Source organism: Amphibalanus amphitrite, unplaced genomic scaffold, assembly GCF_019059575.1.
Source record: "Amphibalanus amphitrite isolate SeventyFive unplaced genomic scaffold, NRLGWU_Aamphi_draft 000213F_arrow, whole genome shotgun sequence".
Classification (NCBI taxonomy): Eukaryota; Metazoa; Arthropoda; class Thecostraca; order Balanomorpha; family Balanidae; genus Amphibalanus; species Amphibalanus amphitrite.
In genome coordinates, this window is record NW_024881708.1 from 221,082 (window position 1) to 276,747 (window position 55,666).

The 55,666-nt window shown below is 51.9% G+C and overlaps 1 protein-coding gene across 1 annotated transcript; it reads left to right on the forward strand.

The window, feature by feature from the left end:
- The first annotated feature begins 5,777 nt into the window (after positions 1 to 5,777).
- Positions 5,778 to 30,080, forward strand: LOC122385292 (beta-1,3-galactosyltransferase 5-like). The gene is made up of 2 exons (XM_043373441.1): positions 5,778 to 5,915; positions 28,170 to 30,080. The coding sequence occupies exon 2, from the start codon at positions 28,262 to 28,264 to the stop codon at positions 29,438 to 29,440; it is 1,179 nt and encodes a 392-aa protein (XP_043229376.1). The 5' UTR covers positions 5,778 to 5,915; positions 28,170 to 28,261; the 3' UTR covers positions 29,441 to 30,080.
- The last annotated feature ends 25,586 nt before the right edge of the window (positions 30,081 to 55,666 follow it).

The following is a 55,666-nucleotide window of genomic DNA, read 5'->3' on the forward strand; positions in this document are numbered from 1 at the left end:
ACTTGTTCCAAATAATCTATAAATACTGAATTCGGGGAAGGAATAGGATGGCGAAGTCTTGAATATGTTCCATATAGTGTTGCGTGATAGTTCGTATTTACCGCACCGCCGTTGGCACGCAAACGAAGTAAGCATGACTCTCACACGTTTTTTCAGAATCTTTGGACGCCTGCAACAATGTCATGTAGCAAAGCCTGGTGACAAAAGGAGCAGGCGAACCTTGTGCGCTGCAAAAATGCCAGAGCCGTTGCCTGTAGAACCGCTTTCATCGGTTGAAACTAATACTTTGCTCGGCTCAGGCCAATTAAAAGAGGTGGATGATTTGGTTGAAAAGGTTGACGACCAAGAGCAAAATGATTCACCTTTGAAGGGAAATGACCTCTCCAATGAGGCTGAGACTGCAAGTGACCACAACGACGATGTCGAGGCTGATCAGCTTCTGCCGTTATCGACGAAGGACAAGTTCAAGTGGCCGCGGATGACTAGGGAATACCTGAAGAAGCTATGCCGAGAAATGAAGTTGTACAGCACGCCATATCTTAATGACGTACTCTATCTTCATTTCAAGGGCTTCGTCAAAATCGAGAACCTTGAAGAGTACACAGGTCTGCGCTGTCTTTGGTTGGAAAACAACGGGATAAGTAAAATTGAAAATCTTGAGCACTGTGTGGAGCTGAGATCTCTCTTTCTACATCACAACCTGATCAAGACGATTGAGAACCTTGATGCTCTGGTGAATTTGGACACGATCAACCTCAGTCACAATGCCATCACGCACATCAGTGGTCTCAGCTGCCTGCCGAAGCTGACGAACCTGCAGATCACGCACAACAGGCTGGAGGAAACGGACTCGATCCGCCATCTCGTGGACTGTCCTTCCCTGTCCGTCGTCGATTTGTCGCACAACCGTCTGTACGAAGAGAATTTGATTGAGATATTCAAAAGCATGAAGGAGCTGCGGGTTCTGTATCTGGTCGGTAACCCAGGCCTGAGAACCATCAAAGATTATCGCAGGATCATGACCGTCGGCATCAAGAAGCTGTCTTACCTGGATGAGCGGCCCGTGTTCGACAAGGATCGCGCCTGTGCCGAAGCGTGGGCTCGTGGAGGTCGCGAGGAGGAGCGCGCTGAGCGTGACCGCTGGAACGAGAGAGAACGTAAGCGGATCGAGGACAGCGTGAACGCTATAGCGTCGCTGAAGACGCGCATACGACTTTATGCAGACGATGACGCAAAAGAGAAGGCTGCAAAGAAGGCTGCAACTCATCTCGCCAAAGAAGAAGCTGAAATGGCACAGGAGGCAGGCCAAGACCTTCAGAAACAGACAGATGATGCGATGGCTGAACGAGAAAAGGAGTCTGTTTACGATGACATGCCTCCACTTGAGTCGGACGATGACGCAGCCGAAGAGCGTTCGACCGAGTCTACCGATAAGTCTGTAGAGTCCAAGAAAGGCGTTTCGGTCGATGCTGTGAAAATTCCCGAGCAAGAAATTGTTGATTTGACTCACTTGAAGGCTACAGATCCCACGGCATTAGACCAGCCAGCGATTGACGTTGAAAACCGCCAAACAAGGTCAATCTTCTCATCGTGCGCAGAGTCACGTCGCAGATGGGCAGTTCTCTCGGCAGATGATTTGGGATTGGAAGAGACGAACATGGAAACGCCCCTTATTTCTCTAGTGGAGAAAACAACAGATGGCGAAACTCACCTTATGGAAGCAATTCAGACCAGTCATAAGGACGTGCAACACCGCGTTGTGAGGGAAGGTGACGAGGTAGAAATCACAGAGACTGAAGAAGAAGGCGAATCTTGTCCTCACCGATCTAAAATAGTCGAGATATCAGAAATCAAAAAGGAGAGTGACGAAAATGAACTAAGGCTTGCCGACGTATCCGTCTCGGGTGGTAAAATATACGCATTCGATGGTGCTCCCTCACTACAAAGTATAGCGAGAACCGAAAACGACACAGTGAACAGTGCTAAGAATGATCCGACTTCTGCCAAAGATATGGAAGATGACGAGGCTGAAGTTATCCATCGAGGCGGTAAGTTTACAATACCACAAATAGTCATCACTCCACCCCAGGAAGACACTGCGCCTGAGGCCCAGACGGAAGGAGCCGACCACAGTTTCTTCACCCCGACATATCTGATGCACGCTGATCAGGAGCACCTTGCTCCTGAGGGTCCCGCCCATCCGGAGCCTGCCAGATACCCTGCACATTCTGAACTTCCCGCCAAGAACGAGTCAACAAGAGAGAAACCGATTCATCCAGTAGAGGAAAACATTGCGGACACAAAGGATTCCACCAATCAGGACGTGAACACTGTCGCAGCAGACACCATGAGTCACGACGTGCCTCAAGATGTTTCAAAAGCGGAATCCGCCAGTGACGATGATTCTTCTGAGTCGTCTGGTGAGTATTATGATGACGACGAGGCTGATATCACTCTTGCCGACGACCAAGATCCGATGGCTGGAGAGGAGCAGAACACGTTGGCCACATCAACTATTAGCGAGCACTTTTCTTCACAGTGTAGTCAGAGTGAAACAGGGGAAAACGACTCTGTGATTCGTGATGACAGCTGGCTGCCCTTTGTAAGGAAGGGCGAAAGCAACACTCATGCAACAGCGCTGCAAAGCTCCCAGCACGATAACCTGGGAGGTTATCCGTTCGGCAACGCAGAATTAGCTATGGATCGTCGCGTCGAGAGCATGAAACTCAAACTGGAGAAGGCGCTGCACGATGACAGCGAGGATGTAGATGATACCCCGGACTCTGCTCGGGGCGACTCGCTTCAGACGGACTGCCGGCCCCTCTCGGCCGCCACCATCCGACGCCAGGTCACTGATGACCTCTCCTCCATGTCTGCCGCCGCCGACGTTGATGTCAAGCTGCCGGAGCCGACGCTGCGTCAGATGGGTATCCAGCTGTTCGGTGTCGATGACGATGACGGACATCGACCAGCCGAGAAAGTGGTGTGCCTCTCGATGTCTACCGAAGAGGTGTTCATGCAGCGAAACGATGGCGACGAGGATAACACGTCGACTACTTGCGTATGTGGGGACAGTCGGGACCCATCGCTCGCCTCGTGTGAGTCGCTCAGTCTGGCCGAGGCTGGTCTTCTGGAGCCGTCTCCGAGAGAGACGAGCAGTTTGTCCACGGCGTGTCTCTCTCCTGACCGCGGTGATGGTGACCTGGCCACACTGAGTCTCTCTGTCGTCAGTGATAGTGGAGAGGAGCCCGGCAGCGGTCGTCGACCGCTCACAGGGGACCCGTTCATGTCCTCCGTCGGCGACGGAAGCCCGCTGGGTGTTGGAGGGAAGTGCTCCTTTGGTGGCGATCAACCAGAGACGACAGCTTCAGCGGACTCAACAGCTTCAGTAGAGGACGTAGATCTTGGTGCGAGAGCAGATATATCGGGCTCACAGCCGCTGGTTACCGACTTTGAGATGCTGTCTGACACTCTGCACGCGCTGACAGTTGAACAGATCCTACGGGATCGCAAAGGTAGCAGCCATCGGTCAGATGCAACAGAGAGCTCTGACGGACTAGGGCAGGACAGGTCTGCTCGGGGAATAGCACAGTCACAAGACCAAGCAGACGAAAGCGGATACCAACCATCGTCACAAAACGACAGTTGTACAGTAGAGTTCCACCTAAAACACGACGTATCAACACCTACCTCACACACTCACACCTCTGCAACGCTCAGCTTCTCTTACGAGCGCCACTCTGTGACATGCGGCGACTCGACGCTGGGTAGCATCTCGGGCGACCGTCTGAACCGCGCCTATCTGGGCGGCGACTCGAGCGCGCCGCTGGCCGCCTCGCGCGAGCCCTCGCTACTGGTTTCGGACACCTCCACGACCGGCGAGCCGTGGACGAGCGGCGGCGACGGCGCCGACTCGGACGGCATGCTGTCCGCCGACGGCGAGCCGGACGAGACTGCGGATAGTGAGTTCGACTCGGCGCAGGAGGAGGGCTGCCCGACGCCGCCGCCCAGTGAGCTGGGGGACGGAGAGCTGTCGCCGATTGCGGCTGGCCAACAGCCGGCGGACGACTACTCTCTACCGGCGGGCTACAGCGTCGCCGTGTCCGCCTCCTTCCTCGCCGGAACGGACTCGCCAATGTGAGTAGCCGTGCGCTGTCTTGTGTGCACTGCGTTTTGACCTATGTGCTACTGTGAGAGTTGATTATTTGACTTAGCTCATTTTGGATTCTCAGAGTAATTGTTTAATTGTTCTTGCCTTTGTTGTGAATCATGCGAAAGAATGGTTTTTGACAGGGCTTTCGAAACAAGGTCATTTTCATAGATAAGATATTTATATCACATAGACGGTTTGCAAATATATTTGATTGTGAATTATTTAATCCCGCCGACGACAAACATGTCTTTGCCTGTCTTGTTTACAGCTCGCCCCGTGACGACGCGGCGGTGTCGGCCTCGAGCACTCCCCGTCAGCAGAGTCCGACTGAGGACCGGCAGCCGGAGCCGGAGACAGAGCACGGTCCGGATACCCCGCGGAGACCCGGAGTGGGAGAGGAGGCGACCCACGGACCCGGACTGGGAGAGGAAGCGGACCACGGTCTCCAACAGTAGACGGATCATCCGTGCCGGCGGCACATCAGGCAAGTCCCACGGGGTAGAGGTGGGCTGGGTCGACTGAAGGTGAGGGCTAGAACTCCTTTCTGAGTCGGGTCACTGCGATTCGGGTCTATTGCGAGTGTAGGTACAGTCATGTTGGTGTGCGGGTCAGGGGGCGCGGTTGACTCACCTCTGATGGGCGATGCCCGCATTATGTTCACTGAACAATAAAACATGTTTTCGATCCACGTCGTCAGCTCCGGGCCTGTCGTTAGCCCGGTTTTCCCGGTAAAAGCGTGAGGCTCGGGAACAAAATGTATTGAACAATTTTGTTTTGTTGGGTTAGGGCGTCCTTTCGGTCTGACAAGACCATTTCAGAGCCGGAAGGATGATAGGATTTAGGGGGAGACATAATGGTCTGGGCAGACACCCTATAGAGAGTCGCCGGGGCTGAGCCCGTCCGAATGGACAGAACAGACCGACCAGCTCCCCCCCCCCCCCCAAAGCACTCCCTGCACCCGGCTACGGGGTGCGCTCACTCGGGAATAGCGGTGCCGCTCCAAGGGAGCAACCCGCATGAGATAAAGGTGCCTGTCCAGCCCGGAGTGGTGGTTGCGGCGTGGAGGAGGAGGATTTCAGTATCCTGAGGATGGAAGCGACGGAACGGAGGGGTATTGAACAAAGCGAACACAAGTTTAGATACGGGGGACCTCTTGGGCGTTAGCCGCAAAGCGGAAAGCAATGATTGAATGAGAGACAACAGGGGCTGCAACGCTATTGGCACGCGACCCCTTTTGTGAGGGGGGCTGGCTTGACCCGACTCTGATATTGATCCAGTAGTCAGACCACACGAAATTGTAGGTGACAGGTGTTGAGTAAGGACAAAGGACGCGGAGACAAAAGGATATACCTATGTAGGTATATGTAAAGGATGCCGCACGACAATGGCTTCTCATTCAGCAGAGGACGGGAGGAGCTGCCCTCACTGATCATTCTCGGTCACGGGACACTGCCCCGTCAGGCGTTAACCCTTGCCTCAGGTAGGTTCACTTTTCCCTCCCGCTTGGCTCGGATTCCCGCGGTTCGGCCGGTGCCCGCTAGGGGCGCTGCTGTGGCCTTGTTGTGCCGCCTGTCGCTCCGCCCCGCTCGCCGGCCCGGCTGGTGAGGGCTGTCGGCCGGCCTTCAGTGGTCGCCCGCGTGTTGCCCGCGTGGTGTCGTGGGGAGACTGGGTGGAGGAGGCTGTTGGAAGGGCCCGTGTTGGCGTGAGCTGACGGTGGCCGCCGCTACAAGTACAGTCGCTGAGCGACACTACAGCGACTCTGGTATGTCTGATCCAATAGTCGCAACGATTATTGCATTCATACGTATTTCATTTACTAGCCCCCACCTCTCGTGTCTGCAGTACTTTGCTGGAATCCGTCCTTTCTAGTTCTGATATCTGGTGACTGGAGACTGGGGGGTGGTGCTCACATTAAAGATGTTTATTGTTTTGCTACTGGTCGGTTGCGCAAATGTGTCGGAGGCCTGAGTCCAGCTTGGACTTTTCAACTGTTTAATAGCAGAGTCGTGACTGTGAACCAGTAACTGTTCACTGTGTGACTGTGATAACTGACTTTGCTGTCAGTCGTTGTGTCGTTACTTTACTCGGCGCAAAATCACGAACCAGTGAATTCTGTGTGGGCATTTGCGGTGTTAGCTCCAGTTTGGCCAGCATTACTCACCTCATCTGGCTGCTGTCTCCACCCAGTATTTCCCATTGGCATCATGCTCACGATATGGCTGACCTAACAACGTCTCAGCCTGTTTATACCTGACCAGTGACCAGGTGGGGCATTCCACGACAGATCGACCAAAAAAATCTCGAAATAACACCCTACCTCTCAGATTTTGATTTAACTTTGTCTAAGGGGTTATCTTGGGCGGCGATTCGTGCTGTGACATTTTCAGCCTTGTCCGACTAATACTTTTGGAGATACAGCCCCAAACAAGTAAAAGACGGCCTCAAAAACTTTAATATTCATCAACCAATGTTTCGTTGATTTCTTGTTCAAACTATATAAAATTGCATGTCTTCGAAATCACAATAAACTGAAGGTTGTGGTGGTTCCATTTATTTTTGGAAAATATAATTTCTAACTTTTTAAAATTCAAAATTATTTCTAAAATTCAAATTTTGAAAGTGTGGCCACCTTTTTTTGAAAGTTTTTTTGGAAGCAAAAGTTACCTTCCTGCATTCAATTTCACTTGTGAAAATATTGAACACATGTTTTTTCGAAAAAGACCATTATAGCGCTTTGAAATATATCGTACAGTGAAAAAAATAGCAATATCTCTCATCCGATTTGAATGAAGTTCGGCTAAATGCAAGCCACAGCTATCTGCAAATGTGATGTGCATCTTTCAAAACGCCTTTAAGGCAGCTACGCCATAAATTTACAACCACCAGACATGATGACGTCACAATGACGTAGAATTATTGTGACGAAGCTTTCACTATTGTCCAATACGGTTTTTTGTGCAGGTGATCACTGATCAGTTGATCACGTTAATAAATGAAAAGTGGGTAAGCTAGCACGTGGTATACACAAACTTGCGACCACTTTCCAAGTTAGGGTCAGGTCAGGTTACCTAGATACGCATTAATTCATGCCTGAAACTCACGTCATTGCAAGAAAAGCGATTATCCGAAACGCCATGACGATGTTTGCTCTCCGGAGAAATGTTCATATGTAAAACGAAATAGGTACACGTTTCAAACACAAAAAGAGATACGATCCATGTATTTCTGTATGATACAAATAACTGACACAACTCGAAGTTGATGCAGGCGTATGAACTTTTATCTGCTAACCCGTGCATATGTGCCCACGCGGGATGACGACATTTCAAAAGCCATGAGAGAGACTTCATCTACGGGTACGAACTTGTGAAGTCCCAGTGTTCCCCTCACAGTCACCGCCTTTGAAAATCGGTCTGTCAGCGACTCTGACACGCTTGCTACCGTCTCACTACTGACAAACACAAATTCAATGCCCGAGACGAATTTTTGTGACAGGAAATCGTACATGTCCCGGGCTGTCAATATTTGTTGCTGGTGTGTGCGAGTGAGACTCTCGCGTGCCGTGGCCCTCTTCACAGTTCCACCTATTCCGTCACACGAGTTCTTTCCATGAGACGTACCAAAAAAGTGCCATTCGCACGCCACTTGAAAGTCTTGCTGATGGCGACATACGTTCACGAAGTTGAATCGGTTTTTGTATTGCGCGGCACATCCGTCTGAAAAATACTGAATTTTTCTCAAACCGGGGATGCGCGTCTTCAGCGCAACGACGAGCTCCTGCAAAAAGCTGTATACCATCGCGGCATTGTGCTTCAGGCCGTCAGAAATGAAACAAAAGCTTTGATGTCTGACCTCATTTTCTTCCCTGAAGTAAGCGACAAATAGATGCACAGTCGCCTGGCGAGTATCCCAGTGCCATCCTTGAACAGCGTCTTGTATCACGAACGAATAATTTTCTGAAAAGTCCCCTACCACCACCGCCTCTCCCTCACGGACATTGTTCTTCATGTCATTAAAAGAGCGACTTTGAGACTTGGATATCATGTGGTGGGTTGCTAGTCTAACAATGCAGTCGCTCAGCTTCATCATGAACACGTCCCGCTGATCAATGTGGTCGAGCAGGTTGCAGCGATCTGTGTTGACCCATTGCTTGTATGAAATGGTTTCTTCCATGTTTATTTCATCCTGGAACTCTTCTTCAAGGACCTCCAAGAAGGAAAGCACGCCGTCAGCTCCCGGACATTTGGAGCACTTTCCTAGCATGCAATCCTCGTTATCAGTGTCACAGACAGCGAAGTCTAGCAGGTCATAATACTGCAATCCTGTCACGCCCAACGCCTCCACCATAAGCTTGGCGTTTTGGTGGCGCACGCAAACGCACACCGTGTGCGTTCCACTTGCACCGGGCAAAATGCAGTGTTTGGGTCGCAGAGCCGCAAAAGTGGAAAATCCCAAAGCTCGCTCCTTCATAGAATCCTTGTATGCGGCATATATCTCCTTCAGATTTCCTAGAATCAACCGCTTCTGTCTTTTCTCCTTCACACCGTCCTCATTTCTTACAACGACAAAGTCTTTTGCTCCCGGGCAAATCCTGCTTATCTCATCAGACTCATAAAAATCAATTACCAGACGGCGCTGTTCGTCACTGACATGCTTTCCCTTGCTGAGTGGAGGTAGATCCGGGAGTAAGCCTCTCTCACCTCTCAATTTCCGGCTCTTCTTAACCATATACTTGCTTGTTTCAAATATCTTTGCCGTTCTATTGATCCCAAAGGGTGATAATGTGAGAATTTGGAGACGTCGCCGATAGTTCTTTGTTGATTGAAACTCTTTTTTCAGCTTCTCCATGAGTGCAGAATATCTGAAAAATGAGGCCCCATATAAGCAACTTCATTAACACATGAAACATCTATTTGCTTATAATCTATCGTAATAATGTCCAGAAAACACATGATATCAGACGCAAAATTATAAAACAGTTCTGGTGTGTCAACAAATTCAAAATGTAAATGTTAAAAAATCGTGCATAGGCATTGGCATTGCACTGGAAATATGGATGAAAACATATGTGAAAAGGTCATGAATTGAACTGTTATCTACTAGTAGGATGGAAAATTGTTGTTAATCGTACAACATTAAGCTTGTCCACTGGGAATCTGGGTGATAACTGCAGTGATCTTGGATAGTTTGTGATAAACCACGGAACATCTAATCACCGGAAGTGACACCGGAATGGACCTAGACTTTGATCATTTATTGAAAATACAAGACATATCAGTTATAGCCACTGACGGCAGCATTATTTTCAGTGATAATATATCTTCTACTTTGCATGCTCTGGAAAGCTTATTAATACGAATACATGTAGGTATTCGCCTCAACGTCCGTGTGCGGGTTAACAGCATTGAAATGTAACACACTATAAATAGCCGTTTTCACGACGGGTTATCTGGTTAATACACCAAACTTGACCAACTTTGCACTTAATCTATACCAAGTCATTTTTACAACACATACCTATCTTTATATCGTGAACTTATTTCAGTGTTTTACTTAAAAAAATATTGTCCGATAATTTAAAAATTCAAGTATATAAGCAACTAGTGCAACCTTAGCTTAACTACAAACATAACCTGTTTTCACAACGGTTATCTGGTACACATTTGGTACACATTTGGTGCAGATTTGGTGGAGATTATTATGTTCATTACGTTTCTTAGAAGTTATGAGTTTGGGTTGCAAAGCTGCTTAAATGCCTGATTTTTTAAAGTTATCAGATATTATTTTCGATTAAAATGCCGAAATAAACTCATGATAAAAAGACATTTCTTGTAAAAGGGTTACGGTGCAGATTTGGTCAAGTTTGGGGCATTCGTCGGATTACTCGTCATAAAACGACTATAATAAACCTAATTTGACCAGATTCGCCCCAACTCTGCACCAAATATGAACCAAATGTGTTTCAGATAGCCGTCGTGAAAACGGCTACTATCTTGCTTTAAGATCTCAGATCTGTAGCGATCTTGATATTCAATTTTACTTACTTCACTAAGTCGTCATCCTTGGTGTTCCTTTGGGTTTCCGGTGAATTTTCACTTTCAGGTGCTGAAATATCAACCAGAAGCGACTGCGACATCTTCTTCTTAAGTTCATTTGAGGCTCTCTTCAGTTTGCTCTTGCCCAGTTTCCGCCGTTGAGATGCAGACATGCCCTCTGGAAAAGTAGATAAGTGTCAGGGCTTTATAAAAAATAAATGTAGCAATGACTTCAGGTCTGCGTCAACAGAGATTGATGCGGCTCGTATTTTGTCATCCGTCATCAATTACTTTATTTGAATGATATGTTTCTTCCTGGGGGGAGGGGGCACCCGCCCCTGTGCCCCAGTGATGGTCAAAATATCATTTGGTGCAGTAGGTTAGAAATAATCACGATATAATTTGATCTCATGTAATTATCCACTTACTTGTCCGCATCGGTGATTGTTGAAGTGTTGTAAGAACATCGTCGACCTTTTCTGCGGCTTCAGCTCTGAGGACGTCCTCATCCAGGCTAGTACTGACACTCGTCGGACTCGACGCTATTTCTGATGAGTTTGGCCCAGTTTGACCCAAGTTCGTTTCTCCAATATCCTCAATGTCAGTGTGTGTAGTCATATGGGATAGTAGGCTTGGATCCCTCATTAATGTCTTGCGACAATTCAAGCACAGGAGGGTTTCCTCCGTAATGATAGGGCTGTTCACAAGATTCACTAATATTTTAGGAACCCGTTGTACTAACTTTAATTCACTTCGTTTGTGCTTCTTCAATGGGTCTGCACAAAGCAAGCGTTCTTTCCTCGGCATTTTCAACAGACGTTTAGTGATCAACCTCAATCACAGCGGGACGTTTAAACCCCCCGCCTACTGAGAGCACAATGCACCCGCCCCCCCCCCCGCAGCCGACACATCGCCCGAGGCGCTTAGCAACAGCACTGACGGTCATGTCTTGCTCGACGCTGATTGGCTAATCGATAACCATACCAATGACTATGGAGAGTAATTCGATTACGCAGCTCATGGCTAGGTAAGCGGTGCCTTTCTTTAGCTAACTCGCTGTTTTTAACCTGGAGCTGTTAACTAAAGAAGTTAATGACCTAAAATAACTACGACTGGCCATAACTCCGAAAAAGACGTTTCGACGGCGCATGTCTAAATGGCGCATCTCTAAATGGCTCTGAATACGGAAATGAAATCTTTCCAAAATGATGCTTCGTTCAGATCCCACAACAGCAAATGCGGAGCAAAGAATACTGAATGGGGCATTATGTCAGTTTAGTCATAAGTTCATTTTTGAATAGTAGATTTCATTTCATACATTTATGCTTCATAAAAATGATCAGCTGGTTCGACAACATTATCGAAACAAAAAACACAGTAGAAAAAAAACGGCATCCCACCAACCGCCGCTGCCTTCCTTCCCTTTGGGCTCTGGCACCACCCATGATATGAAAGTGCAGGCAACAACATTCTAGTGAAATTTCTTTAAAAGCAGTGAGATTTATAGTTCAACTAAAACGATTCCAGAGATACCACGGCAAATCTTTGGGTCGCACAAAACGAATGTGAGCTTGACGCAGAGCTTCCGGCCGACATTGCGAAAATGTCCGGAACTTAAGTGAAAGCAAAAGGAAAATGATCTGAAAAGAAGCACGTCAGTGGAAGCAGCATAAATATGATACTTATATGTATAAACGTTTTTACCAGACGGTTCCTTCATATGTCGGGTTGTGGAGTGATTCGATTGGGGAGCTTTATCAAATGGACCTAATTCTTACAAAGACCATTGTGGATATAAATTCATATAAAATATTTAAGGCAAAACATGTCTCCCAATTTTTGGTCGCTACATCTTCATACCCTGAGGAAACTTTTGACATATTTTTTTGGTCAAATTTTAAATGGCCACATTTTCAAAATTTGAAATAAAAAAATCAAGTCACTAAAAAAATATTTAAAATTCAAAATTTTCACAATTTTGGGTCACAATATTTTCCTACGGTACATGGCAATTCCAATGGTATGCATATGTATGCATGTTGTATGACCGACAATGATATATTTCGAGTTGAAAAGAGGGCTTCTCTTCGTATTTTGAAAAATGCCTGAGGCTTTAACTCGAAAACCATTTGTAACACACCGCTGAAAATCGGAGATTGTGAATCTACGGCACAGATAACCCCTTAGACGCAATTTCATCGAAATCTGAGGGGTAGGGTGTTATGGCTTGGTCGATCTGTCGTGGAATGCCCCAGGTGCCGGAGTCTGACCGGCGGGAGGGGTGGGTTCCTGGCAGCGGCCGCCGCGGGGCCGGGACGGCAGTGGGCGGGCGCTGCCGAACCGACAGCGGAGCGGAGGGGAGCGGAGGGGGTCCGAAGGCCGACCGGTTCTGCCGCCCACATCATAATACTGCACACCGGCCGGGGTCCGCAGTGCATGGAACAGCTGGGACGGGTTTTGCAGAATCTGCTGTTTGGCAGCTTCCAAGGTTGATTTGAAGGGTAACTGTGGACTCTGTTGCTGCTGTTTCTAAACACTGAGCAGCGTTTGTGGCCGATCGCGCGAGTCGCAAGCTGCCACGACCTTCTGTAATCTGTATGGCTGTATTGCGTTGAGCGTTATAATCGGATTGAGATTGGATGTTACACACATGCTAGCAACCGAATAGGTACTACGAAATGGAAGGCCGTGTCGATGTTAGAGTGAGTTTGCGAAATTTGTGGATCCGCGGATTTCCTAGGGAATCCGCGAAGTCCCTAGTGGCTCCGCGGATGAACATCAAGTCTAGTATATTCGCGGATAAACGGGCGGGGATCCGCGGATGAACAAGACTCTTCAGGATAACCGCAAACTCCCTGAAGAGTTGACGAGATCCGCGAACCACCCGGGGAATCCGCGGAGTATCGATTCATTCTAGTGAGTTTGCGAAGTTCCTATGCGTTTCATACAGCTATCTAGACTAGAATGCATGGGATATTGGGTAGATCATCTGCGACTTAACCCGCGCCCCGTTGGGGTCTGCCGGGCAGCGCGCCCTGTTGGGGGGGGGGGGGAGGGGGCATTCCACCCTAAGATCTCGAGAACCACGTAACATAGCGACAAGCCGCAAACGCTGTTGGATAGCCCCAACGGGGAACTACCTTGTGACCCAATTTCATTGACCTAGGTCAAAGCGATAACGTCACAGGTCAGGTTGAATGTCGAATTTTCACCGTTTACAGGCATTTCAAGAAATGTGTTGTGCTGGTGAAATCGAGTAAAATGCATGTCACTGAAAATCAACGATGGGGAATTGTTCTTCAAACACATATTTTGCTAGTTGAGGTCACTGATGCCAGGTCAGGTCACAGAGGGTCACAATATGAAAATATAATGTGATGCATGTTTTATGGTCCATTTTACATAAATGCGATTATGTGGGTAAGGCAGCCTTTGGGGCCAGTTTAGGTTATGCTCTGGTGAAGGTCAGGTCAAGGTCAGGTCAAATTAGCTCAAATTTCAAAGTTGATATTTTTGCGCGGGTTGATAGGTACGTGTTGGGTTCTCGTATCGGAGTTCAGCATTGCCCCTCCAGTCCAAATGTTCCCCAGAATAGATATACTGTGGCGCCGGACTGGAGCGGCTGTAGGCGCGGTGCTGACCGGTCGGGTCAGGTCGGCTGCATGGCAAAAGGGCAAGTTGGGGGGAGGGGGCAACTGCCCCACCAACTGTACATATGTACAGGAAGCTCCGCCCCTGAGGAAGAGTGAGCATTACTGTTATTCATACACACTTGCATGCATTCACATGATCGCTCAAATGCCTTTCCAGCTTTCCATTCATGGTTGGGAGAAAAGTAAGCAGACTGGTCGCAGAAGTTCAACCACGCCAAAAATGGCTTACCGTCTATTATCTAATTGCATATTGATATTTGCGAGCGACGTCTAAGCGAGATGAAAGAATAATTCGCAAACTCACTGGAATGAATCGTTACCTACTCCGCGAATTCCAACAGCAACTGGAAAAACACCAATACGGGCGAGGGTTAAGTCGCAGACGATCTAACCAATATGCCCTTGCATTCTTGATTCTTGTCATAAGATAGCTGCATGAAACGCATAGGACCTTCGCAAACTCACTACATTCCTCCATTCCTTACGCGATGTGAGAGGGACGGTCGACGAGCTGAAAAAGAAAGAAAAAAAAAATCGAACCCGACGGACGCTCCTCTCGGCGCGCGGGAGCGCACCTCCGCCGCGCGCGCCGAGCGCCCACACACTGGGGAAGCGTCTCCCGTCCCCTCCCGTCCCGTCCGAGAGGGCCGCGCCGCCGGCGGGGCCGCCCCGGGCGGCGGCGCGGCTATTCGGAGGACCGTCTCGCCGCTGTCCGGCGCTAGCCCGTTAACGAACATATAACAACGTTATCTTCCGTTAACTATAGCGCCGCACAGACTCTGCTCGAACGTTACATTGGCTGATGATCGGCCGGCCTTCCCTCTCACGTTATGTCCATTCCTCCATTCCTTACGCCAATCACACCCGACAGGACAGAATGTTATTATAGTGATCGGTGCTCCAGGAGGGACGCGGCGTAAAGTGGCCTGCTCAGGCAGGCCAGGCCGCGGCCACGAGACGCCAGGCAGGAGGCAGGGTTGGTTGGCAAACAGCACTGATCACACACTAGGAGAATGGGCGTCGACTCACCTCTGTCACTTGGTTGGAGTTTGTTAGCGCCCAGTGGAGGGCGGGGGCGCGCACAGGGGAGGTAAGGGCGTCGCGGCTCATACTGGCTGGCCGTGGACGCGCCTGGGCCGGGCCAGCGGTCGACGATTGTAATGGGCCGCCCCGTCCGACCTTGAGCAGCAAACCCAGCTGACCGCGGGGCGCTGCTTCACACATGCTAGCCCGCTCATACGCATCACTGAACCGTCGCCCCAGGCGCCGGATGACTTGTTCAGCGACACCGGCTGAGCACGCGGACGTGGCGAGCCCGTCGCGGAGGCTGTGGTTGTCGAACCTGAGCCGATAGTTGCCCGCAGTGTGCTATTCGAACACAGCCGGGTGAGGGCGGGCGCCCCGTAGCACAAACAACGGTCCACTGGTGGGGAGGGTGGGGTCTCGGGCGGTCAGCCCTGTGCTGTCTCCTCCGGCAGATTGCGGCTGGGCCGGAGAGCGCGTGTTTGCTGTTGGCCCCGACAATATGGGGGCAGTAATGGGGAGGGAGACTACGCCGTCCGGTGCCCGAGCCGAGCCAGCTGAGCTCGGTGTGCAGTCAAACGGTAGATTGGCGGTGGTGTGGCGTCAGCATCCGATTTTAGCCTGCGCTGGCTCGTCATACCAAGCCATACATACGGTTGTCATACCAATCAGGGGCCATACCGAGCGTCTGTGCTATGAATCGGGTTACAGATCATTCTGTGGTCGTTAGACGCAATGTAACGTCAGTGGGAGCACCGGTCGGCGGTATTGTAATGTCAGAGTCCGAATCAGTTGGCGTCGGCGCCATATCAGGGTCATACCGAGCGGCTGTGGTATGATATCAAATCACGAGCCGTCCCTGCGCTCGCCAGACGCAATGTGACATCAGCGCGAGCACCGGTCAGCGGTGTGGTTACGTCAGATCCCGGGTCAACCTGAACCGACATCATGTCGGGGCCCCTTTCGGCGGCTGCCAGAGCCGGGCTCGTCTCCCCGTGCCATGAGCACTATCAGCTGGTGGTGGGCGGGTGGGGTGCGCGTGTTTGCTGTTGGTCCCGATAACGTGAGGTCGGCAATGGGGGAGGGGAGGGGAACTGCGCTGTCCGCTGTCGGAGCCGGAGAGCGCGGGTGGGTGTCGTCTTACAATGGACACACGCGGAGTGGGTCTTTAACGCAATTACCTGCCAGCGGGATGCATTTACACCTGGGTCGGCAGCCACGATGGAACGTCAGCGTGCTCCCGACCGGCGGGGGTGTGCGTTGGAACGGGTCAATTGGCGGTGGTGTGACGTCGGAACTAAGGCATGAGTGGGCTTGCCGGTGAAGTTGGTGACGCGATGTGACGTCAGCGCGAGCACCGGTCGGCGGCCCCGTGCCGGCAGAGCCACGTCAAATTGCGATGGCTTTGTATGGGCCATACCGAGCGGCTGTGATGTTCAGTTCACGAGCGGTCCTGCACTCGTAAGACGCGATGTTAAAGGGACCCTCCCACCTTCAAAAAGTTAATGAATTGGCATGAAAGTAGCGACCGGCCAGGAAGTCTGGCAGATGATTACCCGCTGCGGCTTCCTGGTCTCCACACTGTGGCTAATTGGTGTTATGCCAGGCCGGCACAGCACGTCCCAGTCGAGAGCTGTGTGCAGAATACTCTGATTTGCCGCCATGGCCTCTCGTGCTTTGGCGTCGGCGGCCCGAGTCTCGGCGAGAGGCCGGTTGGCGTAAGTACGCAGCAGCCACGCCATGTAACTTGTCAGCTGGAGCCCCGCCGCCGGGAAATGGTAGGCTCTGTGAGCCAGCAGTTCGGCTACACGGGCCAAATAGTGGGCGGTGGTCGTCAGCGGGCCCCCTACTTCATCCCCCGAGTCGTCGACCGCGACGTAGCGGCCTCGGTGGCGGAGGTCCTGGGCGGCCTTGGTGCTGACCCCGGCTAGCCGGAGGGCGGGTACCGGCGGCTGCGCGTAGGACACTACCGGTAGCTGCTGGTGGTCTTGTGCGCGGTCCGCCGCCACCCCTCGCTCGCGTGCCCCTTTAGTTCTGCCGCGGCTGCGCTCTCTCTAGTCTCGCCGGCTGAGCGTCGGTACTCGTCATAGGGCTGGATCATTTGTGGGGGCAGCCCGTGCCCGGTGCTGGCTGCGCCGCTTGGCTGGGTCGCGGGGGCCGGGCGGTTGTGGGCCTGGGCCGTGGGTGTGGGGCCGACGCCGGCGAACTGTTCATTCCCGGGCACCGGCCAGTTGGGCGCGCCCCCGGGCGCCGGCCAGTTGGACGCGCCTCCGGCCGCCGGCCAGTTGGGCACGCCTCCGGGCGCCGGGTAGGCGGGGGTGTGTGCCGCGCCTCCCCATGAGGGCGGGGCCGCGGCGCCGGCCGTCGCCGGTCGGCACAGGGCAAGCCGGTGGGTCTCCGGCTCCGTGGGCCCGTGTTGTTGCTGGTATGTACCGGGGCCGGCTGGGGGCCCGCCGGCGCGTCAGCTCCGGTGGTCGTCTGGTGGGCGGGCATTGCTGTAGGGGGTAGCGGGCCTGTCACGTCTGCCCAGGGGCCAACGATCGCGCTCCGCGCTGCGGTGTTGTCCGTTGGGGTGAGCGGTCGGAGTCCTGCATAGGCCAGGATAACAGACCGTCAGTTAGGGGCGTTGTTTGCAGTCCTGTGAGTGAAATGAAGGCGCTTAGGTCCACTGAGACGCCAGTATCGGGGGGGGGGGGGCGTTGGCGACATGGCGGCCTCGCCGGGAACGTCACCAGCGGTATTATGGGTACGATAACGCTAGGGTGACCGGTGGGGAGAGCGCGAAAACAACCCACGGTCAAACACCAGTCGGGCGGGAAAAGTAAACAATGGACGGTCAGGTGTCAACCGCACCACACGTTCGCCCACCGCCGTTCGACCCCGTGACCCCGTTCTTTGCGGGCGGTGTGACGTCAGGACTGCTGGGCCGGGCCACGTGGTTAGCGTGCGCGCGGTCACCTGATGCGTACGGGCCGTACGTGGTCGCATGCGGTGGTCAGCGTGCGTTCGATCCATTCGTGCGTACCGCTGTTTACCAGTGTATGTGAGCCGACAATGCTATGGGACGGGTCACAGTTCCAATCGTGCAGACGGGCTGCCAGTCGCGCTATATAGGGCCAGTCAGCGATTCATGCTTGCGCGCGCGTCGGGCGTACGAGCCGGCAGCGCTGAGAGGGGCCGGTCAGCAGCCGCCAGAATAAGTACAGGGTGTCAGTTTGTGGGGCGGTCAACGCTCAGAGGGGCTGATCAGCGGCCAGGTCTGACGAAGTACGGGCTGTCGGCGCGTGGAGCGATCAGCGCTCAGAGAGGCCGGTCAGTGCTTGGAGCGATCAGCGCTCGGAGGGGCCGGTCAGTGCGTGGAGCGATCAGCGCTCAGAGGGGCCGGTCAGTGCGTGGAGCGATCAGCGCTCAGAGGGGCCGGTCAGTGCGTGGAGCGATCAGCGCTCAGAGGGGCCGGTCAGTGCGTGGAGCGATCAGCGCTCAGAGGGGCCGGTCAGTGCGTGGAGCGATCAGCGCTCAGAGGGGCCGGTCAGTACGTGGAGCGATCAGCGCTCAGAGGGGCCGGTCAGTACGTGGAGCGATCAGCGCTCAGAGGGGCCGGTCAGCGGCTACTCGAATAAGTACGGGCTGTCAGCGTGTGGAGCGATCAGCGCTCAGAGGGGCCGGTCAGTGCATGGAGCGACCAGCGCTCAGAGGGGCCGGTCAGTGCGTGGAGCGATCAGCGCTCAGGGGCCTGTCAGTGCGTGGAGCGATCAGCGCTCAGAGGGGCCGGTCAGTGCGTGGAGCGATCAGCGCTCAGAGGGGCCGGTCAGTGCGTGGAGCGATCAGCGCTCAGAGGGGCCGGTCAGTGCGTGGAGCGATCAGCGCTCAGAGGGGCCGGTCAGTGCGTGGAGCGATCAGCGCGCGCTCAGAGGGGCCGGTCAGTGCGTGGAGCGATCAGCGCTCAGAGGGGCCGGTCAGTACGTGGAGCGATCAGCGCTCAGAGGGGCCGGTCAGTACGTGGAGCGATCAGCGCTCAGAGGGGCCGGTCAGCGGCTACTCGAATAAGCACGGGCTGTCAGCGTGTGGAGCGATCAGCGCTCAGAGGGGCCGGTCAGTGCATGGAGCGACCAGCGCTCAGAGGGGCCGGTCAGTGCGTGGAGCGATCAGCGCTCAGGGGCCGGTCAGTGCGTGGAGCGATCAGCGCTCAGAGGGGCCGGTCAGTGCGTGGAGCGATCAGCGCTCAGAGGGGCCGGTCAGTGCGTGGAGCGATCAGCGCTCAGAGGGTCAGTCAGCGGCTACTCGAATAAGTACGGGCTGTCAGCGTGTGGAGCGATCAGCGCTCAGAGGGCACAGAAGGGGACTGCTTAACGCGGCATTTCGCTCTCCAATCTCCTCTCGCTGGTAGACTCTTCTGCGCGACGTCAAGCGCGAGACACACGCCCATGGAGACGGCGAGCTCTCGCCACGCACGACGCCCATCTGAGAGGTATTTACCGGGGATAATTGACCTGCACTGCTTAGGAGCACGTCACGTCTCGGCCTCCGGCAGTGCACCCCATGGGCGAGGCGGCTACAGAGGCCAGAGAGACGGAGACAAACACGTATGACACTGCAGGGTGCCGCCATATACATGGCCAGAGGGTACGTCACCGGTGCCGATGTAGATCGCAGGAACGTAGCGGCGTGCTTTATCCCACGGAGGCAGACACTACAAAAAAAAAATCGAACCCGACGGACGCTCCTCTCGGCGCGCGGGAGCGCACCTCCGCCGCGCGCGCCGAGCGCCCACACACTGGGGAAGCGTCTCCCGTCCCCTCCCGTCCCGTCCGAGAGGGCCGCGCCGCCGGCGGGGCCGCCCCGGGCGGCGGCGCGGCTATTCGGAGGACCGTCTCGCCGCTGTCCGGCGCTAGCCCGTTAACGAACATTTGATGTTCATCCGCGGAGCCACTAGGGACTCCGTGGATTCCCTAGGGACTCCGCGGATCCACCGATTTCGCAAACTCACTCTAACATCGACACTGATTCATCTGATATTGCGCGAGGTGCCTGGCGGTAGATGTTTATCGGTTTTTCAAGGTGGGATTCCAAGGCTAGATGCTGGCAAGGGGAGATGCTTCCATGCGCCGCCTGATAGTCTCGCTACGGCTACTGCAGCTTACATCAGCAGTGATTACTATCACAACTCGTCAGGTCAGCCAATGTTGATGCATCGGACCCTTACTGACCCTGCGATGGCCACAGTTTGTGAGTCTGGGCTGGTCCGTCCGATTGTGTGCTCTTAGCGCGGTCACTGGCATCTGAACCGGTCTCATCCGTCTGGCGCCTACTGACTTAGCGGCAGCCATTAGTGAGGCCCGGACGGCAGATGTGGTCCACTCTCGGGGCTAATTTAGGACGCAACTCGATCAGAGGGAAGGGAACGTAACGTCCCAGACAAAGGAAACGGTACTGGTGCCCAGTGGTTATGACCTTCTCCAGTGTCGGGTACATCAAATTACCGACTTTGATTTGGTGTTTCGTGAAAGAGTCTAACGTGAAACTTTCCCGGCCCATGTCATTGTGTTACTTTCGACGGAGGACAGTCATTTGAACCGCTCCACGGCACATATATCTCGTTTCGCCGTGTGGTCAAAACACTTATGAACGAACTTCAGTTCATTTAGGTGTTCCATCGCTACAAATGATGATACCACCACCACCATATGGCCCGGCAGTCGCACCAGACACCATTAACTTTGTCCGCGTCCGACATCGTAATTCCGTCGCGCCGCTTTGATAATGCGCCCATCCTCACCATCAGATGGATTTTTGAGCGTGTTCGCCGAGCATTAGCTACGGACCGACTGCCGCGCCCGGCGTTGTGCCGCGCTGTCCTCTTTCCGCGCTGTGCGAACCGGCGCCTCTCGGTCCTGGGGCCGGCGTCCCGGTGGTTTGGGGCCTGGACAGAGGTGATGGAGCGGTGTACCGGGCGGACTGGTGGCCAGGCCGGCAGCGGCGCGGGCCGGGGCGCCTGCCGTGCGCGGTTGGACTGGGAGAGGCGGCACAGTGCGTGACAGTGCCCTAGAATTGCGAGTTATGCTGAAAAGTGTAACTTTAGGACTGAAAATGCCATGAATAGTCGAAAAGGTGCTGCGATGATCGCAATGGAATGTGTATGTAGTGTTATCAAAAAGGGGCGACGGTTTTCTTTGCCAATTCGTGTTAGAGTCTGGAGACATACACTAGCACTGCACAATACATACATATGCAAGGTGCGTCGTTTCTTGCAAGCCAGGGCCAGCGAATGCCCCGATTTCGCTGCTTCTTTGTGGGATTTTTATGTGCATCTCCGATTTACGGTCGACCCACGATTGAGGCCAGAATTACGGTCATTTCGCTGCCGCCGTCTGCTCGACTGATGAGGAGCCGTCAGGTGGCTCACCATGGGCAGCTCCACCTGCCTCCGAGGTACGAGATGTGTCTATTCCATCCAGCCATCTGCCGGCCGGCCTCGAACCGTTCCTCGGTGTGTATTTCTCACTGAAGCCGATATAAGTTGACCGTTTAGTGATAGTTCCTGTATCAGAAAACTGTGCCAGCGCCAGCATACATCAGCCCACGGTGTGAGCCGGTGTCCGATCGTAATTTAGATAGTGCCGCCGGTGGGACGGCCACCTGCCGTCTCTGCTGGCCCACTGTCCCAGACTGGGGCGTGTCGTCCCCCGGCCAGCCGCCGCGGAAAGCGGGACAGGGAACGTACCCGGCGGCTGTCCCATAGGCGCGGCCGCTTCCGACAAATTGGGCCGTACAGACCCGAGGTTTATGTTGTAAAGATGGAGGCCAGATACTAGCAGAGAGATGTCCTGCATCTTGCTCGGAATCTTTCAAGAAATATCTCATGTGGGCAGTAGACCAGTACTGCATCTTGGCTCTCCTCTCCCTTTATCACTTACCATATCACTTCGACTTCTGAAATCCTGCCTGCCATTGTAAACCTTATCTTTGGATTGTGTTCGTCGTACAGGAGACCACGGTCTCTGGCGCTATCTGACGCACCGACCGTCCTCCGTACACAGACTGCCGTGATGACGTGTGGAGCGCCGGGCCGTATAAGACGCCCCAAGGACGGCCACCGGAGGTAAAATGGTAGTCGGTGACGGGCGAGGCGACTGCCCCACTGCTGAATGCTGATCGGTGCAGGAAGTGCGATGGTTGGGATTGTGACGTAGGGGCCGGAGCTCCGGAGGACGTTGCAGCTACCGAGAAGGTGTGATTGGCTGAAATGTGATCAGGCTTCTTAGAATCCATGAAGTGAATGGATTGAGGCAAAATTGAATATGTTATGCTTCGATTTGAAGGTAATAGACCGGGCAGCGTTGGGCGGTGAAATTCGTAATGTACCGAGTTTGCATGAATTGTGTGGCCATGTCTGGAATAAAGCATGAAATTTTGACATGTGACACCGCCACGGTCATCATTGGTGAATCAGGGGCGTCACGACGTCCTCTGTGGTAGAAAACGGTCGGTAGTCGAGGTAATGACCCATTGTCGCTCTCGGTCTGCCTTTCGCCGCGAGGTGGCCGGACGACGCTAGTCACCGGCGGTCAAACACCCCTCTGCCGTAATCCGTGAGCCATGAGCCGTGAGCAGTGTCCCGTGCCGCCTCGGTGACGGATGAAAGCGAAAACCCCGGTGAGGGTCGGAGGGGCGACCCGCTCCGCTGCCACCCGCCTGCCCGCTCACTCTGGGTCCAGTGACTTCGAGCGGGGGCGGTCAGCTGGCCGGAACGCTCACGGCGCTGAGCCGGCGCGTCCCCGGTTACGACATAGCCAGACATGTGACCTGTGACGTCAGGGGAGAGGAGAGGAGACTGCGGGCTGGCGTAGGTTTGAGAGTGGTATGCGCATGTGCTTGTGGACTGTAGGGTGCGAGGCTAGACTCGGGTCAGTGCTTTGGTGCGTTTGTGTGCCGGCAATAGTGGCCGCAGGCTCGGTGGAGGCGACTGTGACTACGAGGTAGAGCAGGTGACTAGGTGGAGCTGGAACTGGTCTGGTATGTGAAGTCACATTTTCCCTCGGTGGCACTGGGCGGTGGCTGGGAGCGCCGTCTTCCCTATAGCGGTGTCGTGGTGCATGTCCAAGATGATGTGGGACAAACATTGTTAGCGTGGGCGCGGCGACGCGGTGCCGACACGCGCTCCACAATGGGAGCACTGTGTACAGCAGGCGGCGTGTGAAATGACACAAACAGACTCTACTTTGAAACAAGGGGAGAGCGGAGAGGTGGACTAGAGAGTCGCAGAGCGGGGAGGTGGGGTGGACGGTCGGAGCACCGCTGCAGAACAAACGCCACCTCACGCTGGTCAATAGACAGAGGGCTGCCGCGGTCCGTGCGGTGTCAGTCAGCCGGGGCGAGCCACGCCGGTCCTCGATCGGTCAGCTCCTCCGGAGCGCACATAACGTGTCGGAGAACCAGCGAAAGCCCTCCACCGAACGCGCGCCGGCAGTATGTGTAAATCGGTGTGACCTAGCGTGACCTGGCGCTACATGACGTGCCCGGCGACCCGTCAGCATGGATTTTAGCGAACCGCTGACACTTTCCGGTGACGGGATTCAGGTGAAATTTTTCGACGCGAAATCGCTGCAGCATACCAGACAGTCACGCATGTCCCGAATCCAGCTGCTAATATCAAAATGACTCGGAATTTTCTAGCCACGCAGCGTGTCGCCGGCTGTTCTGGCCTCTCTGAGCCAGACCGCGTGGTGGGCGGTGCTTACTGTATAGTCGCGGAACACTCGGGGTGAGAACTCTCCTACCGCCACGCACTCGCCGTCTGTGAGAGAGCCGGGTAGCGGTGCGGCCACCAGCGGCGACGCTGGGGTCGTGACCTCCGGTCGGCCGCAGCGGCCGCGGTGTGGCTACTGTGCTGACCTGGTAATATGGGAGTCGACACCTGACACCGTCGTCTGACTGACCTGGCAGGGAACTCTAGTGACTGGTCAGGTACACGCGTTATTTTGGCCCTCAAGTGTTGGACCGAGCAAACTGCGCCATGGGTGAATGACACGAACTGCGTGTCACACAACACTGCAGGAAAAACGATAGATTGGGGACAAAAACCGGCACAAAAAGACGGAACCGTCTGAAAATGACAGCAAAGCATTGTAAATGCCTTTACCGGTGGGTGGTTTCCGCGTCCCGGGACCTCTGCTTGCCTGTTCAAGTGTTCAATTACCCCAGGCAGCTGTAAATCTATGTTCGTTGTGTTGTTGCCGCTGGTTGCTCCTGTCGTTCGGTCAACCGTAAATGTGTGTCGTTGAGCGCAAACAGATTGCATGCCACTTCAAAACGACAGTTCGGTGCGGAAAATTATGTTGACACGCTTCAACAAATAATGCTGTCGCCACCGTTCTGCCTATTGTTGCACCTGCACAGCCATTCGCCTCAGCTAACGGCTCTGGTTTTGCAGTCCGTAACTGAGGACGTTGACAGCAATAAGTGGAACACAAGCAGATTTTATCCGCCGACAACTTGCCTTTAGCTTCAAAGGAGGACGCTATTCAGCATGTGCTGAAACAAGCGTGATCGTTGGTCATTGGGGACAATAGTTCTTGCTCGCTTCTGGGACGTGAGCTCGTTTCAGTGTCTTCATCCTTCGCTTCTTTATATTTTTCTCCGTTGGTGGCATTAGAATCTAAATATATATGAGAGCTTTCTTCACCGGCATGCCCTTGAACTATGCCGCAGCTGTCTGCTGTAGTTTTATTCTGAGGCCTGTGTCCAGAGCCAGCTATCTTCTCATCAGGCGGCGCTGGCGGGGCCGCCCGCTCCGGAGATGGAGACAAAGTGCGCCACTTCTGGGTCATTAAATCGGCACCGGTCTGCCTCTGCGGACACTGTCCGATTGGGAGCACCGGACCGGCCGGTGACCGGAGCCGTCGGTCGGGCCTCTCTCCAGTCTCACCAACCTCCTGAGTAGAGAGGAATAAGTGCCGCGGTCTCTGCCGGAGCATCCTAGTAGAGACTGTCGCAGCGTCCGATCAGAGACTGCCATAGTGAGAAGAGAGGAGACTGCCGGAGCGTCCAAGTAGAGATTGCCGGAGCGTCCTAGTAGAGAGACTGCCGCAGCGTCCGAGTCTAACCTGCCGGGCCGTCCGCCGCCCGGGGCACGGTCTCTGAGGCCAGCGTCGCCTGACGACGGTAATTTAACCCTAGAACGCCTAGGGGGGGGGGGGTGTATCAACCCCCCCCCCCTGAGGTTTTTTCGAAGTGCACGCTAAACGGCTTGTCGTAGCAGGCTGAAATTTTCAATACCCTCTGGGGCAACCTTTGCGCATCTTTTGCCGAAAAAAATTGATCGGGTCATGTCAGGTCACGGAGTTATGACGTCATAAGAGGTACAGCCTCCGGCCGGATTTTCACGAAGTGTGTACCGAGTCCCGAGGTTTTCTGCTGATGCTATCCACATTGTTTGATGGATCGTCATGAAACTTCCCATGCATGTTGGGGCAAGTATTGGCCATCGTGTGGTGCAAGAAACTTGACCGGGTCAGGTCAGGTCACGGAGCTATGACGTCACAAGAGGAACAGCGTCCGGTACTATTTTTGAAAAGCGCCCGAACCACTATTTTGCTAATTCTTGTCACCTCAATGGGAATATGCAGCAATATTAGCTTCTATAGGGAGCAAATGGACCTCCGAAATCCAAAAATACAATCAGATTTCAAAAATTTAAATTTTGATTTTTCGAATTTCTGCCGCCGACTGTAACCTTGCCGACTTCCGGCGCTCCCAACGCGCCATTTTTAGAGCTAGGGAAACGAAATACATACCAAACGATAGAGAATTGATCAAGGAACACGATAGTGAAGGTTTCAAGTCGATATCTCCCACCGTTTTGCCGCAATCGCCGCGGAAAGTTGAAAAAAGTCTATTTTTCGGAAAATTTGACCTTTGACCGGTCATAAGTAGGTCAAATGTTGACCTAGGACCAAAAAATATACCACCAATCGCGAGATCTCGTTGAGAGCAATCCGTTGGTTTTTTCCGCTAAGCTCTACGACCTTCCGTTTCGAAACGCCAGGGGGGGGTCGTAACAACCCCCCCCCTGGTCGTTCGTGTTATGAGAAATGGCCTGGTCGTGCGAGGGTTAACAGCAAAAAGTCGGCCTCGCTGCCGCCGGCGGATTTGCTGCCTCTCTGTCTCGGAGCTCGGTGGCTCGGCCGACCAGTTGGCCAGTTGGTGGACGGGGTCCAGACAAAATTAGTGGCTCAGCCACCACTTATGGACACTGTCCGCGACTCGACATAGTGGCTCAGCTACCACTTATGGACACTGTCCGCGACTCGACATAGTGGCTCAGCTACCACTTACGGACACTGTCCGAGAGTCGACAAAATTAGAGAGCTGAAAGAGACCAGCTCGGACGCTGACCAGTCTCCTCTGCTGGCTGTGAGGGCTGGGCCGCTCGGTGCGATGACGCTGTTCCCCGGCCACCAGATCCGGTGGGCGCAGGCACGGTATTATGGAGCAAGCTAAAAAATGGCGAGATATTTCAGGATGATTGCTGGATGGCCACAGCTGCAGATATCAAGTCAGTTTGCGTGGAAGTGCGATCAAGATCCAGGACTTTGCTGCTCAGCCTATGTAAGCCGGCCTCTGCCTGTGTATGCTGCCAAAACAAGGGCGTAAACTAACCTGAAGTTTCTCTACCGAATATATCGCATGCGGCGGGCGCTGGCCGCTGACCCATATGGAACCTCCCAGTTCGTCCCTGACTGGGGCAGGCTGACTCATCTGATAGTCACTCGCCGGCAGCCTTTGCGAGAATCGGAGAAAGCATACCGCAAACAAAGTGTTGCGTGTGAGCGGGACATTATGACTTCCTCTTTCGCAGCATAGTTTGCCGCACCGTTTACCCAGTTAGCATTCATAATAAACTCGGCGTTGCATCGCCTGATGTTCAGTTGCATGTCTCGGTCTCACGGATGTCTTCCACTATAGGAATGGTGGCATTTCTCGAAGAGCTAGGCCGTTGTTGACTATGATCAATTTGAACGGAATATCTTGTTCTGCTCGCAATTTAATGTTTCAGCTTTACGATGTAATTCGTATTGCCACCATCCAGCACGTATTGTATTGCGTGTTGTATGGCCACCATCTAGCTCTACTGCTTTCCGTTTTCTATTCTCGCTTGCATAGATTTGCACAAATTTACTACGTTTTGGTGAGTCTAATTTAATACTATGCATTATGCAATTCGTTAGAAGAATCGTACACACATTGCGAGTCCCTCTTTGTTACCGTCGTTGCGTTTCCGTCGACCTCAGCTCTTTTCCAGCTTGTGTGCTAGATCCGCTTTGCCCGGGTCAAACACGGCCTGCGGTCTGGTATTTGTCGAACAGCTGGTGCACATTCAGCAGTCATGCTTTCTGCAACCGCCGCGGATTTAGACCAAATCAATTCACCCGAGTAGAAAAGAACCGAAACACATGCACGCACCCTCACCTGGCCGCGAAAACGGTTCTCACGCTCAACTTCCGTTTGTGGTTATCTAGGCTAATATCGTGAGGCTGAGAGTGCGTTAATAATGCTCCATAATTCGTCTTCACACAGTTGAGCCGTCAGTGGTCGCCGTTCTGAGCGCTCCTATTACCACCGCTGGTTTTTGCCGAGCTCATCAGGCGGACGTCGGCTCCCAGCGCGGCGGAGTCTCCAAATGGGCAAATGGCTTCCCGTGATGGACCACCCGGTCCCGGGCCTGGCGGCCGCTCCCACCGGTCCAGCCGGGCGGGGTGGGGTGGTGTCTGTACCGGGACTGACAGCAGACCAGGAGTTACCACCGCAGCTGGCCAGACCACTGACCAGGCGCGGCCGGAAGGGCGTGTGAGCCGCCGTCGCCGCAGCCTCCCAATCGGTCCATTTGTTGACACTTTATGGACGGAGCTCGGCGGTAGAGGAAGTGGTGGTGGCAGCGGTGGCGTCTGTGGTTCCCCGGCTATACGCTCTGCTCATCGCTGGTGGTGCGGCTGACCACAGCGGTTTAGGTCTGAGGCATTTTCTCCCAGCTCTGCCGGCTGTGTTGAACACCGGCTGAACAGACGTCTGTGCTTTATGATTTTCATTGTACGGTGTGGCTAGGTGCGCTCATGCATAGCAGTGACCTTGATGGCCATCGCAACTGCATGTTAGTATTTCATATGTTCTTTCTTGCAATAGCACTGCAATTTCATCTGTAAGTGCTGCAATCCTGCATTGTCACATCCCCCTGTTGCGTCCCTGGCCATTGTCGGTATCCGCTTATCTATATCTGTGTGTAACCGGACTGTATCTCTGTGTCGGCAGGTGTAACCAGTCCGCGACTGTGAGCAGACCTCGGCGTGCTATGCGGTCCAGCCGCCTCTCACCGCACGTCTGACCGTCTTTCCTGCCCCACCATGACTCTGAAGCTGGTGCGGACGGCTCCGGCCCGGATCGAGCGGCGGCGCGTACCCGGCCCTCCGGCGGCCGTTTGTGTGCCCCTGCTCTGCCTGCTGGCGCTCAGCTCGCTGGCAGTGATGGTCACCCTCAGTCGGCATCAGGAGGGCCCGGCCGCGCCGCCGCCGCCGCCGCTGCCGGCCGGCCGCAGCCGCCTCTACCCCCGCAACGGCTCGCTGCCCGGGCTGGGGACGTTCCACTACGTCATCAACACAGACGCATGCACCGCGGACGAGGAGGTGACCATGCTGATCGTGGTGACCTCTCACGAGGGTAACCAGCGGCTGCGGTCGGCCTGGCGACGTCTGCTGCCTACCGAGGAGCTGGGGAGACTCGGCGCGCGGCGTGTGTTCCTGCTCGGCCGGCCGTCTCAGCAGGAGGGCTACACGAGCGTCAACGAGAGTCTGGTGGAGTTGGAGAGCAGCCAGCACGGTGACATCGTGCAGGGAGACTTCAGCGAGAGCTACCGAAACCTGACGCTCAAGCACCTGATGGGCCTGCGCTGGGCGGCCGACTACTGTCCGCAGGCGCGCTATGTGGTCAAAATGGACGATGATATCGCCGTGGATGTGTATCAGCTGCACGATAAACTAACCGAGCGCTATGCGCCGCGCGACCTGCTGCTCGGTCTCATTCACTACGACATGCAGCCAGTGCGCGACCCGGCCAGCAAGTGGTACGTGCCGACGGCCGAGTACCCGGGAGAGTTCTACCGGCCGTTCCTCTCCGGGTGGATGTACGTCGTCTCCCAGGATGTGATCACTCGCCTACTGGCCGCCGCTGAGCGCCGAACAAACTTCTGGATCGACGATGTGCATGTGACGGGCACGCTGGCGAGTGATGCGGGTGTGAGGCTGAGCAGTCTCAACGCGTACTACACACCTCACGCGACGCATCTCGAGTGTTGCGCTCGTACGGAGGACCTCCTGTGTGACTACCTGGTGGGTCCGGCCGGTGGTGACGAGGCGCTGTTGTCGGACTTTCTGAGCCAGGCGCGCGGCTGCTGGCGGGCCGGCTGTATGCGCAGGAAGCCGGAGGTGTCTGTGGCTCGGACCTGTGTGGGCACGGACAAGTACCGGCACCGAGAGCTGGGCCAAGGCACGGCAGAGGTGGTGGCCGTGAGCTGGGGTGCCAGCTGACCGCTGGGTGGACGGCGGAGGGGCAGGGGCGGGGGACAGTGCGTGGTGAGAGGAGAACTCAGTGGGTGAGTGGACTGCAGGACTGAGCTCTGAGCGGCGATGGCCGTGGCGTGAATTAGTGAAGAACTGGTGAAAGACGTCAGTCAGAAGAATCAGTAAGATCGTGATCGGTGGCTGATGCAGGCAGCAGAGTGGCTTATATTCAGCTACAGTGCTACACCTTTGACTCGTCGCTTCTACGCACGGCTCGTTTTGCTGATGGATTGCTGACTACCAGGGATGGTTCAAGATTGCCATATGCACATCAGCTCTTTCATTGTGATCATAGGGTTATGTCGCTTATTAATATTATTTGCAAATTATCATGATCATTTAACTGCAGCTGTATATTACTTACTCGACTCTTGTAGATATTACGTTTATTCGGGCAGTGGGCCGCCTGTGCCGCCCTCTATGCTCGCACTGTGTTTCGCCGTTTCTCCGTCGGGTGATCGCACCATGGTTCGCTGTAACCGCCCGAGCTCGTGTTGGCGGCTCTCATGTGATTGGCGTCTAGTCGGACGGGATCTGGCGCGTCTGTGTTCGTTTGCCATTGGCTTATGGCCGAAATAAGACGCCAATACACGTTCTCTACGTTCTACCTAATGTATTTTTGAATAATGGTGAATAGGGACAAGTGGGTAGGTAATGGTATACGGCAAAGGAAAAACTAAATTGGGTTCGCTGCAGATACAGGTACTACCTATACGGCGAAATGTACGCGGCATTTCACTGCAAAGTGTATAAAAAAGTGCAAAAGATATGTGAGAGTTCAATAACGGCATGCCTTTACCTCAGCGTTCGACGCTCACGCTAGCAAGGCGACGCTAGGCCCTAGAGGGCCCGGCTGGTGCCAGCGCACCTGAACCTGAGCGCCATCTGTGAACGGTGTAAGCTCACGTCTGTCGTTCAGCCGCCAGATGGCAGACGGCAGCAGGCTCGAACAGGCCATCCAGGGCTGTGTGTTGACTGGAAGCAGCCCAGTCGACGTGGTAACTGTACCTCACCGATCTCTATACTGCGGTCGATCACGGTTGTGAGTTCTCGTTTGCATTTTTGTTTTATTCTTATATGTCCTACCGGTCTAATAAATCCATTGCAGTACTCCAGGATGATATATTCAGTAGGAAGGAGGAACATTGGGGTGACTGAACCACCGACTTGTGTGCCGTAAAGTGGCTGATCTCATCCAGCTGAGATGGGAGTGTCCCGATGGGATGGGCCCGTCCAGACACTCAAACGGTCACCTCGAAGTGGTGTGTGGTGTGTGTTCTTGTTGAGGTTGTCCTAACAATCGGCTGTCTAATTCGACGTTTTTTTTTTTTATTCGACGTTTGTCTGATTCGACGGTTTTTCATTCGACGGTTGGCTGATTCGACATTTGTCTTTATATCCATGGATTCGACGCTTCTGGACTTGACAAATGCAATAGTATCGAGGCTTTCTTCTCTGCGACACTCAACCTTTGAGTTTTTGCCTAAGCTTAAAGGCCACCGGTTGATCTGAAACTAAAAAAAATCCAATAGACAATTACTTCGTCTTCGACATGGAGCGGCTCAGCCTCATATGATTATGATCAGCACCATTTTGTCCGCATATAGCTCTAAGTAGATCAAAAATATACGGACGAAACGACGAAGGGACCGTAGTGCCCTACTATTATAATGAAAAGCAATGGAGTTTGTTCGAAATGGATCGCATTTGAAAAGAACGCCGCGGCACCGTTTGCTGTTGGTGCATATAAACAGGCCGGTCAAGAAGAAAAACACTACACACTCCACCTCTACTTGACTGTCGTCTATTGACGAATGAAGAATCAAGTAAAAACACACATGCAAATGAGAAGAGGAACAAAAGTCACCCAAGCTGTACGCAGCAGCCAGGAAGGATTGAGTATCCACCCTCCGGCTCCCAGCCCATGGTCGTTATTTATGAGCTCTGGGTTCAAGAGCGAGGTTCGATGACCACCTACTCTCGGCGGCTCGTGTGGCAGGCAGGTATAATCGCCATTCACCAAGGTCACGGGCGCAGACGGTGAACGGCTCACAACAGCTGTTCGCCGAAAAGATTGATTGGCTCGGTTTCCCGAGAACGTTGAACCCGGGCAGGCACTTCGCACGTCGAAACGGATGGGGTAGTTTTCCAGCAGCCAGTCACGGAAGTGCGAATCCAATCCATGTGACGAACAGATAGAGCTACCTGCCACCACGGAGCTATCAAATTTGGCCCTTCCCTGGTTACGGAGCGAGCGAAGCGAGCGAAGTCTTTCCTTAGATTAACGGAAATTTCTGAGTATGAGCGGCCGGCCGGCCGGCCGGCCGGCCGGCCGGCCGTGCGGACGCTTTTGCGAGGCTTATATCTCAGCAACCACTTGACCGATTTACACGCGGTAATTTTTGTAGGGTAGCTTCATTCCTTCTACCAAGTGTTGGACTATTCCCGATGCATATAGGTGACCCCTTATGCACGTGCCACGTGCAAAACGAAGAGGTGTCAGTTTTGTAATTGTTGCAATATCTCGGTAACTACTTGGCCGATTGCGCTGAAAGTTGGCATGTAGGTAGGCACCCACTAGGCACTGCATATCCATGTGCCAGAATTGGGGTGCTGCTGCACGTGCGCACGTGCAGGGGTCGTTTCCAGATCTCGAGAACGGCTGGACCGATGGCGCTCAAATTTGGTACACGGTTAGGGACCAGTTAGTAGGGTGCCGTGCACAAGTCACTTGGGACCCATTTTGCACGTGCGCACGTGCAGGGTGCCGCTCCCAGATCTCGAGAACGGCTGGGCCGATTGTGCTCAAATTTGGCACATCGCTAGAAACCGGTCAGTAGGGTGCCGTGCACAAGTCAGTTGGAGGTACCCCCTCGAAATTTCGCACGTGCAAGACTCACCCCCTCGCTCGCTCCGTTAGTCGCCCCAAAAGGCGCTATACTGGTTTAGCGTCTTTATGAGTATTCTGAGGAAGGGGCCTTTTTTGAACAGGAAGGCACCATAGCACATTTTCCTATGGCTGTGACATAAAGGCATCTCATACTAATTATTTTGATGAAAGGCAACTGAAGGGCAAGTTGGAACGCTGGAGACTGCAATCGGGCACATAAACGTAACTGGAAGGTTAAATGCACGGACATTTTTCAATTAACCTTCCAGGCGGTGGGGGGGGGGGCATTTTTTTGCCCCCCCCCCTTTTAGTTTTTTCGATATATCTCGAGAACCACTGCGCCGATCGTCACCAAACTTTCAGTACCCTCCCGGGAGCAGCTAGCGCACATGGTGACCAAAAATTTTTCCAAAGGCTATGATAGGTTGGCCGCTAATGACGTCAGAGTGACGTCATTTTTGCCATTTTCGACCCAAAAAAAGGTTTCGCGGGAAGAGCTGTCAGGCCTACAGCTTTAGAGATACAGAAAAATGTTCTAGATATAAAAGGTGTGGAATCAAAAGGGCTACAAAACTGCAATTTCGGTTTTTCGAATTTTTTGGATTTTAACCCCTAAAAATCAAAAAATAGATTTTTTGAATACAATAGCCAAAAAATCCAAAAAGTTTTTTGAATTTCGAAAAACCGGAATATATGTGATAGTCCCTACCGTCTTCTATCTACATACCAAATTTGAGATCGATACCTCTTTTTTTGGCCAAGTTATAGCGAAAAAACTGTTCAAAATTGATAACGTCAAATTTTCAAACTCAATTTTTAGCAATTCCAGACCTCGTAGCGCAAAACAAAGACCACCATTAGACTCCCCGTGACGATCTGCATCGAATCAATGCCCATTTTATGCAAAAATATCAACTTTGAAATTTGACCTTTTTTGACCTGACCTTGACCTGACCTCCACCAGAAAGTGACCTCAACCGTACCTGATGGTCTTATAACCAACACCATTGAGTTGGAAATGAAAAACTGGCCATAAAACATGCATCACATAACCTTAGTAAAGTTGGGCTCATGTGGTGACCCTTGGTGACCTTTGGTGACCTGACCTGTGACCTGACCTGGTATGACCAGTGACCTCTAATAGCAACATATGTACTAGACAACTGACGCCTTATCGCTGATTTTCGACAAAATGCGTTTTACTCGATGTTATAGCGCTTTCCCTAGAAGCCCCGTGAACGGTGAAACATTTTATCTTTGACCTGACCTGTGACGTCATCGGTGACCCCGAGGTCAATGAAATTTAGTTTCTTTCGACAAATTTGACAGGGCTATCGAACGCCGTTTGAATTTTTCGGATCCGTCCAGTAGTTTCGGAGATACGGGGGGGGGGCAAAAAAATGCCCCCCCCACCGCGCGGAAGGTGGCTGGTAGGCCCACCGCCTGCCGGGTTAAAGACGGTGGGTGTATGTATGTAACCTTTTAACCCGCGCGTGACTGGGGTATTCTCCATAACGCGATTTGCTGAGGGTGGGGGGCTCTCCAGAGCCCCCTCCTATCTCCGAAACTACTGGGCCGATCGTCAAAATTCAAACGGCGTCTGATAGCCCTGGAAAAACTGTTGAGCGGCGAAACCTATTTTTATTGACCTCGAGGTCACCGATGACGTCACAGCCCATAGGTCAGGTCAAATTCAAAATTATGAGTATTTTTGCTTGTTCACAATTTAGGCTCTGACCGCCGGCTGACAAGTCCGATCAGACTCATTTTGTTTTACGCACTCTTTGATATAGCAGCCTTAGATACCCTGAGGGTACCGAACTTTTACTTCGAATTTTTCAGGTCAAGGCCAGGTCATCCTAGGTCACGAAAATTGTATATCATGTATCGGTCACGCGACGCATGATTTATGGTCCATTTTACTGGTAGATTTCGAGAAATTGTCGTCTGTGTCATTTGAGGTCATTTTCAGCTGAATTTACCGGAGGTCAGGTCACTTTCAGGTCAGAAAAGGTCAAATTTTGAAAATGAATTTTTTTCAACAAAAAAAGGTGCCTATCAGATGCAGTTTGAGCTCAGGAGCACGATGGTGCCATTTATGTTGCCTTGCGATGTTAAAAACGTACTGGAAAATGTCTTTGAAAAATACATAATTGTAAAATTTTGACAGTAATGCAAATAACATGGCTATTTTTTAACCCTCGCCCGCACATGCCATTTTCCCATCCTAGAACGCACATGGGGGGGGGGTGGTTGCCACCCCCCCCCCCCGCGCCATTTCGTTCCTGTTGGAGATAGAGCTTAGCAGTAAAGACCAAAAAGATTCTTTGGGAAGAGACGAATCCAATGATACCCAGTTTTACCTTCTCAGGTCAGTCATTGACCTTCCAGGTCAGGTCAAACTAAAAAATGTTGCTGTTTTGGGTCACCGTTGGATATCAAGTGTGCTGCTTATCAAATACCGATGACGATGCTGTTTTCTGGTGCCAAGCCAGCTAGAACCTCTTTGTCACACTACCCGACCAGAACTTTGCTGCTGAGGTCATTTCAGGTCAAGTTAGGTCAAGGTCAATTATATGTGTTTGTATGTCTGTGTGTGTCTGTGTGTATACTGATGTGTGCACCGATTGTTTTTGGGTCCATATTACATGAAATCATGATCTGAGAAGCTTTTACCAAAAATGCAGTCAAAAAACTTCAAAAAAAGTAAATTCAGCTAGCCTAAAACGCAATTATCTTAGATGACCTAGGTTGACATTGACCCTGACCTTGACCCCTGTACATCGTCGAGCAACATGTTCCATGATAGGTGGGAGGTAAGACTGGCAAGAAAGGCCGAAATCAGGGTGTCAAAAGCTCATAAGGCCCATGGCAAACGCAAGATGTTGAGAATTGGCCATTTGGGTCATGACATGACCTGAAAAACAAGGTCATATCTCCGAAACCAAAAATCACAGAAACTTGAAATTTTCAGTGGACATCAAGAAAGGATAGAGGAGCAGCTATACGAAAAATCAGCCTTCTAGCTCTAAAAATGTTGAGTGCAGAGCAGAAAGACTACCTGGGGGGGTGGCAACCACCCCCCCCCCCATGTGCGGGCGAGGGTTAAGATATTGGACTAAAACTTGCTAGAATAGGTAATGAGCGTGTGTTCTATTACATATGATCCGGTTTTTGAGAAAAATCAAAAGCTTTTTGAAAAAATAAAAACAAATATATTTTTTCTGTAATAGTAAATAACTATTTTTCATAATTTTTGATTTTTTTAATTCGAGACAGTAGTTCGATACCTACGTGCATGTAGTCCACTGATGCAAAGAAATTGGATCTAGCTCTAAAACTGAGCTCTTGAGAGCGTTTGACGTAATTCAACATCTTGCTTCAAAATCGGCCGACATGTCATGACATGTCACTCTGACGTCATTTCCGGCCAAACTATAGTAGCTAAAAAGCTGAAATTTTAACACAAGGTGTCAAATTAAGACCGCTGAGGGTACAGCAAGTTTCGTGTTGATTCGTTGAACGGTTTAGAAAATATTGCCGAAAACGGGAGGGGTCTCTGTAGAGACGCCCCCTAACCCGCGCATGCCCCCCCCCCCCCGGCATGCGCGGGTTAACCCTATTAGTGGCAGGCTCCTGGCTACCCCTATTAGTGGCAGGGGGGGCTGTTTACGACCCCCCCTGATATCTCGAGATCTAACGGGCCGATTTTCAAAATTCAAACGGCATTCGATTTCGCTCAACGTGATCTACATTTCTAAAAAAAAATAAAAATTAAAAAATGTCAATAGGGGGGTAGAGGGGGGTAAAAACGGGCAAATTGCAGATACATTTTAGACTGTTTATCACGGCCAGGTTTCTGAACCAATCTTAACGCAACTTTTGCCGATCGATAGAGAATGAACCAGGAATTCACATGGATCCTAAAAATATGCATTTTCAAAAATCATAGGCGGATACAGATGTAATTACTAATTATTCCCCAATATTCAGCACCTGGACGCGCCTATGATTTTAGGGGAAAACATCGCTTGTAATTGTTCACAAATACATGGTATGGTGCATTTGATCGCTTTCTGGCAATGTAACTACTACGAAACCGCTCATCAAATGGTACTGTACATTTCAGTATGAACCCCCCTTTTTTGGACGCCTGGATCCGCCTATTATAGCAAAAACGTGTCAAAAGAGGATGCACAATAACTTTGTATATGTTATCACATGATACCTTTCATTCACTGTTCGTAAAACTGGTGCATACAGTTATAATATATCAGCATCGTGATCTTCGCCCAAATGACTCGCTTCACGAATAGGACCCCCCAATTCCCAGTGCTCTGGAGCCGCCCCTGGTAAAGTTATGAACTTGAAATTTTCAGGGAATGTGCCCAATTTAGTTTTAGGAAAAGTCAGAAAGTTTCAGCATCGTAGCTTTAGCGGTTCGGAGATATTCCCGAAAAACCTGAGGGGTGGATGAAAACAACCCTCCCCCCTGCCACTAATAGGGTTAAGGAAAGATAATTGGCTATGTAGCTTGGCCCCTTGCTTATGTCCCTGTTTCCTGCCCAAGTGCCCAGTGCGCAATGGCTCAGGAATAATTAGATGCATGTATGTATAATGCGTATATCTCTTTCGGCTATATGTCAGGACGAGCACGTGGCGCCGTGACGGACCGCTCGTCACCGTTCCCGGTCGGATCGTGAGTCGTGACCGCGATTCGCGACTGGCTGGGTCACGGTGAGCCCGTGTGAAGCGGGAAGCCGCCCTCACGTGGGAGAGTCGAGTGTGGGTTTTGCCGAGCTGGCAGTTTCTGACCGCTTTCGGTTACCCGTTACCGTTGGCTCGTGTCCAGCGTGATGTGTGGTTGGGTGATGCCTCCGTTAAATCGGAATTCCCCGCAGAACGAAACGTTATACGGTGAATTAGAATCCGCAGCATTCAGCGTTGACACTCACACTGACACAGGTATGTTTATTGATATAGATAACACTAAACATGCACAGAGCAGCAGACATAATGCCATACATTGTGACTTTGATTGGCAATAAGAAATGCCCCACGCGTTTACGTCTAGGCTCAATGATCTGATTCATCATTACCTTATATACCTCCACATGGATATCATCTAAAAGTAAGCGCGAGATTTGCAAGGAAATGCCGGCATCCTAGATGAGCACACAATACATTCGGACACTTTTCGACATATCCATAGACCAAGCACCCATCACTTCGTTTGTGCCTCGGCCGCTATCTGGCCTCTTATAAACTAGACGTTCACGCATAGTCTCATGTAAAACAATCGGCATTATATCACCCAACACATAACACATATCCTTCTGAGAAAACATAGTAGGCATCGTATTACTAAAACAACATCAACTTAACGTCTGTGCACCCATATGTTCGTGCTTTTTTATTTTTATCAGCTAGTTTTTCCTCCGTATAGGCGGGGTACACACATATAACTGAGGTATGGATGATAAAAAAAACGCAAGCGTCCGTTTAAAGCTAGACACCTGCCGTCAGAGCTATCACATGATTCAGTGATAGATCCAAGGGCTTCCTGACACACAGAGGCGGGAAGTGAAGACCAAACGAACTAGCATTATTGTCTGCATTTAAATATGCTCTCATCTTAGCCCCTGCATGTCAGAGACATGAATCGTCGGCTAGCAGCCATCCTAAAGTGCCTTGCCTGATATCAAAGCTGGAAGCATTAATTTGAAAATCAGCCATTACCAATTAAATAACTGCTGCTGAGACTTAGGCAAGCTATGTAAAAACAAAAAACACAGAAATAAAAATATGCTGCCTAACGCCAAGCCTAGCAATTTGTGTCGGTTACATCAACTCGCTCTCAGAGTAAAGTAGGCTTCCGTCGTCTTTGACGACAAATCCCTGTAAGCGATTACGAAAGGAATGCCTTTCCCTCGACTGCGACTGGACTGCGAGTTAAGTGTGGGGATCCCCCATCCCCAGGCTACAACCAGTTGTTTTTTGACTGGCCCCAGCTATCGAGCTCATATATCAGCTCCATCCGGCCGTTCATCCAGCCATTCTCTCTAGAGCGAACATCAGCAGCGTTCGCAGCATCTTCATCCTGAAGAAGCCTCCGAGCACGGCCTCTACGGCCCTGCCGAGCAGCAGGCCCGCCTCTGGAGCGGGGCCCTCCGTATCGAACAGGGAGCGCGCCAACGCCCCGGCACCCAGCAGCGCCCCGTACAGCGACACGGCCACCAGGAGAGCCACCGGCACCCCCAGCAGCAGGTGCGCGGTCAGCAGCGTCAGAGGGACGACCGTCACCACGGCGGCGGCGCCGAACGCGAATGGAGCTGAAGAACCGAGCGTGCGCAGCGCCTGCGTTAGAAGCTCCGACTGTGGGGACAGCAGGGAGGCGGGGCTGGGGGACGGGGAGGGCTGCTCCTCGGTGGAGTTGGGGGAAGAAGAAGGCTGCTCCCGGGACGGTGAGGCGCTGTTTTCACCGGGAGAGTCTGCGTCTGCCACAGAAGACGAGTTAGAGCTGACGGGTGAGTCTGAGGCGAGTGAGTCGTTACCCACCGAGGAGTTGCTGGTTTTCCGGAGGAGAGGGGCGGCCGCCCACTCCATCTGCCGCGCCGCTCCGGAGGTGAGCACCACCAGCTCCGTGACGGCCGAGGCCAGCGTCCTCACCAGTCCTCCGTCGCGCTGCAGGAGGCGCTCCGGGCCGCCGCTGCCGGTCACCTCGCGCAGCGCCGCCAGCACGGCCGGCTGGCTCTCGGTCCTCAGCTTCTTCAGCAGCGCCCAGAGCGCGGCCGGAGGCACCTCCCCGCCCAGCCGGGCGCTGAACCTCACCAGCGGCCGCACCAGCACGGCCGACACCCGGCTCTGGAATCGGCGCTCGGCGGCAGTCATGTTGGACACCCACCAGTCCCAGCGCCAGCCGGCCGGACGGGCGCCGCTGGTTACCTTCATGGCGGGCCGCGCGCCGTCCGTGGACGGGCCGGGGACGGTGCCGTTGCCCCTGCCGGCCACCTGCAGCCAGGCGGCCAGGCTGGCGCCGCTCGTGCCGTTACCGCCATAACCGAGATCGTGTCCGAAGAGGAGGCCGGTCTTCTCGTGGTCGGAGAGCCAGCGGTCGCCGAGACCACAGCTCCGTTGGCGACCCAGTGCGAATGCGTCTGGCTCAGGGACCAGCAGGGGTCGCTGAGCGGCGCAGAAACCAGCGGCGAACTCAGTAGAGGCCGGACGAACCACCAACACGGCAGCAGTGCCGGCCAGAATCAGCTGCAGCAACATCTCGAAGAGACGGGCTTTGGGTCCGATCAACAATCCAGCCAAGCAGTGCGGAGGCCACCAAAAGCCGTCGATCGTATCAGAGTCTGGCGATGCGCTTAGAGCGGTCCGCTCGAGTTGCCGCCGCGGCGCGCTGAGGAGAACTGCCGACCGGTGGCGCGGCGCGCGGCTCCTCGACGTTCGCCGCCGACACGGGCGACGGGCGCCGTGTCGTCGTCCCGGTGACCGACGCACGCAGCGGCACCGGGGCCCCGCCGATAACGGGCCGCCGCCGCCGCCGCCGCCCGGCCGCGGCCCGCCGGCTGACGGTACGGCCGGTGACCGTCACGGACCGACGGCCGTCGCCGGTCACGGTGTTACTGGGGCCGCCCAGCTGCTGCCGTCTTGTCACGGAACGTGACGCCGTTCGTGACGGGTGATGCGCCGACAGGAACGGTCAGAACGGTCGACTCGAGGTACTGGGAGGCCAACATGGTGGGACATGGGTGTGGTGGTGTCCTCTACATGTGAGATATTTATCATACATTCCTCGGCGACTTTGATGCGAATCCAAAATGAATGAATGAATGAATGAATGAATGAATGAATGAATGAATGAATCAAATTTCATCCGTAAAAAATAAGTCAAATTCGTCGACTGGATTAGAACGGGGTTAACTGTTGAGTGCTCACGTTTCGTTATAACGGCAAATAGCTAAGTGTTGATTGCAGTTCGAAACTTAGCACTAGGAATAGATAAATATCTTCTACTTATGCTTAAAACTATAGCTAACTTCTAGTTCTAGTTGGAAGTTCTATCGTCTAGCGAATAATACATGACACTATACAGTGTACCTACAATGTACATAACCAAGCGCAAAATACCTATTAGGTAACCCTGTTTCACCCTGTATAGCTTCAATACTGCTGACTGATAAGTCGCATTCACTTCCATATCTCTATCGGGTACCTAACTAGCACTACGCAACATTTGATGTATAAAATGCCAATGTATAATGCCAATGGAGCATCGCTAATCTATAATACTAAAATATCCAATGTCAGTTCGCGCGATAGATAGGTACGGTGTCTGCACTTATCTACGCACTCTGGCGTTCTTTATGTGGTTGAGCACGGGTCAACATTCACTCCAGTTGCAACTCTAAATATATCCCACACTTTATCACCGTTCATCGCTCTGATTTCTCGCCATCTGATAGATAGCTGTTTCCGGCTCTGCTCTCATATCTACGCCGCTGTTACGAGTGCACCCCTTCTGCCACGCCGGATCGCCTCCTGCACGCTTCGCTGTACATCTCCGAGAGTGATATCGTCCAGCATCTCTACCCATCCTGCTGTCCCGGTCCCTCTACCTGTCGCTCTGCTCCCCTCTCCGGCCGCTCTGCCGGCCGCGCGCGCCACCGCCGCCGCTGGGTTCGAATACAGCAGCAGAGAGGCGACCGGCAGCGCCAGCGCCAACGCCAACAGCACACCCAGCGGTGCTCCGACCAGCAGCAGCGCCAGCAGGAACAGCGGCGTGGCGGCGGCCAGCGACACTAGCAGCGGACTGGGCGGACCGGACGCCTGCAGCGCGGCCACCTCCTTCAGCTCGTTGAGCGATTCGTGGAGCCCGTCCCGGGTGATTCGAATGAAAGGGGGCTGGAGGTCAGCCTCGCCGAACATGGCGTCGATCATCCGGACTATGTAGGGGGCTGGTGTGGTGGTGAAGAGTAGTGGAGAGGGGGTTACCATAGACGGATTGGGTGACGGAACTGGAGAGAGCCAGCTGGGCGGGAGAGCGGGAGGAGCCACCGAGCTGGGAGGGGCAGAGGGAGGGGTAGACAAACTGACCGAGGCGGGGGGCGGAGCCGCAGCGCTGGCTATCGGCAGCGTATTAGCCGCCGGTACTAAATCCAAGTCCTCGTAGTCGTACTCGATGAAGTTTTCGGCTGTCGAGCTGTTGGCCAGGGAGCTGTATAGCTGCAGCAGGTGCTCTATCGTAAACACACCTGCCGCTTCAGGCGGGCTCTGTTCCGCCGGTGATGAACTGTTGGTCACGACCGGCGCGCCCGACCGGGGCTTGTAAAGCAGGAACAGTGGCGTCTGACGGGTGTTGGAAAAGCCGAACGGCAGTTGGTTGTGGACCGCTGCTGGCGCTGCTGGCGCTGTGGTGGTGGCGGCGGCGGTGGTTGTAGTTGTTGTGGTTGTCGTTGTGGTCGTTGTGGTGGTGGTGGTGGTGGTGGTGGTGGTAGGAGTGGTAGTGGTAGTGGTGGTTGTACTTGTTGTTGTAGCCGGCTCGGTGACCCGTCTCAGCTTCAGCGGGCGGAACGGTCTTGCAGGGCCGTCTCGTCGCGCCGTCTTCCTTCGGTGAAGCTGCAGCAGCTGCTCGATCGGTACCCGCAGCAGCAGCGGCGGCAGCGGCGCCTCCGTCACCGCCAACGGCCTGGACTGGGTCGTCGCCGCTGTCAACGCCTCTGCCGCCACCTCCGTCACCGCATCTGCTGTCTTCTCTGTCTCTGTCTCTATCTCCGTCTTCGTCTCTGCCCCCGTCTCCGTCTGTGCCGTCTCCGTCTCCGTCTCCGTTTGTACCGCCGCCTTCTCCGTCTCCGTCTCCGTCTTTCCGTCCAGCATTGGAAGCGTATCTGACACAGCTTCAGTGGGCATCTCTCCGTGCAGAATTCTGAGCAGCTCCCGGCGCACTGCCTCCAGCTGTGAAGGCGCTGTGTCTCTGTAGTGCGTACTCAGATCGGCCAGAGAGGCGTAAATCTGCTCCAGAGGAGAGCCCTCCACCGATACGGCTCCCAGCGTGGACTGCGGTGTTGTTCCGCTACTAGCTGGGGCTGGTGTCTGCTCGGTAGAAGTGATGGGATTTTGTGATGATGGTGGACCTTGGGGTGTCGCAGGTGGCTGTTGTCTCTTAGTGGGTATGACCAGCTCGGCGAGGTCCGGGTCGATCGAGCCGTCCTCTGCATTGAGTAGACTGAGGAGAGGGCGCTTCTGGTAGCTCTCGGAGTTGGCAGGTGACAGCACCATCGCCTCTGTGTGGTCGACGGACGGCTGAGCTGGCTCGGCAGTGCTGAGATCGATGGTGTGACTCGATACGGCTGGAACACCTGTAAATAGAAGATCCTTATCAGAAGGGGGCCAGAAATGCAGGGATTGAAGGCAGCAGAGCGAAATAAATTTGCGTGTGATATCTACACGATGGTGAACAGCGACGGTCGTTATTTCAGGTCAACCGTCAGCGGGCTAAGGCTCGTATCGTGCTTGTCGAGCTCCCGCGGTCCTACGTCGGTGGCTGCCTCAAATTCACAGCTCTGTGTTTCACAGCTCCGTTGTTTGAGACCCATGTGAATGGCATATGTTGGAGGGTATGAATAATGCATAGGTATGCCTAATAAACCTATCTAACCCGCGCCCCGTTGGGCTCTGCCGAGCAACGCACCCCGTTGGGGGGGGCCATTTTGCCCCCCCCCCCTAAGATCTCGAGAACCACGCAACCTAGCGACAAGCGGCAAACGGTGTTGGATAGCCCTATCAGGGAACTACCTTGTGACCCAATTTTATTGACCTAGGTCAAACTGATGACGTCACAGGTCAGGTCAAATGTCCAATTTTCACCGTTTACAGGCATTTCAAGGAATGCGTTGTAAAATCGAGTAAAATGCATTTCATTGAAAATCATCGATGGGGAAATGTTCTTCAAACACATATTTTGCTATTTGAGGTCACTGATACCAGGTCAGGTCACAGAGGTCAGGTCACGGGGGGGTCACAATATGAAAGTGTCGTGTGATGCATGTTTTATGGTCCATTTTACATGACAAATGCGATTATGTGGGTCAGGCAGCCTTTGGGGCCAGCTTAGGTCACGTTTTGGTCAAGGTCAGGTCAAGGTCAGGTCAAATTAGGTCAAATTTCAAAGTTAATATTTTTGCATAAAATGGGTATCGAATCGATGCAGCTCGTCATGGGGAGTTCAATGGTGGTCTTTGTTTTGCCGTACGTGGTCTAGAATCGCTAAAAATTGAGTTCAAAAATTTGACGTCATCATTTTTGAACAGTTTTTTCGCTATAACTTGGCCAAAAAACGAGATATCGATCTGAAATTTGGTATGTATATAGGAAAACTCAGGAACTATCACATATTTTCCGGTTTTTTTCGAAATTCGGAAAAATTTTGGATTTTTTTTTAGTTTTTCCAAAAAAATCGATTTTTTGAATTTTTTGGGGTCAAAATCCCAAAATTTTGAAAATCAGAGATAGCAGTTTTGTAGCGCCGCTTTTTGTCTACTAGACCATATAAAGAACTTTGAAATTGCTTGATAACTGTAGATTTGGTGAGCGTTTCAAGATTGCATGTTTTTTGCTCATTTTTGCTCGAACATGACCTCAGTTTGACCTCAATAACTCCTGACCTAAGGTGACCTAAGACTTGAAATTTGGTGTGAAGGTGTCAAATTGATGACCGGGAAGGTACTGAAAATTTGGCGGCGCTGCGCGCCGCCGTTTTCATGCTATTCAGGAAAAACCACAGGGGGGCCCAAAATGCCCCCCCCCCAACGGGGCGAGGGTTAATCTAGCTTCAATAGATACGTCACCGTCAAATTACGTAAACAGGTAAGTTCCAAGGTGTTCGGTAATCCGTCCTCCTCCTTCGAGAGAAAAAATTGTCTCATGCGGATTGTATTTGCCTGGCAAATTAGCAGCAGTTGTTGGTGCGACTGCGTGCTCTGTAACTCAATTCGCTCCATAAATCAGCGGGCTGTTCAGCTCTGGCGGGATCATTGCGCCACACGATGGGCTGAACCGGCTTCCCGGACATTGCTGCACGCTGCAGTGGTGTTTTGGCCAGTCGCCGGCGTCCGACTGTTGTCGGAGGCGGGTCGGTGACCCTGGAATATCACCCCCCCCCCCCGTACACAGAACAGTTACACTAAAATGGTGAGGACCCCATCGGCAGCCCATTCAGCTCATCGACTCCCAAATAGCGTCAATAGACAAATCAGAGTCAGCAATCAGTCCATTCAGCAGGAAATGACGACGGTTGAAGGTTTATGGAATTCACCACGTTCACATTGGTCTACCGTGTTTCATACGCAACCTAACCGAGTAAAAATTGGCACGCCGAGGATAAATCGTTTCCTTTTCACATAAATATGCATGTTTCCTTTATACCGGCGAGTTGTGATGGTGATGACTAAAATGTTTCAAAGTCTAGTGTTCGGTTATAACACAAGGTTTGGCAAACAGGGGCATGTTGATTGCTTAACCCGGCACCGCCTGGGCTATTTCCGTACCCACGACAGCCTGGGGGGGGGGGGTCGGATCCGACCCCCCCTGTTATCTCGAGAACCAATGGTCGTATCGAGCCCCGCGAGGCGGCGTTCAAAAGGTCTCTACGAGACCTTCCCATAGCACTCTTAAGATTTTAAGATTGAGGTCAACTTTCGGGTCAAGGTCAGGTCAAAGGTCAAATTCAGGGGTTTTGCATGATTAGGCTTACGGACAGCGGAATCGATAGCTGCTGCTCGAAACTCACCACAAATGACCTCAAAGACCTAGTGAAGGTACCATGTGCGTATAGTGGTCATACTAAGTACGGGTCAAGGTCAGGTCAGGTCACGAAAGGTCACGGTTTTCACTTTCTGCTACATGGGCGTGCGACACATGTTTTATGGCTTATTTTTCACGCCAAATCCGATGGTAATGGTTATATGTGACCCCAAGTCACTGTGCTGGTGATAAGTGTGCATTGAAAGCATAAAAAATCGTTTATACCATACATAACTAAACGAGGGCTAAGAAAAAAAGACAATTTTTCAACTTTTTATTTTTGACAAAAAAATGCACTTTTCTAGACGAACTTTGTCCCAGGAATCTAGTGGTGCCATTTGTTTTCACATGCAATGTTCAGAAGTGCCTCTAATTCGCGAAAATGCTTATGACGTCACCATGCCCTATGCATGTTGGAGCTATTTTTTTACAATTTGGGGTCAAAAATCAAGATAGAAAGTTGAAATTTTGGACATCTAATGTTCCAATAGAGCTTTATAACATATATTCCGGTTCTTTGGAAATTCTCAAAATTTTCGATTTTATCAGCTGTTTTCCAAAAAATATAGTTTTTTGAATTTTTAGGGGTGAAAAACGCATTTTATGGAAAATCCGAGATAGCCATTTTAAAGAACTCGTTGAGCTGCGTCTTTTCAAGTCCTTAATTTGCAATTTTCCTAACACCTTGATTTTTGGCGATTTTTTAAACATTTACCATTTTTTGACTGAAAACGCCATGTAGTTACATCACTAAAATCGATATATCTCAAAAATGTTTGAAAATTTTTTCTTAAAAATTGCACAGGAGACGTCAAATTGATGGGGAAGAAGGTATGCCAAGTTTCAAGTTGATAGCGCAAGCGGTTCATGAGTTATTCAAGAAAAACGGAGGGGGGGTCGGATCCGACCCCCCCCCCCCAGGCGGTTGCGGGTTAATGCTTAGGCACTGAAGCACAATAGAAGCTGCAAATGCAGCCGTCTAAATCTGTAACTATATAATTCATTCATCACGCTTCCCTGCACACCAGCAGGTACAATGAGACAGTGATCAGTAGTGCATGAGTCAGGTATTACATCCACCCTGGATAACCAAGCATTTTTCCCAGCCATTCAATAACCGGAATAAGGCCAGGCCAGACTCAGGGGGTGTGAGCAAGGCTATATTTGTGCAACACCAACCCACGAGAACAATGCTACTGATTGCTGTGATCGAGATGCTGCGATCTTATGCTACTTATTATTTGCAAACTCGAGTGCTGCCCGCAATCAGGTGGGCTGGACTCTCAAGAGACTCGGGAAACAGGAGAGCTACAGCGTAGCGGCAAAACGCATTTGATAACCCTTTTAACGCTCTTTCTGTAAACCGTCAATTTGTCAACGGTTTAACCTCCATAGGGCTAAAACTCGAAAAATAACCGTTTTCACGAAACATGTTTTTCGGTAATAACTTTTGAGTAAAAAAGGCACAATATTTATTTTGCCAGAATCGTGTTCCTCTCGTCGGGACGCGTCGAATAAACTTCAATTTGACCTCAAAGATAATTTTGAAAATTTTACCTCAGCTCAAGGTATACCTCACCTGACAAAGGTAAAAAGGTCATGTAGCATGTCAATGGTTCAAGGTGATTTCATTGCTCCAGCATGTCTAGCATGCTGTCATGTCAGCATATCAACAGTTATTGCCAAAAACCGCTGGCCGCTGGGCTGGGGACCTTTCATGACCTGAGGTGACCTTAGGGACATACAAAGGGGTCATGGATGCAAGTTTCCGATTCAGTGTGTCAAGTTTACCTGTAAACTGATGTTTGAAGGCGTTTAGAATGACAGTTGTCCAAAAGAGACGCCTTTCAGCTTTCTTCTACTGACTAAGACTGGGGTGGGTGCAAAATTAACCTGACCTTTGGTCACCGATATCGAAATTCCGAAATACACATTTCGTACATACCTATTATCAGTATCATCAATATCGCTGAAAGTTTCAAGGCGATCGGTAAGTCGGTGTATAGCTACGACGAGCATTCTAACCTTTTCTGAAGTGAGGTGAGGTCACTTGAAATTACCTGGTGACATGTTCCGAAATTTTCACAACATGTGCGGAAAATATGCACGAACTGGTACTTTTGAGATATCGTAAACGGGGGTGACTTTGCCTTGCTGGGTGACTTTGCCATGCTTCTCAAAAAATGTTTTAGGGTGATCTCCAGTGATATTTTACGAAGAATGTAATAATATTTTATGCACAAATGACAGATAATTGATGGGCCTTCCAACATAACCAACACTGAGAGATAAGTTACCACTAAATACCTAACTGGGCTCCATTTTATTGGAGTCATTGAAATGGTCGAATTTGAAGAGGTCCGAACTTTTTATTATCTAACCATGTTCTAGACCAACTGCGATGCTGAAACTTGGTATGGTTGATCATGACAAGGCTGTTAAGTTAGCATATGCAACAAAACTGGCATTTGTCACTTCATTTAGCTAAAATTTTTGGTGGCGATTCTTCCAAGTGAATTGCAGGCCACAAGTGAATTGCAGGACTTTGCCACCATGTTATTAATGCAAAAATGAAATACTTATCCGATGCAATTCAAAATAAGTTTTAAATCTAGCATCATTTTGATCTTCAAACTGGTTTTTAACAAGTAAAAGTTTAAATGTTGAAAAACACAGCAATGCACAGTGGGAGTATAGAAAGGCAAAAATTACCAAAAACAAAAAATGGATGAAGCTGGGCCCAACTTTTCAGCACAGCCATGATCATCTACAACTCCTAAGTTTGCCAGTAAGACTGGTTGAAGAAATCTGCATCATTTTATAGATCAAAACGCTGATAATAAGGGTGTCGGTAGCTTCCCGCAAGAACGTCCTCTTTCTATTCCTCTTAATGCCGCTGGAAAAAAGCGGGAAGGTCCTAGAGTACCGATACAATAATATCTGATTATTTATCTATTCTGAACCATTTTTCAATTTCTATTTACCATTAAATCTCAATTATTTTCAACAGATATAATGTATTATAAAAAGTAAGGTATCTCTCCTTTTTTGTGCATCGTTTAAGAGCAAAAAACCTCGAATTGCTTTTTCCTTTCCTATTAAACAGTTAAGGATGGTTGCCCTTCGCCATACAATGGAACAAAAATGCTTGAAAAGTATTTGTTAGCGTTAAAAAAACATTATTTGGCATAGTGGCAAAGTCACCCCTTTTACAGTTGAACTTTGCCACGACTCATTTTCCTTAAAAAATTATATTTTTAATCAAGATATAAATACGATAGTAGCAAAACCCAAAGAGCTAATCTTCATCCGTGTTTTGAACATAGAGTCATCCCAATAAGTTAACAAGTTTAAAGAATACAAGCGTCTAAAGTTGAAAACATGGCAAAGTCACCCCCGTTTACGGTATTTGCAAAAAAAAAAACTCCAGGAGATCCGAACACCCTCCTGCACCCGCCCCCCGACGCGGGGTAGGTGGGCTCCAAACACTTCCGGGCCCGGCGAAGGTTGCGCTGAGCACCGGTCCCAGAGCGGATCAATTTTGCATCATCGTACTGTAATTATATGCTCACGACTTCAAAAATAATTTGAGGTTAATTGGACATAGGTAAGTGCATTCCCCACGTTTCGGACTTAGTGACGCACCTATGACGTCACTTCTGAGTCACATTCCGGGGGATGTCGGCTGTATGACTCAGCGGAAGATCTAGCGCTCTCACTGTATGGGAGGTGATGACGTCATTAGTGCCGCACGAACGTGACGCAGGCTCGAGTCACGCGGAACTCTTGCGGCAGTTTTGATATATCGTTATACAATTTCCGACACACATATACGCTGCGGCCCCGGATCATAAATGGATGAGTCAGCCTGTTACAAAACTACTGGGTGGTGATCATGAGGCTGACCAGGAACCGTGTCAAACGCAGTTCGAGTCACCGAGTTTGACGAAATCAGACCTCATCATCAGAGGCCTCTTGCACCAAAATCCTCTTGCACCAATGCTTGGATTATTTTGCATCGTATACCCAATCCAAGACTCATATGTGACAATTTGCGTGTATAATTTACCAAGCACCTGTAGGATTATGTATTGGGCTATTGCAAACAAGTTTACCACCGTTTGATTAGCTTATTCTCAAACCGGTTTTTCGATTTTACCTAGCTAGGTAGTTTGGTGCAAGAGGCCTCTGGTCTGTTTTCGGTCAACCTACTTACGCAATCCAAAAATACCTATGTTGGAGTAATTAATGGTAGCAGTTGAAGTAGAAGGCAGAGTTTATTGGCAATAAGATGACGCCCATTGTATTGATGTAACATTTATCGTAGTTCAGAAATAAGTCAGGCATAGGTACCTACTTATGTATGTAGCCTGCAGGCAAGGTACTCTTACCATTCTTCTAAGAAAGCTAGAACAAAAAAAAATGTCGCAGATTATTCATACCGTGTAAGTTTGCTTGTCAATTGCCTTCACATACTATTGTTGTCATTGTCCATATCGAAATGTTACCACAACATTGGCCCCGCGACGTTGAGGAATTGATTGCCACCGTGAAAGAGAAACAATGTCTTTTGGCGATATTTGCTATATCAACGGTTGGATTTCCGATGCCGAGTAGCGTTACCACATCCAGGTCAACATACAGACATGTAGGCACAGAGTGCAGAGCCCTTCTGTTTTTTCATTTTTCATTAGCGGGAGACAGCTCTGCTGAAACACCTACTTTATAGTGGCTAGGAACTATCGTTCCTTGAGTCATGTAGATGAACTATTATTGAAACGAAGTAAATTGCATCAACGTCCACAAAGTACTACACCAATGCTTACGCTCTCCGCTAATTGAGAGCGTCGTTATATCAAATAGCTAAAATATGAATATGCATATGAAAACGGATGGCTTTACGATAGCTTTATAGTAAAGACATTATTCTTGGATTTGCACATTCATCCTTATGTAACAACTTGCAGTGAAACTCTGCGGAAAATGTGAAGCTAGAGCAGCGATACCATCACGCGGTAGCGGTCCCGGCTAAATACAGCCATGGCGTGAGCCTGTGACGTCATTAAGCCTGTGACGCCATTGACGAGAATGTCCGGGAAAGCTGCGGGGCCAGTGGGAGCCACTGAGGCGGGTGCCAAACCGCGCCAGCCAGTCAGTGCCTCTGCGGCCCTACATAGTCTCGGTGCGGTGCTGAGACCCACGCCGTGCAGCGGCCGGAAGAACGGAGAAAATTCCCCGACCGCTGCTCGCGATGTCTTATCACAGGGAATTCATCGGTGACTCGTCAGCCTATGTAGAGTCAGTAGAGCTGTGCGGATGAGCATGGGGTAAGGTGAGGCACTGTTTGTGCTCTGGTAAACTGATGAAATAGCTGCGATGGAATTAGGATAACTGACCGAGCTATTTTCAATATTTAGATTAGGCTCGTGCAGTCGTGTGCACGCCGCTGCTTGAGCTGGGTGCGCCACTGCAGCTGACCTCAGCCGGGCCACATTCCCTGGGGCAGAAAATGGCGATGAAGCCTGATGGAACTTTGAATTATGTTAGACCAAGTTCGAAACGTTTGGATCGTTCGTTAAGTATCCTAAGCTTAGCGAATGTTACTACAGGACAAAACAGTCAGCATTGCCGAGAACATAGTTCTAACGTTAAGCGGCTCTTTTAGCAACACCATTGTAAACGTAGTAGGTATTTGACTAGTGATGGTAACCATTGTGAAGGCTCAAAATATTCCTCAGTTGACCTAGATAATAAATATTGCATGACTTCACTCGTCACTCGCGTCGCTTTACTTGTTACTCAAATATACATTGGAGATGGTTTATTGTGGAGAGGTAGCAGTGAAATCACCTCCTAGCCAGAACCCCCGCAGGAGTTGCAAAAACAACAAAGCCAAGGCAATGTAGGACACGTCATCCTTCATGCATAGGCATGGTTGATAACCCAAAGTCCCCCGGGTATTTTTCAACGATGCGTCATCAAAAGGTGTCAGCAACCTGACACTTTTGTTTAGGTCAACAATCACGTCAGCGTTGAATCAGTGTGCCAGCTAACAAGGGGACTCCCTAGTCTTCTGGAACACACTGTAGAGATATCCACAGTGTATACTTTCTACCGAGATGTATACATCTGGGCCACGACTGGCGTTGTTTTGGTTGGCCGGCGCGGTGGGCGGCTCACGGCCAGCAGGCCCGCCTTGTTGATCGTTGCAGCAGCTGTTGCAAGACCCCACCACCCCGAGGCCCTCCCCCCTAACCGGCCAATGCGCTGACGGACGGTACTGACTACTGCGTCGCTTGCAACTGGCCTTGAACTCACAGCGGGCGCCCTGCACGCTAGCGGCGTCTGCTGGGAAGGACAGCCAGTGCACGAACAGGATGAACTGCGCTGCACGGACAGGATGAACTGCGGGGCACGGCGCGCGGCGCCTGTGCACTGCGCAGTTTAACATAGAGCGTATAGATGTAGTTCGGAATACGTTTGAAAGAAAACGGAGAAAAGCGAAGGCATATCGTATGGGTGAGGAGTTTGTAGGATGCGTACGAGAGTAGTATGATGACTATTGAAAAGCTCGACAGCCTTAGAATAAAATGCACAGTGGGCCATTGGGAGACTTTTTGCTTCAAACCCCTCCAAGGACCCTACATTTGATAACTTTGTTAGCATAAACCTACATTTAAGCATTGGTATTATCTTTACAGGAAAAAAACGCATAAGAAATTTTGTTTTCATGTTAAGTGTGCATATTCATAACGACCGAGTACCATGTTTGGGCTCCTCGAAAAAGTTTCGAGGTACACAGTCCCGACGACACAAATAGTTATTCGTAGCTACATATACCCAGCGCCGGTGAATCGGCGACCATTGCGGCTATCGTCAGCCGTCACCCGCCCGCCCCCCTGCCCGCGCCCCTGCAGCGGTATGTACCCCATGGCGGTCGTCGGCTACTCTGTGCCCGCCCCTGTCTGCGCCCTGCGGCCACGTGATACTGTGCCGCTGTGCAGTGTGCCGGCGAGTTGTAGTTGGTTGCGGTAATGCTAAGTGCAAATTTGGACTGGGTTCCATACAATTCAATTATTTTGTTTAGTCCCTTCCAAATCAAAATTATATGTTAAAAAGTTCGGTAAATTATGGATGGTGGATCATTTCTCTTTTTGCCTTATAACCGTAAACGACAACACACCCATAGGCCTAACTGCTAATTCACAGAAAGTGCTTCAGAACCACACAACCTCAAAAGCTCCAAAGTGGCATCTAAATCTTCTTATATTCGGCGCAGTGGCGTTGAGCACAGCATCAGCTAATTGTTGAGAAAGGCGGAAAAAGGATCCATATAGGTTACAACCACATTGCAATGATCGAACCGCACTGCTATGGAACCCACACACCGCGTTCTTGTATAACTTTCCAGTGAAAGTATCACCACTGTCTGCCGTTCAGCAATGGTCCAGTAACTCAACCTCAGTAACTCCTCCAAACAGTCCCAGACTCATACCGATTTCAGCAATTCTACACCGCCTCCGTGACCCGATACCTCAGTCGCCGTTCTCCGTATGGCCGGTGTCAGGTCACCGATCGTCACCGTTCCAGTGACCGTCACCGCTGCGTCACTGCTGTGTCACGTCATTCGTCACGGTCCGGTGACTCTCTGAGCGGGGGTGAGTGCGGAGCGTGACCCGACATCGGGCGGACAATCGTCACGTCCGAGCCGCGTACATGGCGTGACTGGGTGATACCAGAGGCGCAGGACCCGTGTCGGAATCGGATGGAATGCCGTCGTCACTGTTCGCTGAAGTGTCTGTGCTGAGAGGGCAGACTGACAAAGTGGGTTCCATCAAACTTCCTGCTGGTAATAGGGGGGAGAGAAACATGTTCTATTACGTGATTATAATAGCACCTATACGCCCACGATTGGAAATGACAACGCACGGGGTCCTTCTGACCATTTGTATGCGACTGGGTTATGTGTAGCAGGTGAATCGTGAAGATCATCACGCTTCAAAGCTTGGCGTCACAACACTATAATCGCCCATCTAATGTTGTAACGCCATCACGACTGGCGTCACACTTAGTCATATATTACGTGTTTCAAGGCCAAAGACTGTTAATACGGCATGATGTACCGCTTATGACCAGTGAAACGGCAGTGGTCTCATCTCCGAGCTTGCATGACTCATGCCTGTGCTCATGGCTGTGATCTCTAAACGGTACGTCCTACCCAACAAAAGAAAACGATTCTTTTGTGTAAATCAACGCTTAAAACCCTTGTCCAGTTGAAACGCCGCTTCAAGCTCTTGCTGCTGCAACTGCAGTCCATCTCAGTTCCCGCCGCCGCCGCCGCCGTCCCTGCTGCAGCTGCAGCTGCTGACCGGCCAGGAACCTCCGGAGCACCATCCTCAGGGTGCCCTCGCCGGTGGCCGGAGGCGTCGAGCCGGGCGGTCGCGCCCTGGCGAACGCCGCCAACACGTAGCCGGGGATGACCGCTGCCAGGGGCGCCACCAGAGCTGGACTGGTGCCGAGGGCTGCCATGAGCGCCACGCCCAGCGGCAGACCGACGGTCAGACCGGCTAGGCCCTGACGGCGCAGGTCGGCACCACCGGCACCCCGCAGCCGCTGCAGCAGCGAGGAGATCCGCGTCGGCCGCCGGGTGGTGACGGGACGGCCGCCTGAGCTGGTGGGAGGACTCGGCGAAGGTGCAGCGGGCAGTGGGGATGGCGCTACCGGCGGAGTCTGTAGCGGCAGTGAGGCCAGCAGGGCGTTGAGAGCAGAACAGGCGGCACCGGAGCAGTGCTGTGGACTCGGTCGAACCGGCAACTGCGCCAGAGGGTTCGAAGAGCCAGGGACCTCCGTCAGAACTTCAGAGCCTTCAGAGGTCTCAGAGACATCGTATGTTGCAGAGGAGTCTGGTAGCTCCGGGTCATTGTACTGTCCCGAGGTGGAATCTTCGTAAATGTCCGGCATCGTGGGGTGGTAAACATGCGCTCCCGACCCGTGCATAAACTGAGTGGCAGGCTGTCCAGAGAAACCACCCAAAGCTGCTTGGCTATAAATTGCAGGACGTGCCACTGGTTTGTGGCTCTGAGGAGCATGGTAAAACGATGCACTTTGGGCTGGGACGGGGACGGAGATGAACCCACCTGCTGTCGAACCGGACGTTGAGGTTGGAGTCGGAGCTGCCGTCGGCGCTGTTGCAGACTCGGTGCGGTTCAGGTACTGGAGCAGCGCTTGCAGGACCTGCTTCAGGTCTCTGTCGTCAGAGATGGCCGCTGATGGAGTCTGTGATGGCGACGTCGTAGGCAATGCCGAAGGACGAGTCTCTGCTGTGACTGAGGTATCCGTAGAGACGATGGAGATGTTTGGTGTTGAAGTTGAGCTTGCTTTCGTTGAATCCATCTGTACTGGAGTTGGAGTTTCATCCGGCGAGCAGTCTCCTTCACTGTTGCAAATGCTATTGATGTCGTTTTCGTCACCATCATCAGATGTTATGAGATCGTGAAGATCACTGGCGTGCTGCTCACCAAGATTGGAAGTTCCTTCTTGTGATTCGTCAGGGGGTGCAAAGCTTCCTCCGGAGGCTGGCACAGTCTCTACAGCGACGGGCTCTGGTCTCACCAGGCTGGGACGCCGATATGGATAGGGATAACTGTGGTACTGTGCGTACGGAGCGTAGTACGGGTGAATCGGTGCAACAACGGACTGAGAGAGTGAGTCCGGACCTGCAGCTGGCGAGGCCGGTTGTAGATGCACGCTCTGGGGAAACGCTGGACGGGGAGGCTGAGGAAAAATGTGGCCTTCTTGGTTCGGCAAGGATTGGAAGCCATTGAGCTCATTAGTCAGCGTTTGATCATTGTTTTCAGGAGATGACTGTGCTTTTGGTACCTGACTGACGTTCACGTTTTGATTGCTTTTCGTGATACCTTCCGAAAGCGTTCCGAGAATCAGACTGATTGGTCGTGCGTTACCCAGACCAGTCTGCATGTCTGACTCAGGTTCACTGCTGTCACCATGTTCATCTTCCTTCTGTTCTGGAGTGCCGAATTCGACGCTATTTACTAGCGCTTCCAATCCCTCGCCTTCCGTGGGCGCCGGCTCGCGTTTTGTTTCAGTCGTTGCCGCTGCTGCTCCTCCCACGGCTCCCTCCGGCGAGGGAGGCGGGGTGGCGATGACGGCGCGCGTGGTGCCTTGGAAGGACACCAGCAGCTCGGAGAGGTTCAGCGGCAGTGGCGGGTCCGGCCTCCTCGTGGTGAACACGTACGGGCGTCTGGGTCCGATGGCACCATCTGGTTGATCAAGAAATGGAGACTGCAGATACGGAGACCGCAAGTTACCGTCAGTCGCAAGGGATATTTGCAACGACTCTGGCGATACTGCAGCGGGCAAGGCTTCCAGCGTTGGGGAATCCTCTGAAGTCGTCAGTCTCACTGGCAAAGAGTGAAGAGACAGACCTGGCCTTGACGTGGTGGTCCCCTGCAGCAGAAGGTCCGATGGTTTGACCG

What these genes read in the sequence shown, in the direction of transcription:
- LOC122385292 (XM_043373441.1), top strand. Translation starts at nt 28,262, where the DNA reads ATGACTCTGAAGCTGGTGCGGACGGCTCCGGCCCGGATCGAGCGGCGG.